The sequence below is a fragment of the Agelaius phoeniceus genome, chromosome 9 (assembly GCF_051311805.1).
Source record: "Agelaius phoeniceus isolate bAgePho1 chromosome 9, bAgePho1.hap1, whole genome shotgun sequence".
NCBI classification, from domain to species: domain Eukaryota; kingdom Metazoa; phylum Chordata; class Aves; order Passeriformes; family Icteridae; genus Agelaius; species Agelaius phoeniceus.
Genome location: NC_135273.1, coordinates 3,545,892 through 3,596,580, shown reverse-complemented (window position 1 = coordinate 3,596,580; position 50,689 = coordinate 3,545,892). Strand labels below are relative to the sequence as shown.

Below are 50,689 nucleotides of genomic sequence, written 5' to 3'. Positions count from 1 at the left end.
TTTTGGGAAGAAATTTCTCCCTGTGAGGTGGGGGGAGACCCTGGCACAGTTTGCCCAGAGCAGCTGTGGCTGCTTCATTCCTGGCAGTGCCCAAGGCCAGGTTGGATGGGGCTGGGAGCAGCCTGGGACAGTGGAAGGTGTCATGGAGTAGGATGAGCTTTAAGGTTCCTTCCAGCCCAAACCATTGTGGGATTCCAGGATTCTGTACTCACCAAACATCCCCTGGGCCTGATCCTGCCCTACATGCCTGCTGAGAATCTGCTGCACCAGCTCAGCTCCAGCTCAGCCCCCTCCTGCTGCCAGGACAGGCATGAGATTTGCCTTTTTTTGCTAATCAGAATAAGGATTTCTAAAAGGAGCTGCTCCCTGCCTCCAGGCACTGCAGCCCTTCCCCTGGGATTTTGGTTTCTCCCCCTGTCAGTTTTGCAGTGCAGCTGTTGCAGCATGTGTGGTAACACCTGGCCATGCTGCACCTGGCAAGAGCATAGAAGGGGCTCAAAATGGGTCAAAAAATTAAAAGATTAAGGGTTGTTCCATCAAGTCCTCTGCCCACCCTCACTGACACATGGTAGTGTTTGCAGAGGTCACCTTTCAGAGGTAAAAGTCCTCTTTTAATCAACATATCAGCAGTTCTGTACCCTCTTGGACTTTGGGCTTTATATTTGGGCTTTAACCTGCTTCAGATCTCCAGGGGACCATGGAAATCATGTAATTGTGTTTGTGTTTCATGTATTTAATATATATCCATACACTCAGGCTGCATGTGCTGGCCACTCTCTACATTCAGCCACTGCTCTCTGCATCTGCAAGCAGGAGGTAAAGGATAATTCCAGCTCTGTTTCCAGCAGTCCCAGCAGCTGAAGATGACCCCACTCACTGAAGGACACCAAAATGATGCTGCCTGTTTCTGCAGTGTTGGAGCATTTGTTTTTCAGAGCTACCAGCTGGCCCTGGAGCTGCATAGCACCCCTTGGGGACAGCAGGGGAAAGGGGACTGGGAATTAAGTTCTAATAAAATAAACTACATCTGGGAAAATGACCTTAGTGCAATTTTTTGGGTCTGTTTTTGCATCTTCTGTCCTCTGGGTAGTGGTTCAGCCAAAGTGTATGGTACTGTCAGCATGCACACTCATGGAAGGATGCTGTAAACCCTGGTCAAACGTTCAGGCTGTGATGGATCACTGAGAATTTCTTTTTTAACTCCTAATTCTTCCCTTTTTTGTTCTATTATACTAAGCCTATCACTTCAATCTGATTAAGTTTAGGCAGATAAACATCCTGCCATCTGTCATGAAAGTTTTTACACTGCCTGCTGGAGGAAGTGCAGCCGTTTTCCTTTTTGGGTTGCAAAGGCTGCAGGGAGATACTGCCCTATTTCCCCAAGAACTTATTTAACACCCCCATGTGCCCTTGGCCTGCTGTGGGCTCTGAGTTTAGATTTGGGTTTAGGTTTTAAGAGGCAGGATATTATGTTTTTCCTCAAACACAAAGAAGGAGGTGCTACTTGGCACTTCAATTTGCATTTTGTTGTTTATATCTTTGGCTGTGTTACAGCTCAATGACAGGCTGGGCAGGAGGCATGGGAGATGTCCCCCTGCCATGGGGAGGGTGCAGCATGTCTGCCTGCATGTGAATATCACAAAATGTCCATTTTATTGTGCACCTCATGGCTGGGACACCCTTCCTCCACAGACACCCCAAGGGAGGCTCCTGGTTGAGGCCATTCCTGACCCCCACCCATTTTTTGGGACATTTTTTGGGACACCCTTCCCAGCACCTATAGAAATATCAAGGAGCTGCAGCCAGGAAAGGAGAGGAGGGGTCTCCATCAAGCTCCAACCCCATCAGACTCCAACCAGTGCCACAACCCTGAGGGTCAGTGATGTCCCCAAACCCCTGGACACCACAACTGCGCCCGGCCGCGGGGACAGCACAGAGAGGCCAGACACGGCTTATTGAACCAGGAAGCTTTATTTACACAGTAAAAGTAACAAGCAATTTCCTGAGATTGAGCTGCTCTAGTGCAATCAAGTCATGGAGGGGGCAGGAGCAGCCTCCTGGCCCGCCCGGGGAGGGCACACCTGGGGCAGCCCCTCCCGGGGCACGCTCGGCCCGCGGCGCTTGTGCAATTGCCAGCGAGACTTGGCTACTACAGGTCATAGCTTCAGAAGGCTTTGTTTTTATTCTTCTTCCCATCTTTCTGGTTTGTTTTGTTTTGTTTTGTGTGGTTTTTTTTTTATTTGGCCATCCTCTTCTTTTTCTTTCTCGAACACGGAACCCACACACGCCGCAAAGCACTGCTACAATCCTAGAACATCCTACGTCAGTCTGTTTGCCTGGGCAGCCAGGAGCTTTAAACAATGCACTTGAAACACAATTTTATTGGCCAGACAGGCTATGCTAGCACGTGGAAAAATTACAATCTATTTTACAAACGCTTCTTTTCGTTGGTTTCTCCTTTTTTCGTGTACTCTTTCATAGGACAGGCTCAAAGAGCTACATCTGCAAAACACACAGCAAAACTCCCGTGTGCCTGCTAAGACTTTCTGTGTTAAAATCCTATTTTTTTTCAGGATGAAGAACCTTTATTGCTGCTGCCACAGCTTTGGTGTCATCCCAAAACAGCTGCTGCCCAGACTGGGTCACACCTTGGACAAGCCACTGAGTCCCTTCACAATAATGAACCTATTTTAGCTACCTAGCAAGGAATAACATCCCTTGTCTGCATATTACTTTAGTATCACATTCTGGCAGCCGGCAGGGGTTTGCTGGGGGGTTTGGGGGGCTCCCAAAACATCTGTGTAATAGGTGAAGTCCTTTACAAAGCAAGAGCAAGACCCCCAGGGGATGCCCTGCTCTCCCACTGCCTAGGGGACAGATCTCCTGACACCAGGGGAGCAACGCCACTTCTGACTTTACAATCAACAGGATGTCCCCTGAATCTGAGGCACATACTATATTATATTTAATATTTTTAATTACTTTATTTATATATATATTTATATATATATAAATCCACAAATGTTTTACCTCTACAGAGAGAGAGAGAGAGAGAGAAAAAAAATTTAAAAAGTAAGGCTTTCTTAAACTGAGAATAAGTACATGAAATCATACAAACCCAACAAGAAATACCCAGCAGAACACCACTGTGGCCTCAAAACTGTCGCTAACTGTAGTCTGTGCCTACGCCAACGTGCCCAGTCTAAGGCCATGACTCATTGGAGAAGCATTTTTAGTAAGGCAAACGGGTTGTGCTGAATGTAAACTGAATGCTACGGCTACGTCCAGGACAGCTGGGCCGTGGCCCGTCGGCCACCGGGTCCAGGACAGCTGGGCCGTGGTCCCTTGGCCACCCTCCCACTCTGGGGGTTAGCATGGCACCAGGAGCAGCCCTTGGAAAGAAAACAGAAGCCCTTAGGAATTCCAGCCCTGGGGATGCCCAGGTGAGAGCCTGGACGGCGGCTGGACGTGGGTTTGGGTGAATTTGCCCTTTGTTGCTCAGCTGAGGAGGTGCCTGTGGCCAGCAGGAGCTGTGTGCCCCGAGACCAGGACCTGTCAGTGGTGGGGAGGGAGGGAGGGAGGGATGGAGGGAGCATCAGGAAGACTCAAAGCCAAGAACTTTGCTGTGAGGGTGCCACTGCAGGGGCACAGACAGAGGGGCAGCAGCCTGGGAAAACACTGGCGTGGCTGGACCCTCCACAACAGGAGGGATAAAAATTAAACCAGGATATATTTTTTTCTAAGTGATGCATAAAGTGACACTTTAAAAGAGCTGGAGGGTTCTCCAAAATGAAAAGACATCCCTGGCATCCCCTCCCTGAATATCTGGGGCTTGTCCTGCTTGCCTGGAGGGAGTGGACACGGCCACAGCCACCAGCAAAACCTCAGCAGTGCCAGGACAGGGGTAACAACCAATGGGTTCCACTGTGGTGGGAGATGCCACACACATCCCAAACCACTGCGGAAAAAAGTGCACTAACATAACCAGAAATGATGAATGGAACCTGTACCAGCAGCTCTCAGCCTTTCTGAGTTATGGACCCTCAAGGCATTGCCAGTGGGGCTGCTGAACCCCATTAAAAATGTCTTGTCTTCAGCTGCTCTTGGTATCAATGGTTTTTTTTTCCTTTCTCAGGTTTGCAAAGCTCAGGAAGTGACCCCTGAGCTTGAAGGAACCAGCAGAAGGAATCCAGAAGATGCTGGAAGCCATTTGTACAGCTTTCCTAGAGCTTTCAACAAACAAACAAATAATAAAAAAAAACCACCAGAGGGAGAAAAAAGAAATATGTGTCCTTCTAAACCTGTTAGCAAGTGGACAGCTTATTTTTAGCAAAGAGAATTCATATCGTACAAACATAATGGTCACCACTTTATCTGTGCTTTAAAAAGGCACAGGAAAAGGTTTCAGTGCTGCTACCTGGATTTTCAGCCTTTTGCCAGCTGACTTTGTCAAGTAACCCCTCCACAACGTGCCTCGGGCAAGCAGCCCTTCACAGTAAAGCCAAAAAAAAGAGGGTGGCAGCCATGCCCTGGGTATCAAAGTGGGCACAGCTGCTGGTAAATGGGTAAACAGCCCAGCCCTGCTCCAAACAGGGTGGTGGGAACCCAAATGAGGGTGGCACAGAGCCTGAGTAGGGTATTTTTTCCCCAAAAGAGTTGAGAGAGGGGGGCTGGGAAGGAAAAAAATAGGAAAGGAAGGCATTTGAGCATCCCTGTTCAGCGCCCAGCAAGCGCTGCTGCGGATGCCGCCCCACATGGGCCAGGGATCTGTTTAATTCCTCATCAGGAAAAGGAAAACTAAAAATAAAGGAGTAAAAATCCAGCTCTTGCCATTATTAAATTTAAGCAAAACACTTCACTTGTGATTTCCTCCTCACGGCACTGCCAGGGACATGGGGAGCAAGGGGGTGCTGGGGCCGCAGGGGATGTGGCCAAAGGGAAGGAACCGTGGCCACCCTGGTGCCACCAACCAGTGCTCGCTTTGCAAATCTCAATATTCTGCTTTTCGCCCCCTTTCCCCAGTCCCAGGGGTGGTTGGTGGTTTCTCCTTTTTGAATTAGCACAGGTGGGACCTGTGGGAGCGTGGCCAGCTCCATCAGCTCCACCCCTATGCTGGCAAAAGCCATTTACTAGTGGATTCTGAGGTTTTGGCGATCCCCGTGCCTGGTTTCCCTGTGGGACAGGCACTTTCCTCGGCCTGGCTGATCTCTGGCTACAGTAGTTACAAAGAATTTCAAGATTTACACACGCATGCACACGAATTCCTCTAAATACCTGATGAAATTTTGGCAAAGCTGCTTGGTCCCCTCCATCTGGCAGGAGGGGAGCAGTGACAGGATCCCACAAACTCGCTGCCAACCAGGAGCCCTCCCTGGCTCTGCTGGCAGCCCTCAGAGCCCAGGGCGGGAAGAGCTGCTCCCTCCTCAGTTGTTCTCTATCTGCTCGATGTCTAGCTCGCCGTCCAGCTGGAAGAGGCTCTCGGTGCTCCGCCAGGCCGCCCTGTGCTCCTCCTTGGCGGCTCCCTCCTCCTCCTCCTCACAGGACAGGTCGTCCCTGCTGGCCCGGTGCTCAGGGGGCCGGGCCCGGGGCGGCTCCGGGACCGGGGTGCAGGCAGGGGTCCGGCCCGGCATCACCTCCGGGGCCGCCGCCCATGCCTGAGGGCCCGGCAGCCGCTGGGAGCCGTCCTCGGCCGTGCTGCTGAGGCAGGTGAGGCTGTTGAAAGTCTGGCGGTTCTGCAGAGGAAGGGGAGAAAGGCAGCTGAGGTGGAGACCGGGATAATGCGGTCCGATCATCCGATGAGCTAGGAGTGTTCCCGACCCCAAACCCGAGCTCCCTCAGCCCAACAGGAAACAAGCAGAGCAGCAGGAACACTCAGCAGGTCCCCAGGAGATGGAGAGATGCTGCAATCCCTCATCTCCCCATCCATGGCAGGTCCTGTGGCCCCCTGCCCCTGCAAAGGCAACGGCATCCAAACCACCCCCAGCCTGCTCTGGATCGGTGCCATCACCATCTCCACCCCATGCATTGCCCAGTTCCACTTGTAAGGCAGAACAGAGCTCACTGAAAATGAATGAACATTTCCAACAACTCCCCATATTATCCAAGAGAAACTTCAGCACTTCAAGTAGCTGGAGCTTGTGTCTTGCTAAACCCTCCTCTGTGATGGCTCATGTCTGTTCCCTTCACCAAAGACCAGGCAAGCACAGTTGTCTGTTCCCCGAGTCTCCACACCTGATTACCTTGGCCAGAAACATGATTCAGTTTATGTACTGTCACGCCTTCTAAACAGTTTCAAACTCTGAGAATGACAAGAAGTATGCAGGCATTCAAACCCTCTAGAGCAGAGCACGCAGAACCTCCCAGGGATGCAGCCTGGCTACGAGCGTGCTCACCAGCCAGGGAATGCCTTTAGCCCAGGTTGGGTTTTAAAAGAGCAAACTAAACTCTCATGACTGAGTGCTAATGGAAATATTGAGGCCATGCCAGTGGCAGAGTGTGTGCTCTGAGCAGGAGGAGGCTGAGGAGGATCTCAGCAGCTTGTGGAGCCTCTCATCAAGTCTCAGACATTTGGCCTGGACACATCCCATGGGATAGGCCTGAATGGGAATTCCATAAATCCCTGGGAGGAAAGCAGCCCCTCACTAGCTAGAGATGTTCACCTGTTACTGGTCAGTTTTTCATGACAAGAGAGAGGGGCTGAGGAGTGTCCAGAGGAAGGAATGGAGGCAGGGAATGATCTGGAGCACCAGGAGCGGCTGAGGGAACCAGGAGAACTTCAGTGCCCAACAGAGCATTGGTGACACAGAGTGACAGGGCTGCTGCCTCTATCTGATCTGGCTGGCCCAATTCAGGACTGAACACACAGCCTGAGATAGAGCCTTGCTACAAAACATCCCCACTGGCATTCCAAGGAATTAGGCACATTTGCTTTTTCATTCAAATCCAGGTGAGCTGGGAGAAACTCCACCACAATAACCTACCCCAGGCTGTAAACAAAGGAAGATCACCCAGTTACAGAGCCCCTAAGGGAGATGCAGGGGCTCTGCATCACACCCCAATCAGTTCTTAACAAACCAAAGGACCTTGTGCTGAGTTGGACCCGTGGACCAGAGGCTTTGGGTGCTCCTCTACCCCATACACACAGTAAAAAGTCATTGCAGAGGCTGCTCCATCCAAACAGAGAAGTTCCTGCTGCCCCAGGAACCAGCCTGGCCACTGCCCAAGCTGGGGGAAGCTACATTTCACATGGCCTTCAGTCTCTGAAACCTTCAAAAACCCACAAACCCCAAGCCCGTGTGAAAAAAAGGACATTTGTTCTCTAAGTATGCAATTGCACCCAGCCCTCACGTCATCCTGGTCATTTTTTTTTTTAATCCCAGCCATGCCTCTGTCTTCTGGGTGCTGAGCATGCAGCAGCTTCAAGCAGAGAGCTGCACACTGTGGTTAATGGACAACTCATAATTACCACTGCAGAAGGCCCGAGGACATAGTAGAAATATTTTCTAAGCACTTCACAAAATTTGCAAGCATATTTCCAACAGTAATTTAGGCACTTGAACAGCCTAGGTCTCCTGAAAGTCAACAGCCCTCTCAGAAGTGCAAATCCCTTCTACAAACAAAACTCTGGTACTTTAGGAATGTTAATTTTTTTCCTTCTTATTCGAGCTCATCTCCTGGATCAGGCCCTTCCCAGGGTTTGGTACCCAGGTGTGGACATGCTGGGCTGCTACAGGTGGGATAGAGCATCCTCAGAGGGTGGGAGAGGAGATGAGTGATTCCTGTGGTGATGGATGAAGGAGGATGAAGACTGGAGAGTAACTCAACAGGTCCACAGCACATTTCCAAGCTCGGACAACATCTCAGGGAACAGCCATGAAGTTACTTGACTTTCAGTGAAATTTTGCATTTTATGGGACTCGGGCAACCAAGCAACAGCCTCATTTTCCCTGCTCAAATCCACACAGGCTGCAAGCCTTGGAGTCATTCCAAGGAATGCAAGAGGATGGAAAACCCCTTCTGATGGTCCTGGTGCTGCAGCAGCTGCTGGTGGAGGAAGGCCATGTGCATAGAGTGCTCTCTGGGCAGAGATGCTCCCTCTGAGGCAGGTTTGACAGCTCAGAAAGCAAGTTTTCACGGTATTGGCTGCCACAAAATGCCACAGCTCACCTTGCCAGTGGCTGGGGTCAGGAGGGTCCCCCCAGGATGGTGATCACCAAGCCAGCATTCCATGGGTGGATTCCAGCAGTGGTGGATCAGCCACCACCATCAATGCAGTGCCTGTCAGCAGCCCTTCCAGAGTTCTTTGCTCATTTTTTATTTATGGGGTGAATTTAGCATGTGCTGAGGTGCTGAGCTGGAGAAACCAGGCAGTCAAGTCTCTATTGAAGCCAGCAAAGAGCAGGTCTGGTGGCACAATGCAGTTCTTGTCCCCCATGGCCAGGCAGCCCTGGGCCCCTCCAAGCTTCTCCACAACCTTGGCCTCCAGTGCCAGACAAAAAGGGGTATCAGGCACCTCAAATCCTGCTGCTCTCAGGGAAACTGTGGGAATCCAACACAGATGGATTTTGGGAGATGTTTCTGGCCATTCTGACTTCATCCAATGAGTACCTGTAACGCACCTTAGACCAAAGCCACATTTACTGACCACAGGGATGTGGTTTTGACCATTTGAGGTGCTGGTTTTTCTTCTCCCAACCTTTCCCAAAGCTGCCTTAATCCAGCACACTGGGCAAGCCCTCAGAGAGAAAATGAGGCATTGCTGGTGGAAGTACTTGAAAAATCATCTAAAAATACATCAATAAGAAATTCTTGGTCACTTGGAATCAGCTGTAGGGTTTCTCCAGATCAAAGTCCTTCTTGAATGCTGGTGACCAAGCTCAGGCTGCTTCTCCTTCCCACAGGGTCTCGTGATGCTCCACACTGTGCAGGGACCAAGGCTACAATCAGAGAAGGCTGCAGGAGGTGACTTACCCCTCACATCCATCCTTTTCCTCAGGTTTTCCCTCCTCATCAAGGATGGGGCTGGCAGCTGCAGAGCCCCAACAACAAGCCAGAGAAATCCCTCAGAATTCCCCTGTCTGATTTTCCCATGGTGAAACACCCAGCTGTGAGCTCTTCCCCAAAACACATCCCTGCAAACATGGTGGCTCTACCAGAACAAACATCAGCAGGACTGTGATCTCTGTGGGGACCACGGCTTTTGCTCAAACACCTTTATTTTCTTTTTTCCCCTCACCCTGCCAGGTGATTGTCACAATTTTCCCAGGAAAGGTGTGACACTACAAGCTGTCAGCAGCACCAGCCCTACCTCCCAGGCTGTCATCATCTCCTGTTAGCACACTGGGCTACAGAAAGCTACAGTTGCTTCAGAAAGCTGAAAATAACGCGGTGCCAGAAGGGAAGGGGAAAGTGGGCAGTGAGCTCCATGAGGGAATGAGGAGCCTCTGCCAGCCCTCCCGAGCCAGCAAAGTCACCTCCACTGGGGGATTCTCTGCCTGGCTCAGGTTTAAATCACTCTCTGAGGCAAACATCTCCTGTAAAACACCTCCAGCCTGGGTTGTTATCTTTATATCGTTGGATATAAATGCTCTGGTTGTTTCATCGCGGTAAATCCTGCCTGGCATTTGTGCCAGGGAAAGGGCTCATCCGTGCTGCTGAGGAGGAGGGAGAGGTGCTTGAGACTGGAAAATGAGACTGGAAAATGGGCTTGAGTTGGTTTTTAAGCTCTGCAGAACTTCATGATGGCAGCTGCTGTGATTTGGGCCGTGCACACACACACACACAAACACATCACTGAGGTTCAAAGCTCTGCACTGCCTTTGGAGCACCCACAATCTTCTCCAACTCCATGCCCAGGCTGGTTTCCTGGGGAGTGGAGATGGAAGGGACATGGGGAGGGAGCTGCAGCAAGCATGGCTTAATCCTGAGTCTCCAATAACCAATTCTCCTCTTTATAACAAAGGAGCACCTGAGCAGCTTTGCCAGCAGGTCCAGGCTGCAGCCCTGGCACAAGCACGTTCTCAGTCATGCCCCAGTCTCACCAGCACCTCCCTTGCTGCAGTTTGGCCTCCCCAAAAAGAGGGAGACACAGCCACCCTGCCCTAAAGAGCACTGGTGACAACTGCCCCACATGGCTTCCAAAATCCACATTGCCTCTGGGGGAAGGTCAGGGGGCTTGCACCAACCCTGTCCTCCCACAGAAGTGTTTCACTCCTCTGAGTGATGAAGTGTTGGGAAAGAAATGCTGGAGTAGCTGAGGAAGGAAATCACGGGAGGCAGTGATGGGGGTGTGAGAAGCAAAAGGAGCCCGTGTGCCTGGTGCACAGCAGAGCTGGGTTAGGCACAGTGCTGTCATGTCAAGGAGCTCAAACTCATCTGCTACTCCATTTTCTTTAAAAATTGTATCTGTAGAGGCATTGAGTGGTTCATAGGCAGCCCCACAGCCTCCACCAGGCCAAGGTGCTACAGAATGTGCCTGCAGCAGCATCCCAGAGCAGGGGATGGCTCCCTGCTCTGCCCCCAGTGGGTACCACATCCCTGCCCTGGTCTTCAGGGTCTGCCTTCCCAGCCTTTCCCTTCTCACTCACTAAAGAACAACCTTTACTCAGCCCCAGTCCTCATTTTGCAACAGGCACCAGTGTTTATTTGGTGCATTTGAAGTTTCAGCAGATAATTTTGCTTTTATTCTGTTTGGTATGAAAACCAGCTTTCAAGAGCAGGCTCAGAAATGTCTCTTATCCTCCCAAGCCACTTCTGACCACAGTATTAAACAAACAAAACCAAAAAAGCAAGAAGAAGGCTTTAAGTCTTTAGTTCTGATGCTGCCTTTGGAGCCTGTGAAGATAATTTGGGTTTACTCACAGTTCTGCTCTGTCTCTGGAGTATGTGGCTGCCTCAGTGACACTGAGGATGTTCAGGGAGATTCCATAATTGCAAGGAAAAAAGCTGAGGTGTGACCCACCAGTGGGAATCCCTCTGGTGCTACAGAGCCCCAGGGAGAGGCTGGAGAGACAAATCCCAGCAATCACAGAGAAACAGAGCAATGCAGGGAATCAGAGAGCAGAGAACACCACTCTGGGGCTCCCCTGTCCCACCTGAGCACAGCATCCCACAGCATCCCACAGCCTCTCACAGCTTCCCACAGCCTCTCACAGCATCCCACAGCATCCCACAGCATCCCAAAGCCTCCCACAGCCTCCCACAGCCTCCCACAGCCTCCCACAGCATCCCACAGCCTCCCACAGCATCCCACAGCATCCCACAGCCTCCCACAGCCTCCCACAGCATCCCACAGCCTCCCACAGCATCCCACAGCATCCCCACGTGGGGACCCAGGCCCAGCACAGCCTCCCAACCCTTTCCTATTCATAACAATAATTGGAGGAAACCCTCATTTCCTGCCAAGAACAAATATTTTCCCTAACAGACACCAAACCCTTTGCTATGAGCTGGAAAAATCCATTTGCTCAGACAGGTCATTAGTGATCACTGTGTACTTATTTATTTATTTACTGGTTGCCCTTCCCAGCTTTTCACCTCTGCCTCCTCCTCTGCATCCTCTGGGGATCCAGATCCCTGGAGCACTGCAGGCCCTGTTAAAGTCCTGAGAATTTTAAACTTTCTGTACTAACAGACTCTAACCCCCAAGAAAACACTACATTTGACCTAAAGCCATAGAGAAAACTTCCAAAATTAACTAGTAACACTAAGATTACAAAGTGTATCATTTAATTAGAAGTATATAATATCACTAAATAGAAAAGTTAAAGTTTTAAAATATAGTAATATATATATAAAACTAAAATTAAGATTTTAAAGCACTAACTAATCCTCCTCCTTTACCTTCCTCTTCACCTTCTTCTTCATGACTTTAAATAATATTTTATAATTAAACAAAAAATCCGCATTACAATCTTCAAAAAATTAATTATTAAATTAAAATTTAAACAATTTAAGTACCATTTATTAATTAGATAATTTAACCTTTAAAGACCTTATATAAAAATAGCTAACCATTTCATAACTTATTAATAAAATACTATAAAACTCACAACTTATAATAGAAATTAAAAAAAAAAAACTAAACCTAAACACAAAATACCATCTCTAAAACTTCAACCTCAACCTTTACAAAAATTAAAGAAAACCCAAAAACCAGCAAGGCCCCTCATGCCAACACACTCAGCAGTGCCAGGAGCCCAGTGGGGACAGTGGCAGGGCTGCTCTCCCAGTGATGGCTTTGCAGTGCCATGGATTTCAGTGGAAAAGGGGAAACCTGAGCCTGACTTGTCCCCAGAACTGCCAAAACCCCAGGATTTGGAGTGGCTCATCTTTGGGGAAATTCAGTGATTTGACTTGTCCCAGGGTAGGATGAAACATCACTAACATGGAGTTATTCTTTTTCTCAGCCCTATTCCATTTCCATACTTCATAATTTTCAGCACAGAAGTAACATTTCTGTTGTGCCACTGTGGTTCCCACTTCAGGGCCTAAATGTTAAGGCAGGACCTTATAAAATTTAAAACCAAACCTCATGTCACAGTTTTAGCAGCAGTGAAAAGAGAATACCAGCAAGTAAAGGGATAAAATCACATTGTGGATGACCAAAAATCCAGAGTGTGTGGCACCTGCAACCTCTGCCCTCACCTGCCAAGACCTCCTGCAAATCCAATGCAGACCTGAAATACACCTCACTTTTTTGTCACAGCCTTGGCCTTGGGCTAGCCCTGAGCATCTCTCTCTGGAAAGGAAAAATGAAGGGCCCTTATTTGTTTATTTATTATTTAGTTATTTAGCACCATTTCCTGAAATGCTTTGCCTTCCTCAAATGCTTTGGGAGTTTTTTGCAAGGCAAGTGGTTCCAAGTAACTCCCAGTAGCTCCTAGAGTGCTGGGGTTTTTTTGTAAACCATCATGAAAAATCCCTTTTGACTTTTTTTGAGCCAAAATGCCCCTTTTGAGCATGCTGACTCCTTCAGGGGTGAATCCCTGTGCTTTCTAAAAGCTGTGTTTTGGAGTCACAGAGCACACAAGCCCGGGGATGGAGGGTTAATGAGCACGTGGTGAATCAGATGTGCATCCTCGGGACACAATTGGATTTTGTCCATCTTTGGGACAGACACTGCCAAGCTTTGTTTGTGTTCCCAGCCCTGTCCTCCCATGTGAGTGCAGCACTCAGCCCTGCATCCCTGGGCCTCGTGGTGGGATGGAGCAGGGAGCAGGGGATGGAGGGTGGAGGCAGGAGCAGCAGGTACAGCCAGGAGCAGGGAGGGGATGGAATGGGATGGAACTGGGAGAGACCTTAGAGCCACTTCCTGTGCCTGAAGGTGCTGCACTCAAGCTGGAGAGGGACTTCAGTGACAGGACAAGGGGGACTGCCTTCATACTCCCATAGGGCAGGGTTAAATGGGATTTTGGGAAGAAATCCTTCCCTGTGAGGGTGGGAGGCCCTGGCACGGGGTGCCCAGAGCAGCTGTGGCTGCCCCTGGATCCCTGGAAGTGTCCAAGGCCAGGTTGGACAGGGCTTGGAGCCACCTGGGATAGTGGAAGGTGTCCCTCCCACCTTCAAACCAGTTTCTTTTGATCCTCACCCAAAGGCTTTTTCCCACCAAGCTACAAACTGACCTTTGCAGACTCTCACTCCTGTTTATTTAAAAAACACTGGGGCTTGGAAACTGGAATCTCTCTCAGAAGTTACATCAATAGCAAACTATTTCCTGGGATACGTATGGAATTTAAAACCTCCAGTTTTTTGCCTATCACTGCATTTGGAAATATTTGTCACCAGCTCAAGTGGGTGCTGACGCCAACCAAGATCACTGCCACCTCTCCTGCCCTCTCCAGCAAGCCTGAAAGGTGCCCAAATTTAAACAGAAATTCTCCTTATGTGAAAATTAGAGATTTTTACCCCTCAAGGGAAAACTTGGGTGCTCAGAGAGGAGCGGTCCCTTCTCCCACCCTGCAGTTTGAAATTTCTTCCCACTCAGTGCCAAGACCAGCCTGAATCATTTCAAACTGGTGAGCTGCTTGCTTCAGCCCTGGGAGTGTACAAACTCCTTTGTGCCTGCATCCTCATGGAAACTGCCAGCATTCCTAAGTTTGGAAGGGAAAACAAGGCAGAGGGGCCAGCCAGGCTCCCAACCACCACAAGCATTACACTCTGCACTGTGTCTGGAGACCCTCTGGAGAGTGTCCAGAGGAAGGAATGGAGGCAGGGAAGGATCTGGAGCACCAGGAGCGGCTGAGGGAACCAGGAGAACTTCAGTGCCCAACAGAGCATTGGTGACACAGAGTGACAGGGCTGCTGCCTCTATCTGGAGCTGATTTTAACCCTGAAAACCACAAGGAGCACACATCCTCATTTCAGGGGATGCTCCTGTGATCCCTGGTGCAGATGACTCCATCCTCTGAAGGCACGTGCTCCTCGCAGGGCAGTGAAGTCACCCATGAAAGGCTCTGTCTGTCCAGGGAACAACGTCAATGGTCCCCTTGTGCCCAGACCCTTCCCACAACAGGCACAAAGTCCTCTCTGTAGCTCACCCTCAGCAGGCACAGCCAGGGCTTCACCCTCACCACCTCCTCAGCTGTGCCCACTGCTGCCAGCACCCTCTCACCCACCCATCCCTCACAGAGAGGAAGTTTTGGACTCATGACCATGGGATGCTCTCCATAGGCCATGGAGATGCAGAGCAATATTGTATTTTAATTGTTTTGTTTATTCTAGAGTAGCTATTGTCTGTCTCATATACTGCAAACATGACATAATTACAGAGCTTTGCATAGGAGAAATACTATGGCAGCTGCCTGGAAATCCTCAGTGTTCCTGGGTACAACCTCTGTAGAAAATTGAATGGATTTTAGAGAAAACTCGTCAGGAAAAGAACCAGGAGTACAGCATTTGTTATGAGAGATGTAGCTCTTCAAACTGCAGCTTCTCTGAAGGCTCACAGAGGGACTAAAACCTTGAAGAGCCATCAGAAATGGGGCACAAGAGCCACCTCCAAGCCTTGATTTGCTACCAATACACAGATCCTACAACTGGGAGGAACCAGTATCTCATCACATCTGACAATTCCTGTCAGCAGTGCAAAGCCTTACATGCCACTGAGATATTTGTGCCTTTCTTTTCATGGAAAGTTGTATTTTCAAACTCTCCAGCACCACCCTCCACTTCCAGCCAGGCCTACTCCTGTCTGGGGTTTGTGCTGCAGGGAACATGGCTGGGTTGAACAAATACATATATACATTAAAAATTAGAAAAATAGAATGGTTTGACTTGGAAGGAACTTCAAAGACCATCACATTCCAACCTCTGACTTGGGCAGGGACACTTTCCCCTAGACCAGGCTGCTCCAAGATGTGTCTAACCTGGCCTTAAACATTTAAATATATATGTATAAATATATATATATATATAAATGCATATATAAAAATAAATTATCCATTTAAAAACCACATCTGTATCAAGGATAGCTGTGTTTGGAACCATCCTAACACAAATTGAAATCTGTCAGTGACCACCACATCAAAATTTCAGACAGCAGGAAGCAGAATGGGGAAGAGATAGCGAGGGCTTGCGTGGCCACAGCTGGGGATTATTGCAAATTCCCACTGAGGGCGGTAGTCCCTGGTGTGGGGGACGTGTCACGTGTCCTCTGCAGCTGCCCAGAGCCTGTGTGAAGGAAGGCAATCTGCACACACCAAGATCAGGGCTGGCCCATGGCTCAGCTTCCCGTCAATGACTCAGCCAAGCCACCAAACCCAATGTTTGTGCTGCCACGAGATGTTTCAGCACACAGTGCCTGAGATCCCAGGAAATGTTCACACCAGGATGTCAGAAAGCAGCAGATGTGGAAGTGGGACATGTCAAGTTGCTCTGGAGAAGAATCCACCACACCACGGGGGAGGAAAACGCAGCGGGTGTCTCTCCACCACACAGCATCCCTGGCAGAGTGTGATTTTATTTTAGAAAATCCATCTTCTCACCTAATTCACCCAGATGCTTCTCTGAGTGACTTGCAAAGGGTAAAACCTCTCATTGGTGCCAAAATCAGCCCAGCTGGGAGGACTCCTGGGGTCTAAGAAACCTCCTGTCACCTTTGTGACACTTCTCATTTCCCGTTTATTTTAGATGCATCTATATCAGAAAAAGGAAAACCAGCTCTTTGAAAAACCTCCCAATTCATGGAAAAATCTGATCCCAGCCATTTCTGATCCTGGCCTGCCCCTACAGACACAGTCCCTGGGGCTGTGAGGCCAAGAGCACTGTTCCAGGGAAGGGGAGCAAGCTGTGAGGAGATTCATTACCACTCTGCCAGAACAACTGCTGGGATCAGGGAGGTGGGATGTGCCCTCCTTGGGCTTGCGTTTCACGTGGAAGGAAAGAATAAAAGGATGAGGATGGAAAGCAAGCCCAAACCCTACACTGAAATGAGAGGATGGTTCATATCCTCATGTTAAGGAAGTCAGAGATGCCAGGCCAGGCACCCAAACTCTCCATGACTGGGGTGAAGATAGAAACCAGTTTCTTCCCACCTCACCTGCCTCTGGACTTGAGATAATTAAATGACACCTCATTGTCACCCACTCACCTGACAGAGACCCCCCTGATCACTCCCAGTTTGAGGCAAAGAGGCACAAGGCAAAGAGTTCATGTGCATTCAAAAGGAGCAGAAGGATTATCGTGGTGCCTGTGGCTTTTTAGAATTGTTAGCATTTCAATGACAACCATGTGCAGGGTTTGGTTTCTGCCCAAAGTTGAAGCCTGTCTGGTTTGGTGCCATATGAGCAAATAATAAAGGGAGGGATATGGGCTCACCTTCCCTCTCTGGGCTATGGGAATTGCAGACAGAAGAGACACAACCAGGATTTTGAGGAATGAAAGGCAATATTTTCCAAAGTATTTTCCCTGCCAGCTTAACTTCAACATTTAGTTTTCTCTCTTAATTAGCCTAGTTATGTAGCCATGTAATTGCTTCCAGGAGCGGCTCCCTCCCCTCCTGCTTGGCCTAAATATCCCTCCCAGTATGAAGAAAACATTTCTTTCAGGTCAAATTATTTTTATTTTGATTATGGTACCAGGTTTCAGGCCTACAAACACATGTGATTACCAGCACAAGTGAAAAATTAACCAATCTGCTGCCAGAGCCAGATGCTGATCCAGTACCCAGCACCTCAAAGCCCAGTTCCCACTTTGACATTAGCACCCATGGACTCAGGGAAAGCCCCATGTCTCAGCTTCCCCATGTGAAAAGTGAGTACTTTGTGGATATTTGGAAAGTCCAGTCTGGACACTTTGGCTGTCCTTTGCTTTGCCCATTGCACACGAGGTGTTTCTACCCCATACAAACCCAGACTTGAGCACACGTGCAGCCACACAGACACTTGCCATTATTTCAGCTCTTCCTCTGAAATCACCCAACTTTGCATCTCCTGGGCTGGAAGCCTTAAAAGCAGCCTGGGGGATGCCCAAATGTGCAGGGTTTTCTCGAGCACATTTATTCCCCACCAGGAATTAGTTGGTTTTCCTGGCGTTCCCATCCTGGGGAGGGCTCTGACCGTGCCCCACCAAAGGCAAGAATGCTCCCCGTGACTTGCCTCATCCTGCTCGTCCCTCTGTGCCAGTCCTCCCACGCCAAGATCTGCCTGCCAGTGCTGCTCTCCACAAGTCCTCAGCTCTGAAACCCTGGCCCTTGCACAGCTTTGCTTTCACAGAATCACAAAGTTGGAAGAAACCTTCAAGATCATCGAGCCCACCCCCTTTCTTTCCACTCTGCTCCAGCCCTGCCACCCCACACCCAGCAGCACAGCCCTGCCTTGGGGATTCACCCTCTGCCACGGGCACCTGAGCCTGGCTGGGTTTCCTGCCTGGAAACTGAAAATATCCATGGGAGCTGCTTGGACTGGATCCCACTGGGGAGCTCCTTAGTGATGCTGTTGTTGGTTGTTGGTTGTAGCAACCGCCGGGCGTTCAGCAGCGGCTCCGGCCACCCAGCCTGGAGCAGAGGGACAGGAGGGGCTGGCAGAGGGGCTGCCCATGGACACTAGGAGAGATGCTGCACCAGGCAACCCCTTCCCCATTCCCACAGAGCTTGTGCCACACAGCATGGAGCTTCCAAGCCTTTCCTTGTGGTATCACTTCTCCCAGAGGTTGAACCACCCCGACACTGAGTGATGCTGAGCGTTCAGGCATTGCTTTCTCACTTTGGAAGGTGTTTTGATGTGGGGGACAGCAGCCAGAGAAAACACAGCTATTCCTCAAGCTGAGGGTTTTCCAGGAACATGGACTGAGCTGCTTTTGGACATCCAAGTCATTGGATTTTTTGTCGTCCTTGGATCACCCACCCACGTCAAAGCCATGGCCATCCAAATTATAAACATGTGCCTGGCCTCAGCATCCATTGGAGGGAAAGGGAAGCTCTTGCTGACCCTCGGGATCTCCTAGGCCAAGCCCATTTTTTCAAACCAGCCAGCAAATATTGGACTGATGCAATGGAGAAGCTGCCTCAGAACATCCGCACAGGGCAACAAAGGCCTGTCCAGCCAGAGCCTGAACAGTCTCCTCCTTCCCTTCCATCATACCAGACAACCACAGAATGGTCTGGACTGAAAGGGTCCCTAAAGCCCATCTCATTCCACCCTCTGCCATGGATAGGAACACCTTCCACTGGACTGGGTTGTCCCAAGCCCCATCCAACGAGGCCGTGAACACTTCCAGGGAAGTGAAATGATGCTTGTCTGCTTGTACAGAGAGAATCAGGGGCAGTTGTGCTATTCCACCCTGTGGCTAGTAAAGTATAGCAATACATGTATGTGGTTTTGACTGTCCATCCAGCTTATTATCTAATAAAATAAGCTTGGCATAATAAACGTTCTTGCTGTGATTTATGAAAAGACAAGAGCAATCCTCATGTTTTTTGCCTGATCTCACCCAAATATGTGACTTCTTCACCCTTTTTATCCTCCAACTCCTCTGGAGGAGGAAAAGATGCTCTCTTCCTCCAATACCACTGCGCTGCCAAGCCCAGAACACCATAAAATATCATGTTCTTGTAAGGGGAAAATGCACACACAATGTTGGATCTCACCCATATGGTGAATTTCTCCCAGCAGTTTCCCTGCAGACAACAGGGGATGCCTTGCACCACACAGGCTTTGCTGGCCCCAGCACTACAAAAAATCTTTAGGGCAAACACACCCAACACAGGGATGAAACACAGCATGGAACTAAAACCATGGGGGAATTTTTAAGGCCAGCAGAAGGTGACAGCCCACCCTGGGAAGTGGCCAGGGCACCCCTGCTCCCACAGTGAGAGCCCTGGGGCCTTCACACCCCCCATTATCTCCATTCCACACTGAGCTGATGGTCTCATTGACTTTGAGACTGTAAACTGTTGATGTGGGAAATGTCAAATCATAAAACTGCAGGAAATCTTATGAGTGTGGAAGGGAAATGTTGTCCTTCAATGCAGCCTCTTGCTCTGTCTCTTGCTAATGTCCAGTCACTTGGTCCAGCAGCGAGAAGACCAAGGAGCAAAATCGTCCTTGATTTGTGCTGTAGGTCTGTTATCTGGCTCTGAGCAGCAGATCGAAGAGGGAGGTTATGCTCTGTGTTTGCAACTGAAAATGAAACGTGATAACATCTCTAGAGTGGAAAATTACAGAGCCTAAGCGCAAGTAAAGCCTGTAGCAGTAAGAATTCGACACCTGACAGAGCCAGGGCTGGGGGCCTTGGGGTGCTGCCTTCATCTCACCATGGCAGGCCCAAGGCTCCTCTGCCCTGAACTCAAAAATGAGGGGTTTAACATATTCCTGCTCAAAACCCGCGCCAGTAGGAAATGACAACACGGCGCACTTGGCATGCAAAGAGAATAGAAACGCATGAATTTGCCAAAGAAATCCATTCAGAAGGGAAGGGGTTATTCTGCCTGGCCAGCAGGATGTGTTTCCCCATAACACCCACACTACTCTTCGTGCCACCCACCCACCCTGGAGGACGCTGAAGGCTCTTGAGAACACCTGAGCCACTGGCAGGGACGCGAGGGCTGAAGGCCCTTGAGAACACCTGAGCCACTGGCAGGGACAGCCCCATCGCCTCTTACCTGGGTCATCTTGGCGAGGTCCAGCGAGGGCCGCTCCTCCTGGACCTCCTCGGGCCTCCTGCGCTTGATGCCCACCTTTTTGTCGTTGAGGACGCAGGGCTGGGAGCGGCTGCGGGCCAGGCCGGCGGCGCGGCGGCCCAGCTCGGGCGTGGAGGCGGGCGTGCTGCAGGCCGAGGGCGCGCCGTACTCCGAGCACGAGAAGCGCTCGTGCGAGCAGGACAGGGACCTCTGAATGTCCACCCTGTCTCCCCCGTGGCCTCCAGCAGCCGATCTCCTGGGCTGCCCAGCGCAGAGCGGGTTGGAGCGGGCGGGCAGGCTGAAGCTGGAGCTCCTCTGCATGGTGGCGAAGCCGTTGGAGTAGCGCTGCACGCTGCCGCCGCTGTAGCAGCGCCTCTTCTCCACCGGCGTCCACACCTTGGAGCCCAGGGGTCTCCACGAGGTCCCACAGCCCGACATCTCATCCGAGAAGGACAGAGAGCGGCACTGGCGCTTGCTGGGAGGGGCGGAGGGGTGGCCGTGGGGGTCGCTGAGGCTCAGCTCCTTGATCAGGTTGGTGACGGAGCAGGCGCCGGCCGTGTCCCTGGGCCAGCGCGAGCCCTCCTCGCCCTTGTCCGACAGGCAGTCCCAGATGCTGGCGCCCGGCTGCTCGAGCTGGAGTGGACATTTCCTGCTGAGATCTCTCCATCTGTCATTTTCTGGTTCAGAAAGGAGAAAAGAAAGGGGGGAAAAAAAAAACAAACAACACACACGCACAGGCATTAGCGTTAATTAATTCCGCGACTCGCTTTCTACGTCCATAAACAAAAAGAGTAGCATATGGGACGTTTTCCAGTACAAATTAATTAACTCTTGGAATATGGTTTCCTGAACTGCCAGCAGAGTGGGTTGTGTGGTGTAGATGGAGAGAGAGAGACAAAGTGACAGTCCCAGCAGGAGCAAAACTGCTAGAAGAAGATAAAAACATGCCTCTGAATATTCCAGGTTGCACTAGCTAAGGGGAATTCAGCAGTGTAAAATGTTGTGGCTATTGGTTATCTCTGGGCTAAATCATGTCTCAGATGTGTGTGGTTTGTCCTGGGCTCCACAACTGACAATTGCCTGAATTTACAGCTGAATTTAAAAAACATGGAATCACAGAATCTCTGAGGTTGGAAAAGCCTTCTAGGGTCATTGAGTCCAGTCATTAACCCAGCACTGCCAAGGCCACTGCCTCATGTCCCCAAGGGCCACATGGCTTTTAAATCCCTCCAGGGATGGGGACTCCACCCCTGCCCAGGGTTGGACAGCCCTTTCCATGAAGAAATTTTCCCTAAAATCCAATCTAAACCTCCCTTGGTGCAACTTCAGGCAGTTTCCTCTTGTTTTATTACTTTTTTACCTGGAAGGAGATCCCCACCTGGCTGCACCCTCCTGTTAAGAAATTGTGCAGAGTGAGAAGGTGCCCCCAGAGCCTCCTTTTCTCCAGGCTGAGCCCCCTCATCTCCCTCAGCTGTTTTTATCAAACTTGTGCTCCAGACCCTTCCCCAGCTTCCCATGGACAGCCACGGTGGAAGAGAAGATTAAGGAGGATGATCTCATTCCCACACACATCCCACTAACAGCAAAAGAGGAAAGCAAAGCACCCTCAGGGCTGGGCTGCCCTGCAAAGGACGGGGCTCTTTGCAGATACACCTTCAACGCTCAGCAGGAAAACCATGGCAGGACAACCCCGCAGCTGCTGCAGTGGAAAAAAGTCATCAGCCAACAGCCTCTCCCCAGTGCCTGTTTTTGTCGTTGGCTGCTGCACACACAGCAAAGCCGTGCCGGAGAACCCTCGCTGCCAAGTTTCACATGATTGTATCTAAACCAGGCGATATTTTGGGGGCTTTTTGGGTATTTCCACTCAGGCAACTGAAGGATGAATTAAAAGCTGTGCCCAGCCCGCAGCTGCAGGTACCAGCCTGGTAGGAAAGATGCAACGGTGCAGAACGCTTCTGACTAAGGTTTCAAGTCAGGAGGTCAGATTTGGGGCCCCTTGCACCACTCTTGGCCAATTTTCCCATTTCTCCCTTCTCCAGCTGCTGCCATAACAGCTCCAGCCACAAACAGCCTGGCTCTGCCCGCAGTAACCGCACGGCATTTCAACTGTTGCTCTCCTCATTTTAATAAACACAATGAAAAGTGAGAAATCTGCTCTAGACAACTCCATCTATGTTTAGATCTTTATTATTTTTCCTCTGTACTATGCTGCCAGCAGAGAGATTTCTTGGGTCAGGTCAGCAGACAAAAGAAACAGAAATAGAAGCCGATTTTTCATGGCAAGCTGCCACGAGCCTCTGGCTGGAGACTGTACAAAAGGCCTTGGTGAGGAGGATACGGGACACCTTCCTCTTTCACCCCTGCTTCAGCACAAACAGCTATAAATCTTCCAAACCTGGCAAAGAAAATGGTAAAAGCACCACTATATCCCCAGCCCCAGCTTGGGGTTATTTGCTTTTCCCCTTGCACAATGTGAGCTGGCACAACCTGGCCCCTCCGAGTCCCCCGCCATCACTGACCAGTCCCAAAATACCAGGTAGTCCAGAAAATGGGTTTTCAGTGCAAGTAGGAAGCAGGTTGTCCTGAAAAAAATTGAAAATGGAGTAGTCTAAGGGCTGAGGGTATAATTAAAGAACTCTGGAAAGCCTTAGTGAGGAAAAGCAGCTGGTTTTCTGCTCAGTTTTTAAAGACTAAGAGTCCCATCCTGCGCACGTTGATAACGATAATTGCACTGGAGCCATTAATTCTGCTGCAGTTAAACATGTATTAATTTTTTTTTTAAACTACAAACCTCAGCCTGGTTTACCCTGAGGCAAGCAATTTGTTCCAGGATAAAACCCACCACGAGAGCCCTTGGTCTGCAAGTGAGCTGCCTGGCTGGAAAACTCTCCTTTGCCTGTTGGAGAACAAAGGGACAACCAGAGCATGCTGTGAGTGCAGCCTGAGGGGCTCTTGCCCTGCTTAAACAGGTCCTTCTTGGCTGTTAGTGTCCCTGGATGAAACAGCACCTTACTTCTGGATTTTGACTTAAAACTGAAAAAAATAAACATTGACACCTCAACAAAACCCAGCTGTTCTCTCACAAAACCTTCACTGCGTCAAACAAACCCTCATGGTGCTCGTGGGCTGGAGTCACAGCCCAAAACTGGGGACATGGGTGTTGTCCTCCATACCTGAGAGCTCTGCACTGCCCCACGGGGCACAGGATCCACCCTCAGAGCACCACAGCCAGGTTTCCAAAGGCTGAGCTCCAGGAGCTGCAGGAGCAGCCCACGGACACATCAGGCAGCTCAGTGATGGCCCTGAGCTTTCTATATGAAAAGCTATCTGCTGTGCCCCTCTGGTGACACAGAGTAAATTTTACTGGCCACTCATAACCACAGAGAAGGGTGTAAAACCAAAATGCTGACACAACTTTAACTACAGCGACACAAATGTGCTGCTATAATATTTTTACAGTTCCTTTTTATACATAATGCATGATCCTTCTGCTCAAGTTTCCTCTACGTTCTTTTCCCATGAAATAATTTACATTAATACATAATTTATTGTGGCAACTTGTAAAGCAATTAGAGGTTTCAATCAATTTTTCTTATCCTTTTTGGCAGATAAATTCTGTTTGGAACCTAACCCAAACATTTGTCTGGGCACAGGTGCACATCCAATTCCCTTTTTTTCCGTGTTGTTCAAGTGGAATTTTGGTCTCACAGTTCCTGTGCACAGGGGAAAAGGCAGCCTGCATTTTCCACTGCCCCCTGTTTATGTTCAGGAGATAATTTCTAACTGTGGGACACATTTAATGCTTGTAATTAGCTGATGGCAGTGCCAGGGAGCATTCCTAGTGCAGAAATAAGATCAAAATACAATGGGCAGAGCTGTGCTTCAATGGGAAATGAAAACAACAGCCCCAAAATCTGCTCTGGAGATTAAACACACCTGTGGGCTGTGGGCTCCTTGTGCCAACAGCCTGCATGGGGGAGGGAAATCCCAACCCTGACAGTGAAACCTGCCTAGCTCTTCAGTGGGATGCTCTGGAGAGGTGTGCCTGCTCCAGATACACCTCAGCACAACTCCCCCAGCAGCTCCTTCTCTCTGCAGGGTGACTGTGTTTGAATGTGCACCAAGATGCTCCTCACTGATGGCCTTTCCAAAAAAAAACCCCAAAATCCAGAAAGCCCAGGTTCAGCAAGAGGAGGCATGAAAGCCTGGCAGGTGCTTTCAGGATGGATGGATGCATTCAAGGGCCATCACCCCCATGAAGGGGTTCAAGGTTGGACTTGACCATCTTGGAGGTCTTTTCCAACCTTCATGATCCCATGAGCTGGCTTTTCTCCTGGTTTCTTGGCTCTCCTCTGTCACCCAAGGATGGTGAAAAGCCACTTCCAAGAAAGAGCTGTGCAACAGTGAGCCCAAGGCTGCAGCCCTGCCCTGGCACGCTCAGAGCAATGATGCTGCCAAACATGGTGGAGGAGCGATGTGACAGTGCCAAAGGACAGACAAACCGACCTGAGTGCCCCATCCCTCACCCTGCTCTGCTGCAGCACCCTAGGAGGGCAAACTCAGAGAGCCCTCCAAGGGAAAAAGCAAATGATGGCTGCTTTGAAAAGAGCACTTCCCAGAGGATGAGTGCAGGATCTGTCCCCAGTGGCTCAAAGCCACCCTCCTCCTCCTCCTCCTCCTCCTGCCTTTTACAACCAGGGCCAGGGCTGGGATCCTGCATGGGCAAGCACCTTGTCACTGCCTCAATAAAACCCTGCCTGCAGCTTCCCTCAGAGATAATTTCCTGCTTACACAGAAAGCAGGAGATCACAACTGTCAGCACACACCTACTGAGCTTCTCTTACTGGGTCAGGTTGGACAGGGCTTGGAGCAACCTGGGACAGTGGAAGGTGTCCCTGCCATGGCCAGAGGTGGAGTGAGATCATCTTTAATGCCCCTTCCAATTCAAACCATTCTGGGATTCTATTACTTTTGACTTCCTGTATTGGAATTTTTCTGTCTTTGGGTGGATAGCAAAAGGCATGGGCAGGGACACCTTCCACTATCCCAGGTTGCTCCAAGCCCCATCCAGCCTGATTTTGAACATTTCCAGGGATAGGGCATCCACAGCTGCTCTGGGCAGCCTGTGCCAGGCCCTCACCACTCCAATTTTCCAATATGCCACCTTTTTCTAGCACAGATATTATCACTGGGAACCTGCCATGGAGACTGCTGAGGAAAGAAAAGGAAAAAAAGGAGGGAAAAAATACCAAACCAGCAAACTATCCATCAACAGGACAATTCTCACACTCCTGGGTGCTTCAAGGACCCATCAAGGAGAAGGGAAAGCAGTAGTTGTTGAATTTATAGTTTTAGGCATTTCACCTTTAATCTTCCTCCAAGCAAAGGGCTATGTAGATATAAAACCCAATCTTTTTAGTAATATTATCATTTCACTGGCAGAAATATTTCTCACAAATCTAAAAGCCAAAAGATTATTTAAGTCACCCTGAGAATTGGACCTAACCATGCATCATCCAATATATCAAGTCTTTAAGAATGTTTACTCAATATAGTGAGTTTGGTTACAATCTATAATCCATTTTCAGATTCTTGCAGTGTTTAGTACCTTACAAGAAAAGCTCCAGGGTTTGGATGATGCTCTCCCTGGCAGAGGCTGAGCTTCCCTCTGCCCTCCTGCCCCTTGGCCACAGGGTCCAGAAATAAACTGCCCTCCTGCCCAAAGCTGCCCTCATCCCAAAGGTATCAAAAAGGTTATTTTCTAAGATTCTCTTTTATCTAAAACAAAAAAAAAAAAATCAGCCAACGTCCATCCAAACCTCCCACATAGGTAGGACTGTGAGTCTTTGCCTCATGTTGTCTGAGCTACCAGTCCAAACTTCACTGTGTTTATTTATCCCAGTGCTTTCAACCAACAGGGACTTGGCCCTTTGAACTAAAATATTCCCCAAGTTTTGCATTTTGACAGTAACTTATTTAAAAAGCCAAGCAAGTTTTCATCCTGGGTTAGTCTGTGATTGTGGCCTACATTTGGGGACATCAAGAACTCTCGGAGAAAATAACTAAAATGAAACTCAAGCTAAGCAATGCCCTCACAGGAGGGAAGGATGGGCTCCTCTTGACTGGGCATGACAGGGACCACAGCAGGGCAAGCTGAGGTCAAGGAGGTGACATTCAGTTCCCTCAGAAGGAGGATAATTTGGCAGAAGGCTCTGTAAAAGCTCCTAAAGACAGGCTGCTCCTCAATTAGGCAGAGACTCTGTATCTGCTGAAGAGCCTGCCAGTGCCACAGTGCAAGACAAAACCATCTGATTTGGGTTCTTTGTTCCTCACTCATGTTTGAAAGGCAGGGGAGAGGGAAGGGGCTGTCTCTATCCCTTCTTGACTTTGATTTTCATCTGAAAAACCCCACAAATGCTGTCCATCTCCCCAGACTGCCAATGGCTGGAGCTATCAGGGAGCTTGGGGGACATCTCCTGTCAGTGCATGTGCTCTCATTAACACTAATGAGAGCTGTGCCCATGAGCAACAGGGGCAGCCTCTTTGTCTGTGGAGGGTTGGCTCTCACAGCAAGGAGCTGGGCTCAAACTTGACCTACAATTTTAATTGGGTTTTGAGGCCTGGCCCAGTGATTGGCTCCCTGCTAGGAAGGCCAAAGAGAAGAGCACAGCAGCACATCCTGTGGCACTATCAGTGTTTCAGCATCATCAGCCAAGGCACCAATCCTCCATCCATTTTGGTGGCTGTTCAGCATAAAATCTGGTAGCAAGCTCTGACATAAATGGCATCAAACATATTACATCATGGCTCCTGTCAACAGCAAAATTGAGACATTTTCCTTATTGTTTGAGGCCTGTGCAACCACTTTGTGGCAGGTGGTAGAACATCTCAGTGAGAATGCTGTTATTTATTGCTTGCATCATGCAAACAGTCTTGGGCTGGGTACTCAAACACAACCTCAGACCCCAAATGTTTATCATCTCAGCTGTAAGAGTAGCTCTAAAAATAAGCAGATGTAGCAAAGGGGAGGGGAAAGGAGATAAGCAATTCGCTCAGCAATGGCAACAGGGCACAAAAAGTACCTCTGGGGGGGAGAGGGGCACAGGTGTGGTGGGGTGGGCTGCAGGGGAGTGGTTTTGGAGACATCCAAAAGTCAGGACAGCCTCCCACCCATCACTGTGAGGAAGTGGGAGCAGAGGAAACACAGAGAGAAGTTTCTGTACTCACCCATCACGCCACAGGAGAAGAGGGTAGGTCCTTGACTCATCTTTGGAGTGTGCTGCAAACAACCAGAAAAAACTATTTCACTTCTCACAGACCCAGCCTGGGCATCAGACACCACCCTCCAGCCTGGGCAGAGCCTCCCATGGCCCTGATCCAGCAGGGACCAGACACAGCCACCTTTCCTCAAGAAAATCAACTTTAATTAAACTCTGGGCAGAGTCCTTGACAAGGCTTGCAGACCAAGGGTCCTGCAGCCAGCCCTTACCTCAGGGAAGAGCTGCAGTGAGGTCCCAAAACTCTGGAGAAACTAAAATGGGAGCTGCAATTCAATGGTAATCCTGGATTGGGCAAGAAAGGAGCAAAAATGGTATCTTGAACCTCATCCAAGCCCATTAAGGCCTCCCCACCTAGGTACAAAGAAGCTATTTAGCTTTTTCAAGCATTTAATGTGTTTCTAAGGCAAGGTATCCTCACCTCAGCACTTCTGGGGAGTCTGCACTCAGATTGTGCTGATTTGCACTAAAAACAGAGGGAAATGCCACTGCATGGGTACAAAATAATCCTGGTTGCTTTTCACACTGTTTTTTTTTTTTCCTCAAGAATTTTCCTCTTGACAGCGTAAGAGACACCATCAGGCTTCTAAAAATGAGCATGGATGGGTTCACATGTAATAAATCAATATGTTACCCACAGCTGCATGCCATTTCAGCTATGCCTGCAAAAACACACTTTCATACTAATTGTTCCTTTATTATCCCTAAAAATATCCATATTCTGGCTTCTGAAGTGTCTATCCTGGCAACACCATCCCGTCTGACTGGGGCTTTACATCATCTGAGGGAAGCACCAGCACAGCCCCCACGTCCATCTGCACTGCCATAATTGTGTTTTATCTGGCATTGGGCCACTGCACTCACACCTTCCCTCCTGATCCACGTTTCACACGTTGCCTGCTCACATAACTACAGAATCTCACAATGGTTTGGGTTGGAAAGGACCTTAAAGACATCCAGTTCCACCTGGGCAGGGTCACCTTCCATGTGTCCAGGTTGCTCCAAGCCCCATCCAGCCTGGCTTTGGACACTTTCAGGGATGGAGCAGCCACAGTTTCTCTGTGCCAGAATCTCCAGTGCATCATGAGGACTGGAGATTATATAATAATAATAATAATAATAATAATAATAATAATAATAATAATAATAATGTACCAAATGATGGCACCTGAGCAATCCAATAAAGGCTCCCACCTCCTATACAGAATGCTGGAAATAATGAGTGTAGAGGGATAGGGAGGCACAGAACAGCTACAGGGTGTGGATGTGGAGAAGGTAAATAAGGGTCAGTCACCTCTGGGGCATGTGCCACTTTTCTGGGTGAAGTGAGGATATCTCCATCTGTCAAGCCCCACCTTATGATCCATCAGCAGAATTAATCAGGAGGCAGAGAGGACAGGCAGCTGTCTCCAAGGAGCAGCCAAAGTGGAGCAGAGATGGAAGTGGGACAAGCCCCAGAGAAGGCAGGGGCTGTGCCAGTGCACATCTGTGTGCCAGCCCCAGAGAGCAGGCACTGTCTGCAAGGCAGGAGGGAGAGGAGCCTGACATATGTCCCATATCGAGTATAATTACCATTTTGTAAGAATTTTCATACCAAACTGGGAGCTGAACCAAAGGAGCCCACTGGCTGTTGGCAGGAGGCACTGCCCCAGTGCTCAGACATTTATTTCCTTTGGGTTTCGCTTTTTGGCCTTCCCCATGAAGACAACAGAAACATTCTTGCTTTCTTCAGTGGATCAGCCTTCTTGTGACTGTCTGCCCAATTTAACAATCCAGGCAACCCAGCAATTCCCCTTGTGGACCCAGGACTGTCCCTGCACTCCTGACCCAGCCCCAGAGCTGTGGGAAGCACTGGGCAAACCCAGGAGGGCAAAGTTTTGTGTTGCAGCTCTGCATCTCTACCACCAGACACCCCGAGCACCCAGCCCTTCTCTGAGCAGGAGAAGAAATTGCTCCCACCTGCCTCTCTGCAGCCAGCTGCCCTTCACCTGCCCCACACACTGCCCAGGGCACAGCTGGCATTGGAAGCTGAGGCTTCCCCCTTCCCACCCTGAGCAGCAGGAGCTAACACTACAGCAAGGGTGTTTCTCAATGTATCAATACCCTTCCCAAATCTCACCCTTTTAAGGCAGTATTTTCCACTGCTGCTGGCTTGCTCACCTTCTCCTCTGCCTTTCCCTGCCAGGGCAGCCTGCCTTCACCCCAGCACAGTGTGCTCTCTGCCTGGGGAGCCCAGCTGGACACTCTGCCATCCCCAGCAAACTCAGGCTTTTCTATTTCTTTTATGTTCAGAATGCCCATTTATGGCTCATCCTGCCAGATGCTTCCTGCTGTGTTCCTGCACACCCTTATCTGACACTCTCAGAGCCTTTGGTCCAGTTTCTCCTCAGACCATGCCCATCTCTCCAGGAGAACAGAGGGGCAAATGGCCCCAGCCAGCCTTGTTCTGATGGCTCTCCATCACCCTGCACCTCCTCATTTGCTCTGACCCTGCCTCCAGCCATGGTGCCCCTTATTTTCCCCTCCCACAGGTACACTCAGCCCTCACAGCATCCTTCAGTTTGTTTGCCACCCCTCATTTGATTTTTTTTTTTTGTTGTTGTTGCCAGCTCGTTCAGCATGGTGGATTTGCACCTCTCCAGGCTCCCAGAGAAATTAGCTACCACAGCACTGCCCTTCACCATCTCCCACTTAATCCTGCTTCCCACTTGCTCATCCTCCTATTAATGATCAGCATCTGTTCTCTGTCGCTGAAGCAACTTCTCACCTGTGTTGTTCACAGCATTGATTTGATTTTTTTGTGCTGTTTATCCCCTTTGGTGCTTACTGAAATCCACATATGCAAAAGCCACAGCACTCCAATCACTTACTAATCACCTGCTCCTTGGATATTAATGCAGCTTTGTAGAAATCAGCACTACAAACCACCTAAAGATCCATCCCTGCAGGAAAGAAAACCCTTATTACAAAGCTACAGCAAAGTTCTTGGCAGTGAAAGACTTCTGAGCAGAGATTTCACAAAGCTTACCAGCTCAGTCCTGCATGTTACAGAATCAGCACCTTTGTTTTCCCGAGTTTTGGTTAAGATCATCACCATGGTAATGCAGTCCTGCCTCCATCAGGGTCCAGGCAAAGGGTGCTGGCAGCTGGGGGCTGGCAAAGCTCCTCTGTCAATCCATGATCCCCAGGAGAGGCTGGGCCCTGCCAGCTCCTCGGGGATGTGCAGGGACAGCCTCGGGGTGGGCAAAGCTCCTGCACAAACAGAGAGAGAGAGAGAGGAACAGCTTTAGGGGGGTGGATGCACTGGGCAAGGGGCAAGCACTGCCCAAAACCAGCCTGATGGTGGCTGCTTGAGGGATGTGTTTATTTTAGGATCTTAAACGTTGTGGATGTCCCTCTGCTCCCCACCAGCACAGCATGGGGCACTCACAGGAGCTATTGGAAGCACACAAGGTTCTACACATGGACACAAGTATTGCAGGCAAATCAATAAAGTTCCCTCTGAATTCTCCATTTGAAGAGGGGACTGGCATCCCCCATACTGAAGATACAAAAGATTGAAAGAAGAGCTCATTAGAGCTCCAGGGTTGATCTCACAGAAACCCTTTGCCCGCAGACCAGCTGGGAGCAGATGTCCAGCAGAAAAAGCCTCTCCAGCATCATTATGGCTGTGAAATCCCCTGGATGCACCTATCCCACCCAGTCCCTCCATGATTCCCCATCTAGGAAGAGCCCTGTGGGGAGAAACATGAGGCAAAGAGTCTGCAAGGAAGGAGGGACAGCTCCTTGCCCTGAAACCACCATGCCTCTTGATCTCCACCTATTTCTTAGGTAGTTTTGGGTAACAAAAGTTAAGGCTGGACAACAAGGAGGCTTTTGAAATGAAAACTGCAAGCCAGCTCATACAGCCCTGACCATGAGCCCTGCCTTGCCCCCTGGCATCCTCCCCAGCAGATTTATTCCCTTGTCAAGCAGACAGATTGCAACTGAAATCTGATTACCGAAATCAGCGTTTTCCCCAAATCACTCCCCTAATCCTGTTTCTCTGTTTTGCTGCTTTGCTTGTTAATGCAAACAACCAAACTCACCATGTGCACAATCCAAAGAGCACAAAATACTGATCTTGTACCATCCAGTCAAAGCCAATTGTGATGTTTAAGGATGATAGATGAAAATGTTCCACTAGGTATTAACCCTTATTAAGCCATGAACTGATATGGCTTCTCTTCCCAGCTCCTGAATCATCCTGGCCATGTTTACTTGGATTAGAGCTTGCAGTGGTGTTAAGAGTAGCTCATTTAAAGGCCAGCTGGCTGGTAAAGAAAAATCACCTTCTATTATTTTATGAGGACAAAGTTCATCCAGAGTGCAAAGCCAAGATTGGGAATCAATACATTTTCTGAAGATTTACTGTTCCCAAGGGTGCCTGGTCCAGTCTCCAGCTTTCTGTGGGATATCAATGGAATCATAGTTTACAGCTTACTGGTAACTTCATCATAAACCTCTGGGCAGCCCAGTGACCAAGTGAAAACTGTCAGATAGAAAAGTAAACATTTCAGAGTGTCAAAATGACACAAAATTTGTGAGCAGGGTTGGATGGGATACTGGGAAGGAATTCAGGCCCTGGCACAGGTGCCCAGAGCAGCTGCGGCTGCCCCTGGATCCCTGGCAGTGCCCAAGGCCAGGCTGGAGCACTCTGGGACAGTGGAAGGTGTCCCTGGCAGGGGGTGGAATGGGATGGTGTTTAAGGTGCTTTCTGAACCACACCCTTGTGTGACTCTGTGATTTCCATCTATCCCAATCTCAGCTGTCCCTGACCCAGGACAGTGCTGGCTGCAGTGACAAACTCTGTGCTGGGAGGACACTGGGGCACCACTGGCACAAAGATCAAACAAGGGTTCAGAGCAGCCTGAAAGCAGCCAAGCACCTTCACCAGGTATGATTTCTCCAGGAATAATTGCCCTTCCCTGAGGTGATGGATAATGCTGCAGCAGCAGACTCGGGTACACACCCAGGCAGGAGCAGCAGCAAGTACAGACAGAGGCTCCCTGCCCTGGCCAGGATGCAGCACACACCATCATCACACCTCCCTGCTCCTCTGCAAGCCCTGCAATTAACACAGCCCTAATGACAGGCAACACAGCAAAGTGCTGCCAAGCTGGCAGCCACCACCACCCCCAGCACTGGGGCCGAGGCACTTGCAGGTATCAGCAACTTCAGCCACTGCTTGGCTGGGTTTTGGAACCATCCCCATGGAGAAACTGCAGTAAAAAAGGGAAACTTTCCAGTGAAATGTGATCTCTGGCTCCCCATCCTGCCTCCCAGGGCTCCTGACGCACGGCCCTGCCCTGTCACATCCTCTGCATGCAAACAAGTGCCATGGGACACAAACTGCAGGGCCAGGATGGACCCTATTGATGCTGAGGAGGAAACCACTGTGTATTTATAGCCTGATGCTTTCACACACACACACACATGGTAATAAAAAGATGCTCTGCAGGGACCATTAATTACTTTAAGAAATGTATTTCCTCATTTGCAATCAGATAAAGGAACTATCTTCATCATGATGTCAAGGTTAAGTTTAGAGCCACGGCCACTGGAGTTGACACAATCTCCTGAGCTCTATGAAAAGCCCCCAAGAAACTCTAGGGCACAGAACTCCCCAAATTTTAGTAAACCCTGCTTTCCACATGGTTCAAAACACAGACCAAGCAGAAGCCTCATGTGATCTGTGCAGTGGCACAGGTGGGAAGAGGTTTCTCTCAGAGCTGCTTTCTAGACAGTATCACGCCTATGAAGTGTTTGGCTTGGAAAAAAAATAAGTGAAATGATCCAAGTCTCATCCACAGGCTTGAAAGATAAATTCTGGGGAGCAAACGTGTTCCTTGTGAGGCACCAGCACAGCCTTAGAGCTGCTCACAGGGGACAAAGAGCCCTTCCCTGCAGGGGGGTCTCACACATGACTGTGTACACAGCAGGCTCCAGCACCACGCACAGCCATGCCCTGCTCACCTGCTACACTGAACTGCATGGAAAGGACCTCAAGATGCAGCAAACTGTCTGCCAGATGCTCTGCCATGGCTGGAGGGAGCCTGAGCAGTGACCAGTGTCACATCCCCATGCAAATGATGAAGAACGTCCCCACAGAAAGGGTTACCCAGCCTGGAGTGCCCATCCATCCCTGCTGGAGGGATTTAAAAGCCCTGGGGATGTGGCACTTGGGGACATGGGTTAGTGGTGGCCTTGCCCGTGCTGGGGAAACAGTTGGACTCCATGATCTCAGAGGTGTTTTTCAACCCTACCAGCTCCATGATTCCATGGTCTGACCCCCAGAAATTCCTTGTGGAGATGACTGAGGACCAGCATCACACAGATTTCCACTTGCTGTGGGATCACCACCCTCAGCACAGAACACATTCAACCCCTCTCCAGCTCAATAATCCATCTCCAGCCACACACACTGACATAAAACCTATTTACAGTGGAAAGGGCACAGGGAACAAGGAGCTGGAGCTGTGTTTTGCATACTGATACATCTCACAAGCAGAACAGTGAGAATTCTCTCAGAATATAAATCACCTGCCCCTGCTGAATTTTTAATGCTGATCAAAGTGAAGAAGCCATGACCCAAGCAGGACCCCACTCCCTAGCCCTGCCCCAGCAGCATTCCCTGTGCTGTGCTTGTAGAAAATGGCTGAGCAAGGAGCCTCTGAGATTTCTGGAGTTTATTCAATGCAGGTTAGACCCACGTGTCTGAAGAACCAAAGCTAATCCTGTTGGATTTTCTGCTCCTTTTGACCCAGAGATGGGGCAACTGAGAGGTGTTTTAAAAAACTTTTATTCCATTTTCAGTCTCATGAGAAGGGTGAGACAATACTGATGTTATAATTCACACCATTACAATCAGAACATATTTTCTAATTACAATACACTATAAATGTAGTCCTACTACAAATAAGTTCTACTACAATACAATTTTAATAGTTCTTATTTATCTTATTTACAAAACCATCCTTTGAAATTTGTTTTTACTTCAATTTTTCTCTTAATGTCTGTCCTATTCTATAGTATTTCTAAGTCAACATTTCTTATCTCAAAGTTTACATACAAATATGCACTATGTAAAACTTGTGTTAAATTTTTAAAATTTTCTACAAATCCATTTCCCACATAATCTCTCCGGGCCAAATTCTGAGCACGATTATAGGGCTGCACCACCATCCCACCCTCACCAGTGACACAGAAATTCCCTCCACTGTGCACACCTTGACTTCTCTGTGCACAGCTGGTCACCCCCTCCCAAACCCTACAGGGGGCTACAAAGAATTTGGGGAAAGAGCCAAAACTGGTGACTGTAATTGAAAATTGTGGGGTTTCGGGTTTTCTGCAAGCACAACACAACAATATTCACCCAAAACAAAAGTCATGCCTCTGTCCCCATCCTTCCACTTTTTAGAAGTGATTTGGGCTACACTGAATCTCCTCATGGCACAGCCTGTCTCACCCTCAGGGCTTTGGACAATGCCAAGGGGTACATCTTCAATTTCTTGATTTATTGTGCTAGGAATTTGGAAAAAATCCACTAAGTCTATCATTTGCATGTAGCTCAGTCTGGGTTTATTTCCTCACTCAGGCAATAATTTGTCTTCTGCAACAGGGCTGAGCAGGCCCAGCTCTGGGCAGTTTGTTCCCCTTGCTTGAGTCTATGACATTAGAGAATATTGACTTTATTTATGGGGTGAAAACCTCCCATAAATGTGAAAGATGCCATTCAGGGCCCGAGGAGAAATCTTTACACTCCGGAAATGCCCCATGGACCAGTCCTGAGCAAACAGGATCACGAGCCAGCACACGTGGCCTTCAAAGGATGGAATTTCCACGGGGGCAGCTGCTTCAGGATTGTCCCCTGGGACCCTGTCAGGAGCAGAGAGCTGCCCCAGGATGCCCAGCCCTGGCAGGAGAAAGGCTGCAGCCCTGCCCATGTCTCCCTGAGCCTGCAGTCAGTTCCTCCTGCTGCACAGGGTGCTGGAAGGACAAACACCATGCAGGGCACCATGGCTCTCACACAGCGTGCGCTCCTGCACAGCTCCTGCCTGGCAAAATCTTGTGCTGCCCATGCTCCAGGCACTCAGAGGCTACCAGCCAAAGAAAAGGAGCAAGGAAATGCCTTCCTCTGCCTCTGCTTGCACCCAGGCCAGACTCCTCCAGGGCTAACAAGGCAAGGACACACTGTGAGCACTAATTAACAAGTGAAGGACTTTCCTGCACGTAACACAGCAAAGGGGGGAGCAGTGTGTGAGGTGAGCATGGCTCCATGGGTGTGCACAGCCTCAGGAACCATAATCAGCTCAGTGCCTGTGAGGAACAGCACAGGAACACAGGCTCTCCCCAGCACAGCCCAGAGCTCACCTGCCCTGGATGGAGCCTGGATGGATAAATACTTTAAGACTGCAGGACCCTCATGTGAAGCCCAACAAAATGATCACTTAGAACCTTCCAAAAGTTGAAATTTTCTCCCTGAACTACAGCCATGCTAGGAAATCCATAGCCAGAAGGAGCTCGAGGTCTCCCAGGACAGCACCCATCCCATGGGGCCACCTTAGGAACCAAAAATGCCACGTGCAGCCAGCACAGATGGAGCCTGAGATAACCCTCACTACCAGGAACCACACCAGGCTCCTGCCCACAGCCATAAATGAATGAACAAGCAAACAAAACTCTCTCATTTCAACCCATCCCCTGCTCCACGTGCCTGGGCACTGCCTCAGCCTGACACCAAAGTCACACAAGGCAGAGGGTCCCCTGCACTCCAAGCCCCAAACCACACATCCAAACACCCCCAAATCTCCAGGGAGAGCCCCGAGTCCAAGCTCATGCCCAAATCTACGTGCCTGGGTTGAACCTCAACAGCAGGCAAGCACTCACAAGAAAAGGAATAAGGAATTAAGGAAAATTACACAGCAACTACCTGGGTAAAAGGTTTATTGCCCCCTTAGTGCTCTTAGGGAACAGGAGTGGCAGGGGAGGGAGTCCTGGGCACAGCAGCAGCAGAAGGACTGAAAGGACAGGGCAGGGGCAGAGGTGCTTTGTCTCAACATCTTTAGCTCGAAGGAAATGATGCTGGCAGTGACTTTGCCTTTTCCTCCCTGGCAACTGAAAAGGAAAAGAAGAAAGCAAAATTAGTCATTGCAAAACAGCCACCAGCAAGAGAGAGGTGCAAGAGAGGAGCTGTGGGAAGCAGCAGGACAGGGGGAATGGCTGCAAACTGAAAGAGAGTAGGCTTGGATCAGATATTAGGAAAAAATTCTTCCCTGTGAGGGTGGTGAGGGTCCAGCATAGGTTAACCAGAGAAGCTGTGGCTGCCCCATCCCTGGAAGTGTGGGCCGTGCAGACAGAGCCTACAGCTGATCCCAGTCCCAGTGACCACAGAAATTACACATTTTCTTGGAGCAAACCTGTAACTGTTGCCTATTCCACTCATTAGGGGAGTGCTTCTACCTTTGAGTAGCATTTCCATGGAAGTCTTGTCCCTGGGAGGGTGGTCCCTGGAGCAGAGCAGCAGCAGCAGCAGCAGCAGTCCAGCCTGCTGGTCCATCTCACCTTTCTGTGGGTTTCCCCCGCCGCCCCAGTTGTGAGATTTATTACAAGAATTTGCAGTGGTCTGTGAGACACTGTGAGTGTTGGCCACGCTCCCAAAAGCTGAGGAATTGCTGAATTGAGAATTGCTTTGGCTGCTTAATCTCAACAACTAGGGATGCTGAACAAGGCAGCACGGTCTGGGTTTACTTTTAATTACTGCTCAGAGCATGCTGCTCTGGTAAACAGACACAAAACCCAATTCTTGTTCCTTCCTTATATTCTTTTCTCATACACAGCCTGAGATGTCAGAGCTGAAGTCAGCCCCACCACACTGCTTTTACTGACTCACTTCTCAAGCATAAACAACTCCAAATAGCTCATGAACCCCTCAGAGTACCTGTATCAAACAACATCCATCTGCTTACAGACACCTAATAATGCTCTCAGGGTTAGAACCACTGAATGGTTCGGCTTGGAAGGGACCTTAAATCTCATTCCAAACCCCTGCCATGGGCAGGGACACCTTCCATGTGTCCAGGTTGCTCCAAGCCCTGTCCAACCTGGCCTTGGACACTTCCAGGGATCCAGGGGCCTCCCCACCCTCAGTTAGGGGAATTCTCAGCCAGCCCAGCCTTCCTTGCTGGCTCCAGAGCTCTCAGGGTCCCTGTGAGAAGCAAATCCTGGAGATGCAAAGCAAGTTCAGCACTGCAGCACGGACTGTAACACTGCTGCTCAGCAGTGACCACTAAAAACCCACCCAGATGAAGCAGGAGCAGGATCTGGGACACCTCACTGAGTAATTGGGGAGCACTTGCCAAGACCCACAACACCACCATGGCTGTCAGAGCCAATTTGGATGCTGCTTGTAAGTCAGATTTCTCCCTTCTGCAAGGCTGAGGTGGCAAACAGGTAGAGGCTGACAGCCCTTATGGGCATGCCTGGATCTAAAGCAGGAAAATCCTGGATGGATGGATCACCTGCCAGACTCCATGTTATCTTCTACACCTCCCCTTCATGGATAAATCCTTTAAGACTGCAGAGCCCTCGTGTGAAGCCAAACAAAATGATCGCTGAAAACCTTCCAAAATTTGAAATTTTCTCCCTGAACTCAGCAGGCAGTATAAAAAGAATTCCAGTGGATGGTGTCTGTGCCCACACAGGGTGACACACGTGCCTGCTGTCACCTGCACACCCCACACTGTTTGCATTAGACCAAAGTACTTTGGCTCTTGGGCAGGCTCTGGGGGTTCATTCCTCAGCTGAGAAGTGGCTTTCAAAGAGCTCCTGGGCTCCTGAAAGACAAACCTGGAGCCTTTATTACTCCTCCTAGCGACCCAAAGGCACTTTCCTTGCTGTTTGTCCACCCGTTGCCACCAGCACCAGGGGAAGGCGCAGTGCAGGGAGGGAAGGAGCCCTATGGGGCCAGGAAACCTTTGCCCACATTGTCACTTCCATGTCCCCATAAATTTCCAAGCCCTGCACCTACCATAAATCTCTTTAAGGCAGGAGCAGCCAAACATCTGTGGGTTGTCTGAAGGAGGGGGAATTTGGCAGACTGAGGAGCAAACTCGCCTCGCCCCGCAGCCTTCGCCTGCCTTGTTTTCCTCGGGTTCATTAAATACACAACAATCTGTTACCAGAAGATGCTTCCTACGTGCAGGGGCTGCCAAAGAGCCGGGTTTGTGGCTCTGGTGGAGATGGGGAACGTGTGATGAGCACGGGGGGGCTCTTGGTGCAGCAGGGCAAGGAGAGGATGGGCTGAACCCACCCTGGCTCCCCCAGCAACCACCCGCCACGTGGCAAAGGTTATCTCTGGTGTCAGAGCCATCCTGCAGGTGGTTTGGGGCAGATTCAAGGGGGACAGAGCAGAAAGAGTGTGGGACAAGCAGGAGATGCCAGCCAGGGATGTCATCCTGCAGCACCATCCCAGCTGGGATGCAGCCAGATGGAGGCACCAGGCTCTGCCCGGGTTATTCACAGCCTGAGCAGAGCCCTGGGCTGGGGGCATCCCTGATCCTGGGGGAACTGGGGGTTCCCAGTGCTGCTGGGCAGCACGAGGCCCAGGCATGCAGGGAAGGCACTGCCAACACCCAGCCACAGGCAGACTGGGCAGCTGCTGTGATGGGGAACAGCACTGGAGGCTTCGCCTGCCCTCAAAGGAAGTTTTGGCTACGAGGGAGAAGTCAAAGCAAACACCCACTCACGGTGTTTACCTGCCTAAATCAAAGCCAAAGCAGCACTGAAACGTGCCCAACAGCATTTCCACAGAGTCATTCATGGAGTGCTTGGACTTGGCTTTTAGCTGGTGTTTTTAATATCCAGGGAGACGCTTGCAAGGCTGGGATAATACAGAATCTGTTGCTGTAACACACTCAGGGCTCCTGAGAGGTGTCAGCAGCACGTAGAGCCCAAACCCTCTGCAGGTTTGGCTCCATCAGGGGTCCCTGAGGGCCAGCAGTGAGATGCTTCCCATGGGGAACAGCTCCAGCAAGCCTGAGGCACCAACTTGGTTGCTCCAAGCCCTGTCCAGCCTGGCCTTGGACACTGCCAGGATCCAGGGGCAGGCACAGCTTTTCTAGGCTTTACTGTTTTCCTGGGTTAACAGAGAGTCTACAACCCCAAAATGGATATTTCTAATGCTTTCTGTATCTTTATAATTATAATGGCTCTTCAGCTTTGGCACACAAGGTACCCACCAGGGGACTGCCCAGGCAGAGGAGTAATGCCCACAGAGGATTCCCATAGAGCAGGGCAGGATGAGCTCCACTGTAGCTTAGCAGCCATAAAAGCCCAGATTTTGCAGCCCATTTTGGAGGTGAGGAAAATTTTTAAAAAGTAAGTGGAAATGCAAACAGCCCCTGGTTTTATTTGGGCTGGCAGGAACACAGTTCTGTCCTTCACTCCTCGAGCTCAGTTATGACAGCGTGAATAGGCACTAATAAAGGGGGAAAATAAATTAAAAATCTGCATTTTCCACCCTATACCTCTCCATCTCTGGATAGTCCCCATATATATCTCTTTCTTTCATGCCAAGGGTGAAAATCAGGAGAGAAACAGATTCCTTTGTGCCACAGAAAGGGGAAGCCCAAAGGACAGATGGGTTGGCCCCAGCACCAGCGTGGTGTGAAGCACAGAGGCCACTCCTGAAACAGCATCCTGAGGAGAACTGACCTAAATGCTGCATCCCAGCCCTGCTCCAAAGCTGCCAGGAAGGGAACCAAGCCAGGTATTCTGTCAGTGCACAAACATGAATGATTGCCCAGGACAAATAGGGCAGCAAAAACGTCCACCTTCATCACATGGAAAAAACATGTATCATCTTGCAGCCCTAATGAGCAAAGGGATTAATGAATCCTGGAATTTGTAAATCATTATGAAGTGCCTAAAATAAGGCCAGCACCTTAAATGAATGAGACTGCTAGATAAACAGCAGGTTCTGTTAGAAAACAAGATAGAGGGGATTTTACAGATATTAAGGACAATAAGAAGTCATACTGACAAAACCAGAAAGAATGGTGGAATCATTAGTCAGGGTGCAGAAAAGGAAGAAATAGAGAATATAAACATTACTGTCCTGAGCAGAAGGGAAAACAACACAGTCACATTTGTCAGGAGTAACCTGGGGTGAACCTATTAGACAGCAGGCACTAAATATAGATCCTTCTTAAACAACAGCTCCAAATAAATTTACACCTTCAATTTTATCAGATCATGCCAAAAAGGCCTCTGAGCCATCAGCAGGGATGGTCCTGAGCAAGGCACAAGCCAGGCTGGTAAATGTGGTGGGTGAGACCTCGAGCAGGGCTCTGGTTTCAGTGCAAGGTCAGGGAGTCAGGAATCACAATTACAGCACCAAGGAAAGAGCTCTCCCCTCACCTGGAGCCTTTGTGCAGGTGAAAGGGAGCACTGGTATAAAACACCTCATTAAAGTGCACAGGAGTGGATGACAGCTGCTGATAACCCTTTACTGGCACGTCCCAAACAGCCCTGCAGGTACCTGGTGACACTGCAGCAGAATCTGCACTGCCACCCTATGCCATGCAATATTTCTGGCAGTAATTGGGGAGGAAACAGGAAAACCAGTGCTCTGTAAGTGGCTGAGACCAGCAAAGTGCTAAATACAGAGAACAGTGTGGTGGTACAGAACAGAGAGAAGCAACCAGCACAGTTGGTGACAGAGATGTTGAGATACACCATAAAAAATTAAATTGCTTAAAAGCCACTCACCTCAAAGGCAGGGGCACGAGCCCAGGCTCCTGCATGGTGCAGTAGATTCCCCAGGCATGCAGGGATATGTCCACTGCATAAATCTGGGGTCTCCAGGAGGAGAAGGGATGGCACAGCCTCTGTGTTCTGCACTCCATGGAGCCTCCCCCCGCCTCTGCCCAAGGTCTGGAGGGGACTCCAGGAGTAACTGGGGAGATTCAAGACTGAGGTACAGAGCAAGACAGGAGTGGTAACTGCTGAGCATGACCTGGCTGCCTCAGAGAGGGCAGGAGAAGCTGAGCAGGTCCCTCAGAGGGAGCAGACCAGCAGTGGGACACCTCCCAGCACAGCAGGAAGATGGAGCTATGCAGATCCAGAGCAAAGGAAAATTGCAATTTTTTTCCTGAATAACACAGACAATAATCATTGCAATAAACTACAGCATCACAAATGACTGTACAGGGGCTCTCAGCCATAAAGTGCTACAGCTTTATCACTGCACTGGGGGCCTTTCTGAAAGACACTGAATCACTGAATCATTAGGTCGGAAAGACCTTTAAGCTCACTGGGTCTGTGCTCTAGCAAGAATTAACTCAGAAGATGACCAGAAATGGTGATCCACAGGGCAGGGCTCCCCTGGCTCACTGCCCCACAGCCCAGGTGAGCTGTTGCACCCCGTGCCAGGGTGGGATGTGCAGGGGTCAGGGGGTGGCCTGGCAGAGCAGCTCCTCCACAGGCTGGCCTGGCTCCTGTCCAGCTCCCCTTGAAGCTGCCACCTTTCTGGTGTATCATGGGGTTCACAAGGCAGGCACAGGGAGGGCATGGACAGCACAACCCACCCCGCTGCAGGGCTGGAACTTGTTCTTTAAATTAAGTTTCAAATGCTTGCATCTGAAACCACCACAAGAAAAATAATTCCTACCAACAACACAAACCACGCACAACCGAAAATGTGGGTGAGAGTTTCTAAATGAAACATTTGCATTTTGCAAATGTACATCTTCATTCAGGGTGCTTTCACTCTGAGAAGTACCATCCATTGCACTGCATCTCATTTATAGCACAACTGACAGCCCAAAAATCACAGAATGGCCTGGACTGGAAGGGACCTTAAAGAGCATCTCATTCTAACCCCCTGCCATGGCCAGGGACAAATTCCACCATCCCAGGCTGCTCCAAGCCCTGTCCAACCTGGCCTTGGACACTGCCACGGATCCAGGGGCAGCCACAGCTTTTCTAGGCTTTACTGTTTTTCTGAGTTAACAGAGAGTCTACAAACCCAAAAATGGATATTTCCAATGTTTTCTGTATCTTTATAATTATAATGGCTCTTCAGCTTTGGCACACAATTGTAGCTTTTGGCACCTAGTTCATAATATTAAAACTTGTCCTTTCGAAAATATTATACAATGTTCATTTGTACCAGCTGGGACAAAAAAAAAAACCCAAAGCACTTGGTAACTGGGATAATAATATATACACTTGAAGTAATTTCATAGCATTGACAACTACTGCCCAGCACACCAGAAGGGTGTTCTCAGTAAGGTTAAGGCAGCCACAGGAACACAAAAATCACAGTTATTGTGACTTTCCCACATCACTTGAAATGAGAAATGGCCAGCTCCACCTGGCCTAACTGTGCTGCCAGGCTGTCCTAAGCAAAGACCAGTTGTCTGCATTAACTCCTTTTCCTTATAATTAACATTTCCCATTGGTGCAGAACAGTGATGATGGCACTTGCACAAGCGGGGCAGACGAGCACGAAGCTTGTGTGGGGTCACTGCAAGAGTTGTCACAGGGTAAAGGACAGAAAAAATACCTTAAAGGCAAGTAAGTAACACACTTTAAGTCATGCCCTTGGCTTTAGGAGCAGGATGAGGGGTGAGTCTCTGGACCCCCTGGCCCAGACCAGTCACTGAGAGCAAATCCAGTCACTGATGCACCTGGGCAGCCACATCCTCCTGCACCATCCCCTCCCCAGCCATCCAAGGAACCCCTGCTCCTTCCTGTCAGGGGCTGGCTTTGAGCAGAGAGAGGGAGAGCAGGTTTTCCAGCTGCTGGATCAGAGCTTGCCAGATCCCATTTTTTACAAACCCTAGGAGAGGTAAGGATTTGTAAGCACAAAAGTCAAACTCCTCTTTCAGCACGGTCCCGTACCTACCGCACAGCCAGCCCCGAGCCCTGGCTGCTGAAAGCAAGAGCCATGGCCAGCAGCCACAAATCCAGGGAATGATGTGGCCCAAGGGATGCTTCAAATGGACTACAGAGGAGTGACACCAATGATGCTGCTATATTTAATCCTCTAAAAGCAAAAACCATGACCAAGTCTCCCTTGGGTACACTTTTAGGGGGGAGGTACAGAAACTCAACGCACCAGAACAGATTTTTTACACTCACTCAACCAGTTCTTAAAATATTACTCAAATGAAGTGATTACTGAGCCAAACTGGCCTGGTACTTCCCACCCATCCATGCAGGGACCCACAGCAAGCAGTGCTGGGAGCAGCCACAGGGTTTGGTGCTGCTCCTCCAGGTCAGTCTAGTGCAGTTCACTCCTCCCTGCACTTCAAAGAAACTTCTAACACCAAACCTTATTTATCTTACACAGCATATGTCAGATGGATAACATGCAATATCACACATATCCAATGCCACAGGCTACAAAACTCATGGATAAACCACCTGAAGCCAGGAGAAATTCTGGCTGGAATTTCACCACACCTCTTAATTTTCAATCCCTACCCCACCTATTGATAAGTAAAGACCCACGCATCCACAGCCTGTACTGAGATGCACCATCCCAGCCAGGCTCTTGCTTGGGAATTTTTGTCTCCCTGAAGGCAGCCAGCTCAGAAAAGTTTGGAAAAGCAAACCAGCCCATGGACCCTGCAGCTGCCTGTAGCAGAGCCACGTTCTGCATTGCTGCTCTGCAGAAAGAGCTGGGAAAAGAATTTGTAATATATCAAAGAAACTTGTAACATATCAAATCTTATTTATCTTACACAGCATATGTCAGATGCATAAAATGCAGTATCACACATATCCAATGCCACAGGCTACAAAACTCATGGATAAACCACCTGAAGCCAGGAGAAATTCTGGCTGAAATTTCACCACACTTCTTAATTTTCAATCCCCACCTCACCTGTTGATGATAAAAGACCACAGCCTGTACTGAGATGCACCATCCCAGCAAGGTTTCAGAAACAGGCTCTTGCTTGGGAATTTTTGTCTCCCTGAAGGCAGCCAGCTCAGAAAAGTTTGGAAAAGCAAACCAGCCCATGGACCCTGCAGCTGCCTGTAGCAGAGCCACGTTCTGCATTGCTGCTCTGCAGAAAGAGCTGGGTCATGGGCAGCCAGGCTGCAGCTGCAGGCACAGAGTGTGACCTTGGAGAAATCCTTTTTCACAACTACAACACGGCCACTGCTCGTGGGGAGACCTGTGGGCAGGACCAGAGCTCCAGGGCTCAGGTCTGCCCACGTCCTGACCAATTCCAAGGAATTTACAGAAGGTTTCATCCCTGCAGAAAGTGGTGGCACTCATCCCATGACACGCTGGGGATCGGGACAGGAGCTTCCCTGGGGGGAGCAGCCCCAGGCTTCATGACTGGGCAGGCTGGCAGGCACAGAGGAGAAGCACGGTGGAAAATTCCCTCCTCTTCGCCCTCTGAGTTTATATTTAGCTCTCGGAGGAGCAGACTGTTGTTTTGGTGATATTTTTGCCCAGCCCTGCAGGGACCCCTGCAAAGGGAGCTGTGGCTCCCACCACACGTGAGACCCACGGCTCTCACAGCCCTCTGCTGCTCGGCAGACCTGCTTTTATTTGTTTTAGTTCTGTTTCCCCGAGTCAGCAGGCTTGCTTCCTCTTCCTCCTCCTCCCGTTTTGGGAGAGAAAGGAGCAGAAAACGTCAGCCAAGGAGAGAGTTTGCACGAGGAGCTGCAGAGGAGCAACATCCCAGCTCCTCGGCCGCCCTGGTCCCCCATGGCCATGGGAACATAACTTGTCTTTCTGAAGGGATTTTCACTCCAGGAGAGAGTTTTGGTGGGTGCAGATCTGACACAAAGGCTCTGCCTGCCCTGTCCCTCCCCTGGGATGTGGGAAGGAGACCGGACCCAGCTCTCCAAACAGCTCTGAGCATCTCTGGCACCTCGCCCTGTCCCAGCCCGTTGGTCCAAAGTCTGCCCTGCCACAGATTAATGTTCATTAGGACTATTTCCCAGCAACATCATTTGACAAACCACGTGACACGGGAGGGGGAAGGGAACAAAACCAAAACCACCCTTTCAGCTTGGGGTGTCCTCTTTTCCATCTGAGATTTTACAAGGCAAGTGCAAACCACCTCCATCCTGGCAAGTAAAAGAAAAATTCTATGCGAAAAATTATAAGAAAGAAAGAAAAAAGGAGGAAGAGTCTCAAACCACACAGCTGCCATTTGAGCAATCAGAAATCAACCAGCAATAATAAATAGACAAGTGGGATAAAGCTCACTCCCCTCCCCAGCCAGCAGGACACAGCCCATGGTGTCAGTTCTGCACACAAATACAGGTGTTTTGGCAAAAAGTTGTGTGTCTTGTTCTGCCTATACTTTTGCTGAGAGTGAAGCAATCCTTTGCTACTACTAGAAAAAAAAATATTGCATATAATTAACCAATGCAGATTTGGGAATTTTTATTGGTATATGTTTGCCTATTTGCATGTGTGCATATTTATACACATGTATTTATTTTATGCAGGTATCCATAGCTGAAAATTAACCTACATTGGTGCTGGCTGTGTCCCACAGTCTGCCTGATCTCCATATACAAAAATCTGGATCTCACTCGCACAAATCAATTATCCACTGAACTGATTTGCACAGATTTTCTATGCAAAGTTTTGCATTTACAGCAAAAGGCCATCTGCTTTCTATAACCACTGTGGTTCCTGGACACCTCGGCCCTGCGCAGGGCTGGAAGTCACAGAAGTTTCCCCTCCCTCCCTCCCTCCTCTGGGTGGAAGCTGGGAGTGAGAAAGCCTGGAGCCAGCAGGGATCCAGCAGCAAGCCCAGCACGCGTGGCCGTGCTCCACGTGGCTGGGCTTGGCAGGGTGGTGAAGTGGAGAGAAGGAAGCAATTCCAGGGCAGGTGGTTTTGGCTGGGTTTTCCCCCCTACTTTTGGAAGCAAGGAGGCTGAATGCTTCTCCCGATAAAGTGCCTGATCCAGCCCTGATCCTGCACCCTGAGCAGGGCCGTGCCAGAGCTGGGTGTGACACACCCACTGCCACAAGCATCCTCAGGCTCCACAGGACTCTCAAAAATGAAGAAATGAATCAGAAGCTCACTTCAAACCTGCACCGAGCCACGAGAGGTACGGACAGAGCAAACCGCTCTGAAATTCAGGTTTTTTACTATCACTCCAATTAATCTGTTTCATGACCCACCCCAAATATTTTCTCTAGAAACATCATCTACACTGTTTTGGGGTTTCTTTATTTCTTTTTCCAGCCCTCAGCCAAGCCCTGGTAAATATTTCTGCCCACGACAGAGGCAGGCCAAGGGAATCTGTGCTTTGTGATGGCAGCAGCATCTCCTGTGCTCGGAAATACCCAGCACCGGGCAGAGATGCTCGCAGCCCTCCGTGTTTTTACTGGATTATCACAAAACACTGCTACCTCTGCAATTTGCAAGTAGTTTTTAATCTGTCAAAACAGACTTTTAGAATTGCTCGAGGATTCAAAAGGAAAATATGCACATCTGGTTTCAATCGCCAACTGAAGTTTTGTCTATCAGCCTATTTCATAACAAATTACGCTCACTTTTCACTCCAGAGGATTTCCTAAGGAGGGGATGAGCTGCCAAGGTACACCAGCGTCTGTGGAGACCGCACGGCACCGAGAGGCAGCGGCACAACTCAGTGACAGGCACCGCGCTGTTACAAACTCTCTCCGTGTCAAGCAAACTAAAATTATCGAGGAAAAGCCCCTTAGCCGTGAAATCTCTGCGTACAGCTGTACGTGAAACCTTCACGTACCTTAGAACCCGATCGACCTGACGCCACTGAATGGAGAAACAGGACTTACAGGCTTTCCAGGACAGCCCCCCTGCCAGGGCACTGCGCACAGCAAGGCGCTGCCGTGTCCCATCGCGGCAGCCCCGGGGGCTGGAGATTCCCCCGGGGACCGGCCTGTCCGTCTGTCCGGCTGCCCCGAGCCGCCTCACACGTGCCAGGAGTGAAACGCGAGGCACGGCACGGTGGGAAGGGTGCGCTGGCCCTGGGAGAGCTGGAGAGCATCTCCGCGGGGATGCTCAGGCTCCCCGGGGCTGAGCCCCGAACGCGGGCAGGGCTGCACCGAGCCCGGCGGCAGCCGAGCCTCAGCCCCCCCGGAGCAGCACTCTCGGCCCGGAGAAAGGAAAGCACGTGTTGATCCTTTCGCAGGAAATAATTCCAGTGGCAAAGGCAGAGGGCTCGGAGCGGGTGAGGACCGCTCGCTGCCCGCTCCCAAACTCCGGCGAGCCGCCCCATCCCCGCACGTCGGGCTCAGCATCCCGCACCCCCCGCCGCTCCGGACACACATCCCACCGCTCCACGCTCCCTCCGGCCGCCCGGGCGGCTCCTCCGCCGTGCCCCCCGCTCACCCCGGGGCGGGCTGAAACCCGACGGCACAAAGGCGAACATCCCCAGCCCGTTCCGCGGGGATGCGGTGGCGGCGGGGGGTACCACCCTCCTACCCCATCCCCTCCGAGCCGCCCCGTCCCCGGGCAGGGCGCACCGCCGCCCTTTGTCCGCTCCCCCCCGGCACCCCCCGGGGCTGCACGGCCCCGCTGCGCTCCGGGCATCGCTTACCGAGCGCGTCCCGCGGGGGCGGCGGAGCGGCCCGGCCGGGCCGGCTGTGGGCGCCGCTCCGACCGCGCTCCGCTGCCGCCGCCGCCGCCGTGCTGCGGGCGGGGCGGGCGGAGGGAGGGAGCGAGGAGGAGGAGGAGGAGGAGGAGAAGGAGGAGGAGGAGGAGGAAATGTGCTTGTCACTTCCTGAGCGGAGCCAGCGCCGGCAGAGCCCGGCCCGCACCTGCGGAGCGCCCGCCCCGGGGAGCCGCGCACCGGAGCGCTCGCTGCGAGGGGAGGCGGGGGAGGCCCTCGGCTGCCGCCCCGAACGGGCATCCCCGGGGCTGAACATCGCCAGAAAGAGCGTGTGTCGAGGGGGGAAAGTCCGAAAATAAAAAACAAGGGGGATTCGGGCGGCGGTGAGGCGCTGCCCCACGGGGAGCCGCGGGCTGGAGCTGGCAGCGGCATCAGCGCCCGCACTCGGCCCCGCAGCCCGGGATGCTGCGGGCGCGGCTCGCGTGGGGCTCCGCCGCCCGTTCGGAGGCCGAGAGTGACTCCTGGTGGCACGGCCGGCCCGGGGAGGAGCAGGAGAACCGGACTCACCAGCAGCTCATGGAAGGGTCCCCGCAAAAAGTAGCGCTGAAGTTTTGGCACATCACAGATGGACACCATGCGCCCCTGCACCCACCAGTGAATAAAAATCCGGCTCCTTAATTCTTGTCACCCTTTCATAGAATCATTGACTGGTTTGGGTTGGAAAAGACCTTTAAAGATCATGTAGTTCCACCCCCTGCCATGGGCAGGGATGCCTTCCACTATTCCAGGCTGCCCCAAGCCCCGTCCAACCTGGCCTTGGGCACTGCCAGGGATCCAGGGGCAGCCACAGCTGCTCTGGGCACCCTGTGCCAGCGCCTGCCCACCTTCACAGGGAACAATTCCTTCCCAATATCCCATCCAGCCCCACCTTCTGTCAGTTTGTTCCCCCTTGTCCTGTCAGTCCAGCCCCTTGTCCCAAGTCCCTCTTCAGTTCCCTTGAATCCTGGTTAGGAAGGAGCCATGAGTCCCCTGCAGTACTAGAGGTACATCTGCTTGGCTTCACGTGGGAATGGCCTTTAGCAGCACTGAGCTCTCGGTGACATTTTCCATCCACCCAGGCTGCACCACGCACAGCATGCGGGCTCCTTCCGAGAGCGAGCGTAACGAGCGAACAAGGAAACGACATGACAGCTAAAAGGAAGATTTAGCACTCATTACAAAACAGAGCCCAAACATTAATCGTAAACATATGCGAGCAGACAACACAGATGCCATCAGGAATGAATCTGGGGCTGAATTTCATCCACCCGGCTGGATGGCCAGGCACGGTGCTGGGGATGGCATGTAGGGACAAGTAAGGGACAAGTAAGGGCATGAATGGTGAGAGAGGCTGTGGCTGTGAGCTCAGCAGTGCTCCGGGTGTCCTGCCCTGCTGAGCACTGCCCAGGACGACAAATTACTGTCGAGGAAGTCTTGCCACTTAGTTTTTAATGCAGTGAAGAAAGAGGAAGGCAGGCAGAAGTAGCGGGCAGATACTTAACAAAGGAGCAGTCCCACCAACACAGTGAGGGCTGATCTCAACAAAAGTGGCTCCGTGCTCAGTACACATAAAATTTAGCAGGAGTGGCCAGTCTGAGTGGGTGATGAACAGGGAGAAGGATTTGATGATGTGAAGGGGCTTTTGCATCATGTTCCTCCATCCCACTCAGTATTTGCTTTTCTTATCACGTGTTGAGACTGGTAGCAATAAAACACTTGCTAACTCCTTTTCCAGAACTTCGGGAATCAAGTCTGAAAATGTTTTTTTATGGTTTCCCAGTGGAATATTTCAGCAATAAAGCTCAGAGCATAATTGAATCCATTCCCGTGGCAGCCTTGGGCTCCAAGACTCAAGCAGAAAGTTGTTTTCTGTCTGCTTCTGCAGCTCCCTCCAAACCCAGCATTTTCTGCCTCTCATCCTCTGTGCTTCCCAACAGATGAGCTGGCTGTGGAGAATTCCCAGCACGTGTGAAAGCCTGTTGGTGAAGCACAAACCTGTTTTGCACAGAGAGCATTTTCAGTAATGTTGTTCAAATAACTGGCTGCCCAAAGGCCCTGGTTCTGGACAGTGCTTTTTCCCTTTGTCAGAAGGGGAAAAAAGAAAATAAATAACTTTCAAGCTTTAAAGAACTGGCCAAGAGAGTTTATTCTTCATGGACAGAAAATTCATTCAGTTCATTTGTGAGCTGATTTAATTTGTGGTTTTGTCTCAGATGTCAGTGCATTTGCTACCCACTGACTGGGAGCCTTCCTGATGGGGATGGAAACAGTGGATAGGAAAAAAAATCTAATGATCCCCACGGTCCTTCTGAAGTGATTCTGGGGTCCAAGCCATTGAGACATGTCAATGTAGCAGTGTGGATAGACAGCATTTCCTTCACTCCCTGTACACAGGGTCTGGCTGCATTTACAGCCTTCTTTCCATGTAGCCTTTCCAACACTTTGCAGTCTCTCCAGTTTGTTGTTATTCATGCCATATGCACCAGGGTTACCAGCAATTTCAGAAGTTTGTGCCTTTCACAAGGACTCTGCTCTGTCCTTCTGAGCACCTGAGCCATCCCAGTTATTTATGGGTCTATCCTTCTGCTTCTCCTGCCAGGCAAAGAACACAGGTAAGGGCTTGCCCAGGGCCAGA

General features: G+C 50.2%; 1 protein-coding gene across 7 annotated transcripts; it reads right to left on the bottom strand.

Annotated features, from left to right (window-relative positions):
- Window positions 1–1,952: 1,952 nt before the first annotated feature.
- FAM53B (family with sequence similarity 53 member B) lies at window positions 1,953–48,128 on the bottom strand. 7 transcript variants are annotated; one of them, XM_077182787.1, is made up of 7 exons: window positions 48,004–48,128; window positions 36,365–36,549; window positions 30,422–30,645; window positions 30,271–30,335; window positions 27,344–27,395; window positions 20,099–20,793; window positions 1,953–5,732 (listed from the first exon to the last, which is right to left on the bottom strand). In XM_077182787.1, the coding sequence occupies exons 5-7, from the start codon at window positions 27,381–27,383 to the stop codon at window positions 5,424–5,426; spliced, it is 1,044 nt and encodes a 347-aa protein (XP_077038902.1). In that variant the 5' UTR covers window positions 27,384–27,395; window positions 30,271–30,335; window positions 30,422–30,645; window positions 36,365–36,549; window positions 48,004–48,128; the 3' UTR covers window positions 1,953–5,423. The 7 variants fall into 7 exon arrangements, with proteins under 7 accessions (XP_077038902.1, XP_077038901.1, XP_077038900.1 ...); XM_077182786.1 differs by lacking the exon at window positions 30,271–30,335 and having other exon boundaries at window positions 27,344–27,415; XM_077182785.1 differs by lacking the exon at window positions 30,271–30,335.
- Window positions 48,129–50,689: the final 2,561 nt, after the last annotated feature.

Excerpts from the sequence above, each read along its gene's own strand:
- FAM53B (XM_077182784.1), bottom strand. The coding sequence starts at position 29,694 with ATGGGCATTCTGAACATAAAAGAAATAGAAAAGCCTGAGTTTGCTGGG. Across the intron at positions 20,794-27,343 it reads CTTCTCCTGTGGCGTGATGG|AAAATGACAGATGGAGAGAT; the intron begins GTGAGTACAGAA and ends TTTCTGAACCAG. Across the intron at positions 5,733-20,098 it reads ACCTCGCCAAGATGACCCAG|AACCGCCAGACTTTCAACAG; the intron begins GTAAGAGGCGAT and ends CTTCCTCTGCAG.